The following is a 55,559-nucleotide window of genomic DNA, read 5'->3' as shown; positions in this document are numbered from 1 at the left end:
CGATAGCACCTTAGAATACTGCTAAAGCGTCTTTGAGAGTTGCAAAGACACTGGCAGTATGGTGTAACTCGATTAGCAATCCGGATAATCAAATCAAATCTGGCTAATGTTTTATCGTCGAAGAAATTGTTGAGTATATGTAGTGATAAAATCGCGCCTTGGGGTTCATTTACAAAGCTAATTATCCCTCTTAAATGTGATAGTTTGTGTAATATGCACAGGTTAAATGGCGATTTTAGTATCTTAATTCAATCTCTTTGTCGTATTTGTAATGAAGTGAAACAATGTCCTATAGCAGTTGAATAAAACAGCGTGTTTGTAAGTTGTTTCACTAGCATTGCCAAGTTGTTTGGAATAATCAGAGATATACACAAGGTATAAAAAACAACAACTTAAAAACCATTTAAAAGTCTCTGAATTAAAAAATGTTGTTGTTGTGATGTGAAAGTTTTTGAGCTATTTTGTAAACTAAAGACAGTTTAGTATATATTGTATGACCTAGATTTTCGCACCAAAACTAAAGACAGTTGTCTTTTCTAAGGGTTTAACTTAAGTTTTCGCACCACGCAGGTTGAAATTGATGCTGGTACTTCAAGTACATGTAATATGTACTGATTTTGCAGGCACAACATAACTAAATGGCCAACAAGCAAATAGAAAAGTCTACAACAAATTGACTTTTGACGCTCTTTAGTAAAATAAAATAATTCTAATATTTACTACAACACAAACTTCTTTTGAAAATACATTCGGAATTTTTTTTAGACATTACGAGAAGTTCATGAAATGTACTCAATAATATTGGAAATGTGAATCAATACATCCATGTTCTTATGAAATCAAGTTATACCTAATTATAATATCATGTTTGAAATTCAAGTGCAATGATTAGTAATATAGTAATGATACAATAAACGCAATAAAAATAGATAGATATAATTCAGTGCCGTCTACTTATAACGTCTGTCTACACCAATGAAACGAATCTGTATTGAATAATTATATATTTATTAATATATAGTGTAACCTACTTTTAAAAAAAATCCAATGTTACTTAATCATAACCGTACTTCAATACAACAAAACATTTAATCACATTGTCATGATAGGCTATGCTAATTAAAAATGAGGTATAAACTAGTTGAATAATAAAAACGCAATAATCTATCTATCTATCTATCTATCTATCTATCTATCTATCTATCTATCTATCTATCTATCTATCTATCATCTTATTTTACAAAGTTTGTATATTGAATAATTATCTTAGTAAAAGGTCAAAATCGAAAGACTTTCCTTATAATAGTAGCTTATCATATCAGTTGATGCCTTCTAAAATCTTTACTGTCCCTTTGTGATTGTGAAGAAAAAAATATAACTACAACTTTGAAATTCAAGTATAGTGTGACATTTTTTTCCTCTTGAACCATATTTGATACATGTGTATATTTCTCTTACATGCTTTTCTTCATCACTTTTTATTAAGGTTTCCACTGTGCAATGTTTTCCGCTTTCTTCCTTAGAATTGATGTGTAAAGCCGATAAGCGTAAGGATCTAGCTCCCTCGTACGGGTACTAGCAGGTTGTGAGGGTTGGATAACGTTGGATGGGTATGCAGGTCTGAAATGTTTATTCTGCACCCTGCTAGATTCCAAGCTAGGCAAAAAGAAACTTTGTCTGGACAGTGTTCCCTTTTCTGGAGTTGACGTTTTGAATTCTAGATCCTCCAGGGTGAGCTGTGTCTGGTTACTCCTGTGTGTGATTGGAGACTCGTTCTGGCCTCGAAATGAAGATGGCGACTCGCTTCCAAATTTATGTAATGTTCTGTTCAGTATGTGAGGTGGCATATACCTAAGCTGGCCATTTCGACGTGAGGTTTTTGGTTTGACTTTTCTCTTACGCTTGTTAAAGAATTTGGGTTTGGGGTCAGATTTGTTATCGTTTGTTTCTTTTAACTTATTATCACTGTCTCCGTGTTTGGTAATTTTAGGTTGTACGTTTAGGAAATGCAATTCAGACTGAATCACAAACTCATCTAGTTGGTAAGGCTGGATGACGGGATAATGCCTGTCCACCACTGACTCTCTTCCAGGGGAGATCCCTTCCAGAAGGGCATACTTCCTGGATAGCGTCTTAGATTTTCCAACATCATACAAGAGATGAGAGTTCATTTCACAAAATTTTGCAAGAAGAGACACATGTTGTGAGGCAAAAAACTTCTTGACGCACATGGCTAATCGTCGATCCATACAACCAGGGACGGAGTTGTACAGAAAGGATTTTTCGTAAAGTTTCGACCTGCAGGAATCAATTACATATCCGATTGTTGCAATGATTAAAGCTATTGTCACCGCCATATTTATAAACCACACTGCTCTGAAATAAGTAGAGGTAGGTATCGTACAGATTGCTACACTCTGTACCCCTGATATATCCGTGTTGAATAAGCAAACGAATTTGTCTCGGAAAATTTCAAATTTAAAACCCATATGTATCAGAAAATGACCTACAACCCAGCCACACAGAATAAAGATCACGCAAAGCCATTTGACTATAAAAGAGATGAACGTGGAACGTGCTCGGGCGGTAAGGCAGTATATAAGAAACTGCAGGTAATTATCAAGATGGTTATGTAGGTTTTCTGAAACTGTCAAATGTCTCCCTCTGTCATAATGCGAATACGCATCTGTTAAACAGTTAACGTGATCTATAATAGAATTGACGTCATCAGTAATGCCCCGGCCATAGCACCAATACCAAAGGATTATAGGCAGAAGAACACAAGCAGATTCTCCTATTAATAAAACAGGGAATAATTTATGTGGAAGACTGTTTTCCGGAACCCAGACGTTGCTATGGTTTGTCGCCTCATAAAAGTCTATCCAGCAAAATTCTTCCGCCTCTTCCTTTCTAGCAAAAGAGGCAAGTGAAGAGTAATCGTAGCATTTTATTCTGTCAACTGAAATAAAAAACAACAACAAAAATTAGCAATGCAGATCCGAATAAAGAATTGTTTAATGAACGTACTTGTAGCACGACATGAAAATAAAAGGTCATGATACCGATATCGTCAATCTATTGGTCTTGGCTTAAAGAAAAATATATTAGTTGTATATCTTTTAACAAAAAAGAAATGAAAGATGTTCTGCTTAGAATCTTACCGAGAAATAAGATCACCAGTCCTATAACGCCTAAAATGAACAGAATTGGCGAGAAGATGTACTTCACAAATTTATCCAAATACACCTCAGTTGTTGGACTTTTGTAGTCATTCGAGCAGCAGTTTTTACACATTTTCCAATGCTTTTTAAAACAAAATGTTACACTTTGCAGGATTTAATAATTGAGTCAAAACTTTCAAATGACACTCTTTCTCGTGTTCCAAATTTGATACAAATAAATGCATGTATGAATCAGGGTGATAAATTATTTATTTAAAAGTAGACTCGCGACCAAAGGGGTAGCAGTTAACGATAACATTCAGAGGAAGAAAGGGGTGCTCAAAGGGCCTTATCTTCAATTTTTGGAGCACAGCTTGAACTGACGTTAAAACGTGTCCCGAATAAGTAATTGTCACAAGAAAAGGTTAAAGACAGTACTATGACGTGCACACATATATTTCGAGTGTCTATTTTCATTGTCAAGCGATTCGTGATTTTTTTCTTTCAGACTCTCATAAAGAGTATTTGCACAAATGCACAATTTGTGTGATAACTGAAGGAATTTGACATTTTCAAAATGAAGCGTATCGCAACTTATCTCACATAAATGGTTTGCCATTCTATACAGGTAATGAAAGAGGTTAAGGGGACGAAACTCTGAATGTTAGAAGTCAAGTTACCAGCGAGATTCAGAGGTAAGAAATCATCACTCAAGTCTTATATTTGTTTACAAATAATAAAAGTACAGAAAGTACCATTTCATCGGAAAAAATGATTTGTGACAAACAAGACAAACTGATTCAAAGTGTTCATAAATTTATTATCAACATAAAAGCAACATTTGATAGAAACTCATACATATATAACAATAACAATACTCAAGCTTTGTTTACATAACAAAGAACTTCAAACTCTGTATCTTTCTTGTAACTCAATATTTGACTTTCAAACTTTGACAAATTATTTTAAAAAATTTACCTCTTCACATACTTAAAATGGAAAAATGATATTGGAAAATATTGAGATTAAATGGTATCTAGGTTTCTATAAGAATGAAATTTAGTTTAAGTTGTCCCTCTGTCTCACTGTTTTTGAGATATAATTTGGTAATTGAAATAACCATAATTATTTTTATTCCATTGCATATAGCACATTTAGAATGAATTTACATGTATATGACGAGTCATTATGTATTCGTTAGTAAACACTAGACTTGTACACGCATTTGGCGACTTATTTTATTCTTTTGAAATAGATGCCATTTTAGGAATCGTTTGAAAATATTTTGAGGTTTTTCTTCAATACTATAAAGATAGGTAAAAAAATGACCAAAATAATTGATCACTCGGTCCATACTTGATTGTGTAACTAATGATTAAGTTATGTGATGATAATAATAATAGTTGTGCAGAGATAAGATGTCCAACCGAATAATGTAAATCTTTGAAACCAATACTGTTATATATCATGGAATTTTAAATGACTCAAGAAAACAAATAAGACCATTAAATATAGTTTGTCATCAATTACGTACACTTGATCATAATAATTTAAAGGTTTACGAGACTCTTACATATTAATACATTGTATTAATGAAAAAAAAATACCAAAGGACTATATGCATGTATGTTAGCAATGAACAAATAACATATCTAACAGCTGACTGCATTGCCAATTTCATTGACAAAAAAAACTAGATACTTTAACAAAACTTGTTTTATTTCTTTTACTATTTTTTTTACTAGTAAAACTTTCTTATTGGTGAATTGGGTTTACTTTTCTTGATATCTGATTTATTCAATTTTTCAAAATTCTCCGGAGGAGACAACTCCTCCTACATGACAGTAAAGCTTTACTTCTCTGTTTATTTGAAATTAGGCATTCTGCACAACTTCCTCTGTCATGTTTTCAGTTTTCGGTTTTCTCCAAAATGTGGCAGCCAACGAACATACTGCTGCTACCAGAACACAGAATCCTGCAACGAAAAATTTAGAAAAAAAGATGAGTATCTATACTCGAAGACTTTTTGTGATATATTTCCATTCAAAAATATTCATTTTTAAACTCATTAGTTTTGATCCCAATTAAATAAACGTCGGCATATCAGCATTTCATATTGAAATAAACTGAAATTTGAGTGCATGTTCTCCACCTTATAGATTGTAAAGCCTTAACAATATGAAATTGTACAAAATGTTATTGTTTTTTTCAATTTTGGCTAATACAAGTACCTAATAGTATGTAGGATAAGTCATGTGATCCTGTGACATCAAATACAAGGCCTGAAAACACAGAAAAAAAGTAAGTGATCCGTTTAGCTTTCATCATTATATTGCTAATAAATATTTTAAAAAAATTATTAGATAAACTCTCATAAATCTTTTACAAAAGAGACTTGGTGGTCAACATTTTAATCGTCAGATCTAACTTTCTGTAACTTTAAGATATGAAGTCTTAAGCTATAAACTATCAATTAAAATATTGTAACGTTTGCTTTAAAATTTGAAAATTTTGCTATATACATGTGTATGTATACAGCATTGTTCTTTTTAAGGAGATTTAAGGGGGGAGTGCGGGCATCTTGTACATTTGAGGATAAGAATGTAAACATTTTTTGAACTGGCTTGTTTCTGCCCGAAACTGGCCAAAATGTTGCCAAAAGCAATAGAAATAAAGTCCAACAGGTCATTTTGTTTGATAGGTATGCATATAAAAAACAGGTCAATGCCTTTTCGATCACTCAGAGCAGCTATTAAACTGCGCATCTACAGACTTATTTTGAAGATTTAAAAATATGAAAAATATGAAGTGGGTTTATTGGTGTCCTCTCTATGACCATTTGTTAAGAAAAAGGTTTTAGTTTGCTTAATTAAGTTACAACTTTGTCTCAAAGTAGGGTACTTTATTCTTAAAATAGGCTTTAAGTGATTAAACAGTCATTGTCCTGTTGTTTTATGCATAATTTGAATACAAGACAACATGTAAGATCTCAAATTTATTGCTTTTTTATCTATTGGCAACAGTTTCGGTAGGTTTCGGGCAGAAACATGCCAGTTCAAGAAATGTTTACATTCTTATCCTCATGTACAAGATGTCTGCACGTCCTCTAAAAAATCAATATTTGTCAATAAAGATATTGCTTCTTTCACAAAAATGTCATAACTATGATTCTAAAAAGAGAGTATAATCATATATCATCTACTTTTATGCAAAACATTCACAACACGATAGCTGGAAATTTTTACCTGCAAGCGGAGGTCCCGCAAAAGACCCCATTCCAAGAAGAAAGAACCAAAGTCCTACTGCTGAAGAAAGTCTCTGCACCCCTGCAAACTCCAAACACAGGGGCACGGTAAAAACCAGCAACCCTCCGCTATAAATCCCGTACAAAGATGCAAATACCATGGGTCCTGATGAAAATTTTACGAAAAATGGAAAAGTAACGATCAAAGCGCCCACGCAGGCTGTCAATCCAAAGTTCAAAAGCAAAGGATCAAGGCCGTTAGGACTAATGGCAAGTCCTATCGTTATCCTTGAAAGAATAGTACCTATTCCAATAACAGTAAACAAAAATGAGGCTTCCTTTTTAGATGAACCAGAGAGGACGACGTAATTTGGAAGTTGAATCATGATGACAGCATATGCTATGTTCCATAAAACGGCTCCTATGAGGACACACATTAACGCCGGAGTCTTCAGTAACGTAAGATAAGTTTGAAGAAATGCAAATCTTTCATTTGTTTTCTCTTTCTTCTGATTTTTGTTATAGGGCGTTATTAGTAACATTCCACAAGGTATGATATGAGACGCAATGGCTGCAGAGAGAAGAAATGTCCCTCGCAGACCATAAGTATCTAGGAGATACTGTGTAATTGGTCCACTGGCCAGCATCCCCATACCCACCCCAGAAGTTGTTATACCCATCGCAATCCCATTGTGCTTGGGAAAGACAAAACCCACAGACACAATACATGGTAGCAGAGCTAGCCCAATACCTAGGCCTGAAAAAAAAGAAGAAAATGAAAAGAATTTCAAAGAAATCCTGTATATATTATCACCCTATCATCGAGCTGTACCGAACGCGAAAGATATTGCCGAAAGTGGAGCAGGAGTAAAATGAAAAAGAAAACGTCTATAATATTCCTTTAAACTAAACTTCATTTTTCTTTTAGGTCTAAATCATTAAAAAATGATCAAGTTTTTGAATTGCTCAAATTTTAGTTAATCGAGAATGGTTATATTTCGCTGTTGGTGTTCAAAGGTCAAATTCGTCAATTAAGTTTCTGAATTGCTCAAATTTTAGGTCTTCGAGAAATATTAGTTTTCGCTGTTGGTGTTTAAAAGTCAAATTCGTCAATTTATTATGTAAACAAATAATTTAACCAGCTATCGTGACCGTTCATTGCCTTTTCATCGCAATTTTAAAGTATATAAATCTGTCGAATCATAAATCTACAATATCTTTAATTTTCTGGTCATTGTCTTAACTTATTGTTTAATTATGAGCGTTTGAAGGGAACAAGGTAGATTAAAAATTGGATTGTCCGAACCCGGATGTTGATTCTGGTGAACTTGAAGAATATGTTGAAATTGAACGGACTGAACGCGGAAGAAATTTCGTTGATAATGTCTAAACTTAAAGTCAGACGACGCGTTCCTCAATTGTAATGACTTTTTCCCAGGAATTTGTTATTGATTTTTTTTTTATCTTTTTCTTCGTCTTTCAAAAAAGTAGAGTACCTTTCCAGGCATTTGTCAAGATACTTGAGTATGCAATTTTTATGATATTCTTATTGGAAATGCACTTGAATTATTGATAAAAAAATCTTTTGGCATAAATATATACATGTAGTTTTCAAATTTTAAACACCCTTAAAATGATAATATATGAGAATAATTTTATTTTGTACATTTTGTTCCAATCATACTCATAACTGTCTTTTTGTTCAAAATGCGACTTAGATGGACCAACCTAACGCTCAAATATCATTGAGCAGCAAAACAAATAACTAGGTATAGTTGTATGACATTGTAGCGGTTTTTGTGTTATTACTGTCAGCTGGAAATGTACAATTAAAAGAATATAATAATAGTCAATTGCATCGAAAAATATTGGAACGAACAAAATACAGAAAACTTAATGAGAACAACAAAAAAATCAGACATTTTACTGACTTTACCCAACAAAAACCCCACAAAATTTAAACACATCAAATCTTGCAAAAGATCGTATTTGTGCATTAATTAATGCAATGAGGGTTGCATTGTCTCCTTTACGAGTAATGGCAGCTCCACAAACTTTGCAAATTTGTCTGAAATGGTCATTTTCTATATGCTCCTCTTCGTCATCTTCTCTTACAAAATACTTATGGAAAGCCATGGAGTACCCTAAGCTAATTTTTGTTTGCGTAGTATTTTTTTGTAAGGTACTTTTTGTTGTCATGTCTGCTGTACTTTGTTTGGTAGATCTCATGTATTGTGTATTGTGCATTTCAAATTATGTAAGAATATTGATAAATTATACATTTCAAAAGATACATTCATATAAGGGTTTGTTTTTTTTTTTTGGGGGGGGGGGTAACCAATTCAACTGAGAGATTGACTCTTTTGATGTGAATTAAATGCATGTGTATGTAATAATGTGTATGCATATACATTTATATGTAAAGACTGGCATTTCTCCAAAAAAGATGCAGACGATATGCTCTCTGCATGAACGACACACGTCTTTGATGTGCAGGGGAAGTAAGACAGCACTATCTGGCCAAAAAAATACGGATATCTTTGAAGTTCTTTCAAAGAATAAATCATATTTTATTGTTTAAATGACTGAAGTTTCCTTTATCATGTTTTTGTACAAACATTTTACTTCAATGTGTTATTAAGAAATGTCTCGACCGGAAAGCATCCGACCTTCTCGACCAGTATGTACACCCCAGTGGCATTTGAAGAGTGATCGAAGCTCATATGGCGACAGAATGCTTTAATGATTTAATGTCAGGCACGTGGCATCGTTTTAGAAAGGGGGAGGGCAGACTCAAAAGAAAAAAATCTTGACAGGCAAAACAAAAGGGGGGGGGGGAAGGTTATTTTTCAAAATCCTGTAAATCCTAATCCGTGTGTGTGTGTGGGGGGGGGGGGAGTATACCTTAAACTTCAATTTCACTGTTCATTTTCTTATTTTCAATTCTATTTTTACATGGTCCCATAAAAGTGGGGGGGGGGGGGGGTGATATTTCAATATTTTGTATGTAAATTTAGGAAACATCCTGGCTGCGCAAAAAAGTGATAGCCCCCCCCCCCCCCATCCTACGCGCCTGAATGTCAATTTTATTTATAAAACAGAAAAAATACATTCTCCGCCAAATTTATTCGCAAACAAAAAGAAACCAATACATTGACAGGCAAAACAAAAAGGGGGAGGGGGCGGTTATTTTTCAAAATCCTGTAAATCCTAATCCGTTTGGGGGGGGGGGGGGGTATACCTTAAACTTCAATTTCACTGTTTATTTTCTTATTTTCAATTCTATTTTTACATGGTCCCATAAAAGTGTGGGGGGGGGGGGTGGGGGTGATATTTCAATATTTTGTACGTAAATTTAAGAAACATCTTGGCTGCGCAAAAAAGTGTTAGTCCCCCCCCCCCATCCTACGCGCCTGAATGTCAATTTTATTAATAAAACAGAAAAAATACATTCTCCGCCAAATTTATTCGCAAACAAAAAGAAATCAATACATTTGACAGAATACGGCTCTCTGTGAAACTATTTGGTATACCGGAAGCTATGATAACGTGTTGTGTTCTTATAGTAACTTTGAAGATTTACATGTCCACAGCTAGGACTTTGCTTTCGGCAGAGCCCGTCTAAATATCACAACAGATATATGAAATTTTGATAACTATTACAATCAAACAGTTCATAATGTTTATATCAGATTCGTGATAGTTTTTAACATAAATAACGACACATGATAAATTATGTATGTTCATTTTTAAATATTTACATCCAGTAAGAAAAGAACTAGACAGATTGCACGATCAGTATGTACTGGTCCCCGCTGATAAGGCAAGTCACAACATTGTCTTTGTTTTTAAGGTATAATATATTAATTGCATTTTGAAGGAACTAGGTATTGATTCTACACATGGTGAAACTACTTACACTAACAGCAGCCTTTCCAAGCAGGAAATACTTCAAAATCATAAATTGGTTATGGATATCTTTAATATCCCCAATAAACAAAATGAATATGATTTATCTTATTTGTACCAAAGCTTCACAGGAGTCCTTACAAACAGAGATATATAGCACATTCCAGTAAATGTTCTAACAAACTTCTCTCTTTACTTCTTACTAAATTCTTAAAGTAGTGAAGGATAACCTTCAAGAGTACTGTACAACAATATACTCCAGAAGTGGTGTTAATCTGATGTGGATACTAAAAAACTAAAGAATTATTAGAAACTTTGAGGTCACAAAAACTTACCAAAATCAATAGCATAAAAATGTACGATTTTTCAACGCTTTATACAACCATTCCCCATGACAAATTAAAATCTAGGCTTTTTTTAATATCATCGACAGTTGTTTCGTCAATAAAAATGGAAGTCGTAAAAATGCTTACCTTGTCATTGGAAATCTAAAAAATTATTTTGTTAAAAACCATTCTGATTGCACACACAAGTACTCTGAAGTTGACATTAAAAAGATGCTTGAGTTTCTGATGGACAACATCTATGTAGTTTTTGGAAATCAAGTCTTCCAACAATCTGTTGGAATTCCCATGGGTACCAGTTGTGCCCTATTGTTAGCAGATCTATTTTTGTATTCTTATGAAGCAGAATTTATTCAAAAACTTGTACGTGAAAAAAATAAATCACTCGCTGTGGCCTTCAACTCAACATTCAGGTATATCGACGACGTATGATCAATTTATAATTGTTATTTCCATACTTACGTCGATTCGATATATTCCAGTGAACTTGAAATAAAAGATACCACAAAGTCTGTGTCATCTGTTTCATATTTGGATATTTTACTGGAAATGGACATTGATGGTAAACTAACAACAAAACTTTATAATAAACGCAATTCCTTCAATTTTTCTATAGTCAACTTTCCTTACTTATGTAGCAATATACCTTCATCACCTGCATATGCTGTTGTTGATCCGATATGCAAGGGCATGCATTTCGTATGAACAGTTTCTAAGGCGAGGCAAGCTACTGACAAACAAGTTGATAAAACAGTACTACCTCTATCTATTTGAGGTCCGTGTTGCTCTGCTTTGAATTTGTATTTCGTTTTATGGATTTTTGAGATGGTTGACGGTTTGTTATTGTCATTTTTTTCATCCAACGTTCATTTTTTTTGACCGATGGGCGAAAACAGTATAGCAAGCGCAAAAAATTGTTGCAAACAAATTATAGTATTAGCCCAAACAAATAGTAGCGCGTTTTCTTTTGTTAACACTGTTCATGTAAGTTTAGTTATGTATTTTGCGGAAAATTGAGTATTGAAGTTTTCCACAATACGTCAAAACTAACTTTTCTGAAATATTTAGCATTTTTTATTCCCTTTTAAGTTCTGCATTTTGAACCATACACATGAGTACCCAAATCAATTTAGCTAGTGATTCAAATCATCCACATTTTCGATTAGCACTTTCCATAAAGGGGATTTATGTGCCATTTGTAAGTTAAATCAGCTTTTATGATTTAAATCCAAAAGAATCTGAAGTACATATTTTATTGGAGTGTTTAACGAGGCCAAGGTTACTTTGTTCTGCCCTAGATTTTTGAATGAAATATTTTACATGAATTTTTACTGAAATAATTTTTATTTCAAGATGAAGAAATAATCATTTACCACATCGGTTGTTTAGGGGATCATCTCAAATTTAATCAATTTTTAACATGGGACCATATGAGATTTTGCTGTTCTACATATGAAAGTTATTGCTTAAAGGCATCAAAGTAATTAATTATCAAAATATTCAGACATATGTAAGTAATAACTAATAAATAAATATATAACATCACAAATTAAGGGTTATTTATATAAAATACATGGTTACTTTCTTGAAATAAATGTATTAAGCTATGTTTAGGCGAGTAAGAAAACGTGACAGGGGGCTAGGCTTGCTGAGCTCTCTTCACGTTTTCGACCCGAGCCCAAATATAGCTTATACTTTAAGACATTTATGTTAATTCTACAATATAATACTAATTATTACGAGCTATTTTCGACTACTTTCGCTGAAAATCTGCAGTTGAAACCTAACACCATGGCGTCAACCAAGCAAAAAGATGACGTCGCAATGCAGATGTAACGCTGCGCGAAAGTGTGCGTACTCGAACTGTACTCGGCCTCGTTTGAATTAAAGACCTTCCCTTTTTCGTGGCAACTTATTACTGCTCCGCGCTGGACTGTCTTCCGCATTCGGAAAAGACGTATAATTGGGGTGATTTTTGTCTTAACAAAAAAAAAATAATAAAGTTGAACAATTGATAAATAAACCTCAGTGATTATTCGTGTTCTGGATTCGAAACAGTAGATGGTAAATGTAAAATTTGAGAAAATACATTTATTAATTTTTAATATTTCTAAAGCCAAATATAATTTGCCTTTATTGTATGGTTATATTGTTGTAAAAAAGAGAATGGAATAAGCTTAAACCTGATATAATTCCATTAGTTGCTATTAAAACCCGGAGAGAACGAGAGAAATATGATCCAATTAGCCCAGCAACCAGTAGCATCCCTCCAGCGACGGCAGTCAGTCTACAGCCCCATCTATTGACCAAATAACTTGCGACGGGTCCTATGTGTACATGTATATAGAAAATCTTGTAACAGTTCCTAAAATTACATGTAATATAGAGAGAGAGGTAAACGAAGTTTAAATTATGATGCAATTCATGTGGGTTTTTCTCTCTTATAAGTAGTTATATCAAAAGGTTTGTTTGAAAACATTTTTTTCATCTTTTCAGCCGATTACTGCTGAAATAAATTTATATGATGTACAATGTATATGTAAAGCACAACAATTATAATTAAGAAATCTCTGTGTCTGTATGCATACACTGTTTAGGCTTGGCTTTATTTCACGGATAAATAAACATGATAACACAAAGGTACTTTAAATTCAAAAAAGCAATCGAGATTGTAAAATGTTTACCTGTTGCACTCATCAGATTGATGAACAACGATCCCACAATAGAGGTTGTCGCATCGCTTTCTTTGAACACTTCCAATAAGGACAAATGAATGAAACCGGCTCCGTAGGTAAGAATTGCAATGAAGAACTGCATCACAAATGAAGCAAGCAGAACCAATACTGTCCGGCTTCTTCCGATCATTTTTACATCAATGTCAATGAAAGATTTTTCCCATTACTGTTACTGTCCTAGAGATAAAAAAAAATATGCTGTCATTTTTAACTATGAACATGTGTCGTACAAGTTTAGGAAAGAGAAATATGTTACGTGAAATTGAATAACAGTCTTTCCTAGACAAAGCTGATGTCATGGGAATTTTACTTGCCTGTTCTGGTGTTGAAAAAACATGCAAAGTTCTCTTTTTTAGAAAGTTAAGATTTTTTTCTATTAGAACAATGCAGTTGCTTGAAAAAGAAACTGGACATCACTAACATCCGCCTTGTACCATATCGTATGTATTTGATTACCGAATTATACTTTTTAACAATAAAATATAATTCATTTGATGATTCACACAAATAACAAACATTGCAGAAAAAGTACATAATCTTGTTATAAATATTAATTTGCTACGTTTGCTATCTTCACTTTCAGTATGAGACCAAAACAAAGCACTTAACTGTTTGTTCAAACGTATACATACACTATTAGTACATGTATTTGATTTTTTATACATCATTGATGAGCGAGTCAAAAGAAACAGAACATCATTTGAAAATGTAAACTTTGTTCTTTATGGTTACTTGAATAAATTTGATAAAAGCTGTCACTTATTGCACTAAAGATACGACCAACTGCAACTACCAGGTAAGTTATTGTAACAACTGATCATAAAGTTTCAGTTTTAAAAACGTGTTGTAAATTTTGAATTTACCGTCATGACATGTCATGTTGTAAATTTTGTATTTACTGCCACCCGGTAAATTAAAAATTTACAACATGACAAACGGTTAGCAACGTAATTTATTCAAACCAAAAGTCCGACGACTTCAATGCAGCTTTAATTGGTACATGTAGCCCCAATCCACCAATCAACTTAATGTTTCAAAGAATAACATTACTTTTTTTTTTATCTCGTATAACTTCTTTTAAACATTGTAAATAAAAGATAATTGAGACAATAATACATTCATTTGATATCACAACACATTCAAATTTTGTTTATAAAGAACTATAACAGGCATTTTATAATTGTGAAGATTAGAGGTGCCCTTTTTTTTAACCTACCTTCCGATTTCCACGATAAATCATCAATGCCTTCCCATAACTCTGTAATAAGTAAACAAATACGAAGTTTTCTAGGTATTTTGTTAACATAAACGACGCCAGAAAGATTTAGGGCAACTGATTGTCAGAAAAACATCTTTTTTTATCGTACATGTAGGAGATGTTCGATCAGATTAAGGGAACGTATCCGGAACCAGTCTATATGTGTGTGTTCCAGATCCTATAGAAATAACTGGTTGATTATTTATTTAACCCTCTCAAGTTGACATTCATTTTTTGTTACATCAAAAGATCTAAAAATTTTAAACATTAAAATAAAAAAGAACTGCGCATTCAACCCTTACATGCAAATTCCACTCTAATCCCACCTTTTTGAACCAAAAAAACCTTTAATAATGAATAATAGTCGAGAGATTTTCTCCAAGAAAAACATGAGACCGAAATTGAAAAAAAATTAAAGAAAAAAATGGAAACATTTTATGTTATAAAATCCCAATAATATGAACAACTGTTGTGTATATATTACACATTAATATGATACAATGCTAAATATGATGAACCATATTTTTTTATTCATTTTCGGATAATGTTATACTGTGTCCAAATTGTTATTAACTGCTTTATTAACCTATTCTTTAAAATTGAAATAAAAAACCAATTGCATGGCTGCACATTTAGAGGAGCGGGCATAGATAAACAATCTTCTAAACTGTCAGTAAAATGGATCAATGGATGCATGTATATGGCTTTAACTTTTCGTTGCAGCAGACTGGAAAAAGAAATAATTTTTTAAAATTTTATTTCAGACCACTGAGTGGATGTATAGTGCGTCGTATCTCTAAATTTTGTCTTGAAGTTAAATTTCACGTTAATTTTATGAATGTCACCAAAAAAAAAAAAGAATTACAGATATGTTTTGAAAGAACAATTTGGGAGGATAGATCAGCCCCCTTTTCAACTTTACCGTTTTATACATGCATCATTCGTTCATGTAGACGCAGAACCCAATCTGTTCATTGTTAACAAATTAATGAATAGAATTTATTACCAATCTGTGGTGGTATAAAATGTATGATGATATAAAACGCTAGCTTATCCAAATTTGTTTGCATATAATTTATATAAAACCAAAGTTGTCAAATCCAATGCATCTGCCCAATGGTTAACTCGCTCTACCCTTTCCGCGTTCCAGGGCACCCATATATGGAAGGTTATTTCCATCAAAACTTAAATCGCATCAAATTTTTCATTTTATTTACGATTTTTGTATTAACCAAAGATTTCTGATCCAAGGTACATGTGCCTGCCGGCGATACATGATGAACTCGTCGTAAACTTTTCATCATGACGTTAATTTATTTAATCAACCTGCGTTCTTGGTTACCCCGTTCTAAAAAGTCCTATCCCATTCTCTCACCAGAGGTCGTGCTTCGCAAGCGAAAGCGTTCTATCAATCAAAATTAAATCGTGCAATCAAGAAACGAATTGTCTTATTTTATTTATTCAACATTTGTCAAATCTGAACTACTTGGTATACTCTAAGCAAATTCCCAATAAATAAATTCACTTTTTACGTAATCTTTCAATATTTTTACTGGAAGTGTGTACTTTGATGCAAACTCCCACTGACTTTGATTCGCCAAAGCGTGCCCACCACCTTACTCTCTTTTTTGCTATTTCAAGCCATATCAAAAACGAAAGTATGTTTTTTATTTAATTTAACAATATTTATGTTTCAAGTAAAATTCAATTATATTTTAAGGACACCATATCCCACGTGTTGACATACCAAAAAAAGTGGGCAGACTTTATTTTAGTTCAGGCAATTTAGAGTTTATTGGCAATATATCTTGTGAAGATTTCTGGGCTTTGACCATCAGTTGTTTACCAGTTGACACGTTTATTTCGCTTAAAAGTAATTCATCATTTGCTTTAACTATTCTTGTATTGTTGTAACTTACTTGTTTATTCACATGGCTATGTAAATCAATAAACTTAATTTGTGTTACTTTCATTTAAACTTACCGTCATACTTGCGGTATTTTACGAAGCCCGATGTTTAAAATTAACACAATAGTTACATTTCAAATGAACAACAATTATCAATCTAGTCTAACTTTATTAATTGTTATTTTGTATCATAATGTAATATAACATGTCATTTTTTTTATGATGGTACAACATTACGATATAATTATTATGAGATAAACTACGCTTAAAACGGTGTCAACGTTAAAACGTCATCTAATTAAACAACTTGCGAGGATCAATAATAGGTGGTGCTTTGAACACAACAGTCAGTTGACGGTGAACAGCATCTCGGTGTCTGGCCAATCTCAGACTGGTATTATAACATTTTAAAGTCTATATGTATTTACTACTTGAGTAAAACGACTTTTGTATAAAAGGACGCCATAAATTAGTTCGTTGTTATACTAATAGGAACTGATAACGTTATATACCAAGCATATAACAATAATCGTTATACGTACATGTATTTTTATAATTCAACAAGTCGTTCGTTACAATAAACTACACATAATTATTCCCTACTGTTTTGGACGGATCTTTCTTATTTCAGTGATGCAAATTCATTTTTTTCTGTGATCAGTTTATCTAAATGATCTCGGGGTGACAATTCTCTATCTTGGGCGGTAAAGTTGCACTCTTTACTTAGTTGAAATTCAGCATTCGGCGAAACCTCCTCTACATTTTTCAAAAGCTTTCTCCAGAATGTTGCGACTAGTGTTAATAATGCTGCTAGCAGAACACAGAATCCTAAAGCAAAGAAAAGGTACACAATAAGTAGATTAATATTTTGCATGAGAACTAACACGTTTGTTAGATGATACATTTTTTTTAACATTGATCTACATACAATGAAATCTACACTCATTTTACCCATAAATTGCTAATGTTTCCTTAAAAACTGTATACATGTAAACGTTTTAAATTGCAAATTTATCTCTTTTGTTTTGTTTTTATATCCAAATTTATGGGTATACAAAAAATTGTAACCAATTCTTCTGCAATCAATTCATTTTTTGCTGTTGAAAAGATTCTGAAAAATGTGCCTATAATAAAACCATCCAAAACTCAAGTAAAACAATAAGCATACATGAATGAGGCTGTAGTTTACTTGAACCTAAACACTAGTTTTAAAGAGTAATTGTCTACTGAAAGTCAAGATATTTTTGGAAAGGTCTCTCTGTTTTTGTTACCTGATAGTATGTAGGACAATCCAAATGATCCTGTTATATCATATACAAGGCCTGAAACAAAAATAAAAAACCAAAATAACAGCATTACATACTCCCCATAAGGAATCAATGTAACGAACATGAAAACGACTGATTAAGAATTACAATACAGAATATTTTTAATAAAGGAAACTTTTAATTTTCATGCTTAAATATAGAATTCTATCTTAATGTATTGATTATACTGATAAATCACATACCTTCAACCAAAATATATAAGATGAATAACCAGAACTAATAGAATTTTTGAATTCCTTACCAATAAGAGGGGGGCCAGTAAGGGACCCCAAGCCGATGAGAAAAAACCACAGTCCTATAGCAGAGTTAAGTCTTCGTGCCCCTACAATCTCCAAACACAGGGGTATAGTAAAAACAAGTAACCCTCCGCTATAAATCCCGTACAAAGACGCAAACACCATGGGTCCTGATGAGAGGTTCACAAACAATGGGAAAGTTACAATCAAAGCACCCATACAGGCACTCAGTCCAAAATTCAACAGTAGTGGGTCGAGGCCGTTAGGACCAATTGCCAGTCCTATGACTATCCTTGAAAGAACAGTACCTATTCCAATCACAGTAAACAAAAATGAGGCTTCTTTTCTAGATGAACCAGAGAGAACGACGTAATTTGGAAGATGAATCATGATGACAGCGTATGCTATATTCCATAAAACGGCTCCCAGTAAGACACACATATACGCTGGAGTTTTTAATAACGTCAGGTAAGTCTTAAAATATGCAAACCGTTCCTCCGTTTTCCCTTGTTTCTGAATTTTCGAATGAGGAGTTCTCAGCAACATTCCACAAGGTATGGTATGAGATGCAATGGCTGCAGAGAGGAGAAATGTCCCTCGCAGACCATAAGTTTCTAGGAGATACTGCATTATTGGTCCACTCGCTAACATCCCCATCCCCACCCCAGCAGTTGTTATACCCATCGCAATCCCACTGTGCTTGGGAAAGGCAAAGCCGACTGACACCGGACAGGGTATCAGAGCTAGCCCAATACCTAGGCCTGAAAAAAAAGACAATGAAATTTTTTTCCAATAAATGTTGTTTACATTATCACTCCTAGCAAAGTCAGCCCAATCCCTATTCCTAAAAAAATCAAAAAAATCAGAGGCATCTGAAAGCAGATAATAAACATTCTTTTTGGCTTGGAAAGAAGAAAAATCCCTAAAGGTTAGCTAAATCATTTGCTTTTTCCTTTGTATGTATATGGAGTTGTATGTCGTAAAAAAGGACCAGTTGTATAGTTCAACTGAAATGTTAAAAAATAGAAAGGCTGCATACCATTGAAATAAAAACCGCAGAACATTTTTGTGAAATGAGAGATTGATTTAATTTCATTTATATTTTGCTGCGAATGATCAGCTCCTTTTTGTATGAAAAACATGCCTTAATTTTGATAAGAATTTCATTGTTTTAGTTTGTCATTGCTGTAGAAGTTCTCAATCGGGTTTATTTTCTTTTTGCAAATGAAAACGACTTATAATTTGCTATTTTGCAGTTATCAATTTGATTAATTATTGATTAAAAATCATCTTGAAAATCTAAACATAAAATTGTTTAAATCCATTGATATGTAAATGAACCCAAACCTGATATGATCCCATAAGTCACTATCAATGCCCAAAGGGAGGATGCAAAATGTGATCCAATTAATCCAACAACCAAAAGTATCCCTCCAAGTGACGCAGTCACTCTGCAACCAATTCTGTCAATTATATAACTTGTCAAGGGCCCTAAATGTAAATAAAAATATGTTTTTGATAACAACTTGATCAAAACAATTAATCATACACATGTACTAATCTGAAATCTGAAACACTGGTATTTAATTTCTAGTAAGTCATTTATTTTTGCTGTTAAAGAGAAACCAGGAATTACAACTGGATGCGTTTTCACATATGTAACACTTTTCCTTTTTCTTGGACACTGGGTATATTAGTAAGCATTTGGCGTACCTGTGACGCTCATCAGATTGATGAACAGTGATCCTACGATAGAGGTAGTAGCATCGCTTTCCTTGTACACTTCCAACAGGGACAAGTGAATGAATCCGGTTCCATAGGTCAGGATGGCAGTGAAGAACTGTAATCCAAAGGCACCTACGAGAACAACTACTGACCAGCTACCTCCGGTCGATATCATATCGCAGTCAAAGACACATTTTCCCGATTTCTGTCAAATGAACAGTCCTTCAGTTATGATTTTTTTTTACCCAGAACGAAAATTGAAATCGCGTGAACAGCATTTGTAAATTTCATAGAGTGTGATATCCTACCTGAAATAATTAAATTAGTCTATAATTCTAACCGGCACTTAGCCTGGCTGTCCTTGGTTTTTTAAATGCTGGTTGGGAACTGAAAAAAAGAGTTTTAACCGGTCATTTGATGTGTACGTGTTCTTGTCACGGTGCGAATGTGTGTCTACAATCATGGTATAGATTGTCATGGTCATTTACAGGAACTGTATAGAAAGAGTATCCGCCTTAAAAGTGGTTTTATGAAAAATTTGATTTCCTAGTTTTTACTCCAAAGTTTGACATGCACCCAAAAGAGATTGGGAGGGGGGACTCCATATTTATTTTTTTTATTTTTTTTTTTATTTAAATTTAAGAGGAATGTTTGCTGCGAGAAAACCTGGTTGGGGCAGCCCCCCCCCCCCCCCCCCCCCGCTTCAAACCTGAAGCTCCGTGTCTGTAAATTAGGTTTATCGTAGATTTTTAATTAATTTTACAAGAATTATTTATCAGCTAAAATTTTCGGAATACAAAAGGCGTAAGCAATTACTCTGGTGCAGGCATTTTTTAGTTTACTGGCAAAATATCTAAATCCATAAGTTAAGATATTGAAATTGCTTTCTAATGTTCTATATTACTATATTGTGTAGAGTTCCCCCTCCCCTTGAATTTCAGTGTCCGTCCTTTTTAAACACATCCCTTGGTTTGTGACATTCATGAAAAAAAAATAGTTCTTACGTGTTCTTTCATTTATTTCATTTCATAAATTTTATATAATTGACTACCTTTTGTACTTTTTTCTTTGCAAATTAAATCGGTGGAACGATGCTACTGGAGAATAACAAGGTAATCTGGAAGACAAACACTGACGCCAAAGACAATGGCGCCATTAATAATAGTTGGGTAAATGCTGCTTGATCCGTCAGGTGAGCAAAAAATAATATATTTCATTAAAGCAATTATAGTAAACAGCTGGGTATTGACATTCCATAAGATAGGAAATCCGTTCTCAAACTGGTGTTTATTTTTTAGAGCAGCTATCGATTGCATGTAAATTATAATACTTGAGAAAACCGCCATATGTCAGTTTCAACAATAGGCAGCAAAAGAACGATAACTGCGAGGCGAATCATAAGGTACGTAATAGATAATCTAATCAACGGAGAAATTAACAAGCAAGCATTCCTTAATGGATGACGGATTATACATTAAAAAAATACCTCTCGTTGTCATCGATTAGTCATGGATGACTAGTGCTGCCTACGTTCCGGTTATTACACCCAACACGTACTAGTATCTTTGTAAATGCTTTTGAGGTCATCGATTTTTAAATAGCAGTTATGTAGGTTAAGCCGACAGTGCAGATAAGGTGCACACATACCTTCAATTAAGGAAATGGGTCATATATAGTAGTAACAAAGAACAAGATAACACACACAAGCTGTATTTAGACGTCCTTATCTTACGTTGACATAAAAAAGTTATTAATACATGTCACGTGACAGGATAAAAACAATACAGAGACAACTGGGATCGATTTATGTATAATTGCATTTTTATTGATTTGGTTTTTTTCTTGGGGGAGGAGGGTGGTGAAATATATTTTATTGAATTTATCAAACAGAACAAAAACAAGTTCTGAAAACTTTCATGTATTTTATAGTAATCAAATTATTGGGCATAATGTGATTACATTTATCTACGTCAATTAATTGTAAGTATTTATTCGTGTTTTAAAAATGCAAGTGGAAAATACACATTTATAATTATTTCAGATAACAATCATTTAGAATATTATTAATGATGAATAAATTAATAATTAATAAAGACACGATTGACAAACATTGAAGTAGTACATATGAAAATGTTGAATTGTCAATAATTAATTGAAATTATCTAGAACGACATAAATCAAACAATCGAGCAATACTATTACTTATTAGGTTTGTTACTGACTGTTTACAGAAATTTGTGGGGTCGGTAAGGTCCATAGCTCCGCCTCGCCTTCTATGGACTTTACCGACCCCACAAATTTCTGTAAACAGTCAGTAACAAACCTAATAAGTGTTTTGTTTCATCGAGGACCTAAAGTTGATATGTAAACAACAAAAGATAATATATAAGAATTAAATTCATAGGCTTATTCTCTAATTTTGTACCTTTTTCGTCAGTCGTCTGAGCAAACCTGAATGCCAGTAATAAGTAATAAGTATATAGAATCGTTTTATTACGTCACGGGCAAAGGGATATCACTCTAAAATATTTTGGGGCTTAAAAATTCAAGTTATGGTTAAACGCTTGTGTAAAAATTCAGCTCAAATAACGTTACGTCCGCCATGTTGCCGTATAAATTTTGACGCTTGTCGTGTAAAGAGATTTATAAGGCAATCACGTGACACGATTCATCCAATGACGTCGAGACATTCTAGTCCGAGGAAAAACAAATGATAATTAAGATAATGTCATTTTCAACTTACACTAGCTTCGGGCAATGTAGTTATCATGAGAGGAAATGTATGTTATTCAGTATCCGGCAACAGCAAAAACTAACTGATTCAAACTTGTTAAAATGCAATGAATAACATAAGTACATGTACTTACATGTTATTAACAGACTGAAATCCAAGATATTGTACCAGTTTAGATAGAAGACAAATCCTTAACATCATGAGTAATAATTGAGAACAAAAGTTAATTGTAAACATTGAGAGCACAGATGACTGATAACATAGTTAGCGTCCAATTCAAAGGTTAATGCACTCGAGTGTTGGGAGATATTGAGTGTCATTATTCACTTACAATCGTTTTGTAGTTAAAGCGCAGGGATAAGCTACTATCACTTAATTCCATGTAATATATGAAAAATCAGATGGGGGCTTTTTTTCTCTGTATATACAGCTGTACTAATATGCAGGACATTTAACCCTTCCTTTTTTCTGATGAGATACAAGTATTATAATATCAAGCAAAGCATTAATTTTAAATTTTAAACACGGTAAGTCTGCGTTTAGCATTTTTGGGTAATAAACAAATGTTCTGCCCTGTCGCAATTATAAGGATGTATTGCTAGAAGAACTTTACTTACCTTTTTAATGCATGTACCCCGAATCGACTTTATGACGGCTGTACTAAGAATCTTAAATCAGTGTGAAAAAACAAACAGTTTTCGAATGTTTTTGGAGTCAAATGAAGGTTTATAGTCCGGAATAACAGACAATTTTGAAAATCATGTGCGGATGAGAGGCATCCTAGATACATTCATTACTTACCCATAACATATTTTACCGAACTATTTACCCTGCCCATATAAAACATATGTTACCGATCTGTTTAACCAATCCGTAACATATATTACGATTCTGTTTAATCCACCCATAACACACAAGGTTGAACTACTGTGTATCCTCCTGATTTAACTATGAATAAAATTTGATCTGTGGTGAAAATTATGTCTCTAAGGTTCGATATTTTATCAATTTTAATAAACAGCACCTGCAAGGTAAAAACGGAAAAGCAGTGAAATTCCTTTAGTATTTCACAGCAGATCATTTCATTCAAGAAATCTTAAAAAGGGTTGTAAAAATATAATTGAATGACGGTCAGTAAACTGACATTCGCAATAGTATTTCGGTTACATGTTCAATCCTGTTGAGCTTTCTGGGTACACAAAAGTATCAAACTATCTGATAGAAATCCAAGCAGTTTGAGACATACGAAACGATTAAGCATTGTTGGTTTTAAGAGTTTAAAACACAAAAATACATGCATTATTCAATTCTCATTAAAGAACTGTAATATTTTCTATAAAAGATGAATATTGTCCCATCCGTTCAATGGTTAAAATAACAAAATCTTAAAATTACTTTGAGTTTGATATATTAAAAAATATGCAAAAGTCGTTCATACATACTTTTATTTCTTGACATATCAACTATTAATTTTTGGTCACGATCTAGTCTATACTTGCACGGTTATGCCTAACTGCATAACACCGCGATCTTACCCACATTAAAACCAGTTCTAATATCGCAAGTCATCGTATGTATTTTCCATCGTTTTCAATTAACCGCTATAGATTTCAACTTTCTATTGGTGTTTAACCCATGAATTTCAGCTCAATAGCTCTGCATCAGCTGAAGGCGCATCCTTTTTGGGAGTTGATTTTAATCAACTCTCCTATGCAGTTACTCAGACAAACCGAAAGTGAAACAGTGTTTGGACCTCAGCACAACTTATTTCTGCTGACAAGACTTAGTTCTTGAAAATAATTGATAAATTCGATGTAATGTATGCTAGAGCATTGTTTTTCAAGGAAACTTATTTATAAATACCTTGAAAATAGTCAGATTTTAAATGGTACGACGATTTAGATATTTTTGTAGTCGTATGTATTAATATTCCTACGCCAGAGTTCAATAGTACTTAGTCTTGTTCAACTCGACGCTCGGCTGTCTCGGTAAATCCTTGTCGGAGATTTACGGTGTCAGCCAAACGTTTGGTTGAACGAGACTAGAGTTCAATTTTGCTTGGATCCATACAATTTTCGAGAAATATTTCTATTACTGATACATAGCTTGATTGAATTAATTTTATCTTTAAATGTTATTTAACATGATTCATATGGGGGTTTCTCGACATCTCGGCACTGTAAATCGGCAATACTTTTGAGGAGAGAAAACAACTCAACCACATCATTTTTTCTTTGATGTAAAAAGATTCCTGATATATAATTATATGAACTGTTATGCTTACCTTCTATATCAGGTTTATCCATGTGTAACCATGCCGGTACACGGGCCGTATGTGTTACATCCTTCCCTTCTTCACCTTATATATCCTGTTTATATGTACGATGATACTTCTTTGTACCGTTTTGAAACACATGATCAAGAAAATTAACTTTTGACATTTATTTTTATTTTTAAAGGATAATATTTTTAGCATTAATCAGATGAAAAAATTTACTGGAAAAAATAGTCAAGTAAAAAGTAAAGTAAAGGAAGTAAAAAAGAAAATTAGAATGAACACTTGTTGTGTATTAAATTCATCTGATTTTTCAAAAGCCGGACATTGAAACAAAAGGTAAAAGCAGAATAAAATCTAGGATTTCAACCAATGATTGAAACTTAATTGACACAACAGCAGATTTTTTTAAAGATTAAGTTTTTCCATTTTCAATCTTAGCTAACTTATTGCCATTCATTTCAACACTGGAAGTCCGTTTTTTAAACACGATGGGACTGTATTTAACATTGTTAGCAAAATGAACATCGTTTTCACTTTGAGTCCTGTCTCTGCTTTGAAATTTTCTTGCAAGTAGAATTTTAGCAACATTGTCAGTGCTCGTGTCAAAGTTTTTGCGTGTCATAGACTGAAGGCTATACAAAGAAACACATTCAGCGTTCACGATATTCTTAGGATCAACGATGAAAGTCAATGACCCGGAGAAAATAGCGGAACCAGAGAGAAACCGTGCGCTGTTGAGACTCAAAATGGATGCTGCCGGTACAAATGCATTCTCACTTCTCCAAAATGTGGACATGAGGGCGAATATACCAGCAAGAAGAAAAAGTCCTCCTGTAACCGTCAATAAATGCCATGATGACAAATTTATCGCTATCCAAAGATTTTTCTTTAACATGGAGTATATTTAACTTAAACATACCTGCTAAGTAGAATGCAACAGAGTAGTCGTCCAAAGCCTCCACTATCAAACCTTTAGAAGAGAAACTTGCTATAATACATCTATCTTTTAAAAAAAGAAGTATACTCTATAGGTAAACATAGATCACGAGGCATGCTATATACATGTAAATTACAGATGTACATTGTACCTTACCAGTGATTGGAGGTCCGGATATACTGCCGAAACCGGCGATGAAATACATAAACCCTACAGCCAACGGAAGCTGTTGCAGTCCGACCAGCTCCAAACACAAAGGGTTAGTGAGAACAACAAGCCCTCCGCTGTAGATACCATACATCAGAGAAAATAAACACTGGCCTATGAATACACTGGCATAAAATGGGAACGTCAGGCCGAGTACACCAACGATACCAAGAAACCCAAATTGTAACAGTAGAGGGTCTATGCCGTTTGGTCCTAGGGTCAGGCCAGCAAGTAATCGGTTCACGGTGCTCCCAATCCCGACCATGGTCCACAGAAAAGCGGCATCCTGTTTATTCGTTCCCAGTGAGTACACATAGTTACTTAGATTCACACTGACTATTGCGTAGGCGGCATTCCACAAGAATCCACAAATAACTATCATGATAAAAGTCTTATTACGACAAAGGTCAGAATACATTTTGCATCTACTGTTTTCAATCCCATGTTTTGTTCTTTTGGCCATTTGCAGATTGATTTTCTGTTTTAATTCGAGTTGAGATGGTCTCATTAAGGCCCCTGCCAGTACACATTGTAATCCAAGGCCGCCAAGAATCAAAAAGGTTCCGTTAAGTCCATACGTGTCCAACAAAAACTGGGTCAGCGGTCCACTTCCGAATATCCCAAAGCCGGCCCCCATCACTGTGAAGCCTACTGCCATCCCACGGTACTTCTCAAATGAGTATCCTGAAGCGATGATCGGTGCAAGGCATATAAAGCCCATACCAGACCCTGCAAAGAGAATGATTTTTGGGAGTTGATTATAGCAGTTACTCTGGCAAACCGAAAGTGAAACAGTGTTTGGACCTAAGCACAGATCATCACCGCTGACAAGACTTAGTTCTTGAAAAAATAGAAAAATTCGATGTAATGTATGCTGAAGCATTGTTTTTCAAGGAAACTTATCCATAAATACTTTGAAACTAGTCAGATTTTATATAATACGACAATTTAGATATTTTTGTAGTCTCATGTGTTCCTACGCCAGAGTTTAATATTAATAGTCTCGTTCAACCAAACGCTCGGCTGTCTGCGAGGCTCTCTTGCTTGTGGGAGATTAACGGAGACAGCCGAGCGTCTGGTTGATCGAGACTAGAGTTCGATACCAATAGTGCTTGGATCCATACAATTTTTAGAATTGTTTCGATTACTAATACATAGTTTGAAATCTATCTTTAACAATATTACACAACATGATTCATATGGGCCTTCTCGAAATTCTTGTCGGAAAAGTCTAAAAATTCACATTATAAAAAAGTGCGTAATTCAAATACAGACTAGAAAATTATTGCCATGCAAGATAAGTTGATTTTAAAATAAATGATAATTGATAAAATCAACTCCCGTCAGTACTTCAGTACTTTGATTATTACAATGTGGCAAAGTAGATTTGTATACAGGTCGATTGTTATAGTAATTTCCTTGACAGTATCAAGCTGATTGACTCTTAACTCGGTCTAATAATCTGCATTAAAAGTGATGAGCAACACAAAAAGGAAAAAATCGTAAAAAGGTTCTATAATTTGGAGGGTAATGGTTCCATTCGTTGTATCTTATTCTTAAAATTAGCTATAAAGCTACCAAGTATTATTTAGTGGAAAAAACCCATTTATATATAGATACATTGTATATCAACTTTTTTAAAAAGCGCCATTTAGCCCGTTTATAATTAAGAATTGATACAATACGAATAAATCCCTGACAGGAACTTGCATATATAACAAGAAAAAGTAGATGTGGTGCAGAGAAAGACATCTAGAATAAGAATAAATACAATGATCATTTGAAAAGAATACAACACAACTGTGTTAAAACCAGTTAAACTGAAAGGAGCCAGGCAAAAGTAATTCAAACGAAAAACAAGTTAATAATAGAACTAACAAGTTGCTGTCCTTTAAAAAAGGACTACAATACAATTTCAATTTCAATTTCTTTATTGCAAAGACATACGTCTTATAGCACTTACATGTATAAATGTGAACAATACATGAATAAATAATAATAATAATGGACGGTCAGTCCTTACAAATCTATAGAATAATTTGTATTTGGAGAATGAAATAACACATATATTATATATATATTGATAGTAATAACAATTGAAATCAGCAAATGACACTTGATATAGTCAAACCATTCTGAGTGTGAGGGCTTTGTAAATGAATTTTCCTAAATTACACAATTCTTTAATATTGTTAACACTTAATAACTGTATTAATTTGTACATGGATGGTTTACACCAGTAATACTTTTTTATGAGCTTTGATCGTAATGCTAAGTACATTGGACATACAAGTATAAGATGATATTCGTCTTCAATGTCTGTTATACAAGTTTTACAAAATCTTTTGTCTCTTGGTATATTTTTATGTCGACCTGTTTCAATAAGCAAATTATGTGAGGACAACCTCATTTTGGAAATACATTTTTTATACAACCTTGGTATTGATTTTTCTAAATAGTATTGTAAGCAAAAATTATCAACTAAGTGCTTGTAAATAAAACATTTTGTTTCTATTTGCATCTTGCCATGCAGCGTTTGAATAAAGTTGTCTTTAAGTCTTTTCTGAATAATTGGTAAACAAATACGACTGTTTAAATTATTTTGACCATTCCACATGTAGCCAAGTCCCAGATTATATAATTGGTCCTTAATAAATTTTGCCCAGCTTTGATAATTTTGCTTTTCGTTTTCACAAATACAATATGACCAGCCATAAGCAGCTCTTAATATACAATTTTCTGTCTGTAATAATTTAAACCAGAACTTAAACATTCGATATATACGAATAAGATATAAGGGTAGACGCCCAGTCTCGAAATATAACATAGTTGTATTAGTATTTTTCCGGACACCAAGCACAAAGCGTAAAAACTCAAGGTGGACCTTTTCAATATCTTGTCCCTTGTGGGAACCCCAAACTTCACATCCATAATTTAAAATGCTACACACATAGGTATCAAAAACAGAAAACAAAGTACAATGGTTTAAATAAAGCTGATTAATTGTTGATTTGAGAGCAAATATGGCTTTGCGACCTTGTGCCGCTAATTGTTTTTGAGTGGTAAAAAATTTACCGTTATAATTGAACATAACACCTAGATAAACAAAATGGTCCACAATTTCTAAATTTTCACCATTATAAAGCCATTTCTCGTTGGTGCGGTAATTCCCACCATTTCTAAAAATAACCACTTTAGTTTTAGATACATTTACATCAAGGTTCCATTCGTTTGTATAGAACTGTAAAATATTCAACATGCTCTGTAGCTCATCAATTGATTCAGAAAACAATACCATATCATCAGCATACATAAGAAGATAAAGACTTAGCAATTGCAGGTCAGTGGGGGCAGTCCCTTTTCCTATAAATTCATTTTCAAGATCATTAACATATAATACAAACAACATGGGAGACAACACTTCTCCTTGTAAAAGACCAACATGATTTTCAAAGAAATTAGAAATATGACCAGAAGATTTAACACACGTTCTAATTCTGGAATACATTGAACGAATTACTTCAAGTAACTTTCCCTGTATACCATAATACTTTAATTTTCTGTACAATTTCTCCCTATTGATAGAGTCAAAGGCCTTCTTATAATCAACAAAACAACAATAAAACCGTTTTTTAGTTTGCAGCGCTTGTGAAACCAGGCAATGAAGTGCAAAAATTGCTTCTGTAGTACCTAACATAGGTTGAAAACCAAACTGTGCATCTGTGACAATACTATTGGAAGATGCCCATAATATAAGTCTACGGTTCAATATTGAGGTAAACAATTTACAAAAGCAGCTGATAAGACTTATGCCTCGGTAATTGTTGGGGTCATCTGGGTCACCCTTTTTAAAAACAGGAACAATAACTGCATCTGACCATTGTGTAGGAAAATAACCGGATGATAATATACGATTAAAAATACTATTTAAACATGGCATAAGTATACCCTTGAATTCTATAAAATATTCATTCAAAATATAATCAAGACCATGTGATTTGTCTCTTTTGAGATTGTCTATAGCATCTGATATTTCTTTTACAGTAATTTCAGTGTCTAATTCTTCAAACACGGTAGTTCCAGTGTCCACCGGGGGATCGTTATCTGTATCGGTAGTAAATGTAGATAAATCTTCAAAATGTTTTCGGAATAGGTCCAGTTCAATTGATGTATGTTTAGGTTTTCTTTTCCGGAAATGTTTGTAGAATATTTTTGGGTTGTCTTTACGGAGATGATCAAGAAGGTTGCCTTCTTTTCGTAAATACTGGCGTTTAAGTTTTGCTTCTGAACGTTTGTAATTCCTCTTAGCTTCGATTAAGTTCAAATGGTTAACTCTGCTTTTTGTATTATTAAAACGAGTGAGTGCTGATCGATATATCCTGTACTCTTTTCGGAGATCTTCATTAAACCAAGGTTTGTCAGGTGACTTCACACATGAATGAGGTCTCGCTCCACCTGAGTTTTGAACTGGGTTTGGATACCTTTTGTTTATTTCGAAAAAGGGTCGCATAAGGTCACTCAGGCGTGATGTAAACAAATCGACCGATTCGTCAATACTAGACTGGGAATCACACAGGGTATTCTGGAAACATGCCACAAGGTCATCAGAATTCTCTATTAAAGCTGACTGGGCTTGATGAATCATGTCCTGGTTCCAGACGAATTTCGAAGACAATTGGTTTTCACTTTCATTAAGCGCAGTTGAATTGCTAATAATTTCTATTTTAGACTTCAGTCTGACATGAAGAGGTGCATGGTCAGAGTACATAGTAAAATTTGCTACAATGAACTGATCAATTTTTGAAAATACATCAGGTGTAGTTATAACATAATCCACAACGCTCATGCCCCTTGGGCCAACAAATGTATAATCTTTATCCATACCCAAATTATGACGCCCATTTAAAATTCTTAAACCACTACTTTTACATAATGATAATAACTTGTTACCCAAATCATTGATGACCATGTCAGGATTAGTTCTACTTTGAAGACGTGTGTCTAAACCATAAAATAAAACTTCACTTAAATCTCTCAAAACATCATCATGTAGTATATCATACATTATAAAATCATTTGCATTTGCAGTTCTTGCATTAGTGTCACCAATCAACATCACTTTTCCAAAAGTCAAATATTTAACAATTTGGTTTTCTAGCTCACTAAATATATCACAATCATAAGCTTGGTAAAAAGTTGAACTGCTTGGTGGTATATACACACATGCTAAATACAAATCTTCAGAACTATCTAATAGACATTTATCAAGCTTAAGCCATATTATAGTGTCACACATATTTTCAAGAAAAGATACATAATGCTTAAGTTTTTCACGAATTAGAATAACACAACCACCTCCTTGTTTTGATTTTGAGCGCATTCTTGGAAAAACAAAGCTATGAAATCCTTCCACGTCAATTGAGAAATTATTTTCTATCCAACATTCCGTAAGGAGAACGATGTCATATGAGAGAATGTAACACTGGAATTTGTAACACGTGGACCATTTGCAAGTGTTTCCAACGAAAACGTGAAAGCCTTAAGATTATCAGAGATTCCACCGACTCTAGCCCTCTGCTTTTAACCACTAAATTTGTACGTTGTATTACGTATACATGTATGTATAGCCCTGACTTTTTATCTCAGAATTTAAAGGATTCATACTTCTAAAATAATTATGATCTATCTATGAATGAAGTTTGCATGTATAGTATTAGGCATTCGGTGAATTCTACTATTTGCGCACACAATACGATTCGCACTACTTTGTTAACTATGCAGTGACAGCTTTGTGTAAATTAAAAAATTCATATTTTGATGCATTTTTCTTGAGATTTTAACTTGTATACAGTGACATAATTATTCAATCATGCTTAAAAAAAATTTAATCGGGAAGTTCTCTAGCCTCGCCTACTATAAAAGTAAAGTTAAGTTACATGTGTATTCGGAAAAACAACAAAACATTGCAAATTATGCTAGTTGATGCATGTTGTAGTTTCGGCATAACATTAACTTATTTCATAAGACTGATAGTTCATATCACATGCCAGTCATTTCTTTAAACGTATACTTAGTTTCTGTACTGTTTACCGACAACTTTACAATTACAGCGCCTTTGAACTTATGTGTGCATATGGCACGGAATCCCGATTCAGATAAACGTGTGCTAGCCTGGTTCCCTGAGCTACCCATTACGCACAGGAACCAGGCTAGCCCATGCGCAGGCTGAATTTTCCCCATAGCATCCGGTTTAACCTCGCTTATATATTTTCTGCGTGGACCTCAGGGTCCACGCAATGAAGTTAAGCTCAATTCTAATCTAAAACAAGAAAAAAAAGAAGAATCCGGTTTGAAATGAAGATGGTCGTAGAAACAAGAGGCCCATGGGCCACATCGCTCACCTGAAGAACAATAGGAATGATAAAATCAGCTTAATGGGTTCCTTTTTTTCATCTAATTTATTTTAATCAATGAAAGCATCTGATTCTAAATCCTCAATTTCTTGCAATAGTGTTTTTAAAGCGCTGAGCATAGCTAAGCGCTTTATTGTCGTTAGACTTCTGTTTCCGGTGCAAGGAATAACTGCCCTCTATGAGCAGAAATATACATCATTTAAACTGGTAAGAGGTATAGGGAACCAGTTATCTGGGTGACGGAAATGGCCGAGTAGATACGATTGGTTTGCGGGGCTTACGTACATCAGCACGGGATGCTACGCAGTGATGAAAAAATATAGAAAAATAAAATCGATTCTTTGCAAGAAAATGTAAAAAACTGTGATAAATTACTGTTCAAAAGGTATAATTTGTGATTTTAACATATCTTTTTTCAGGCAAGTATCCATATACAAGTCGTGTTCAGCTTTAATTCACATCATCTTCAGAAAGTAACATATATTTAAAGAAATCTGGCCTTCGATACTTTAAATTGATATTCATGAAACATAAACCAAAATTTCAATAAGGCTCATTTCTGCCTACGCTTGCACACAGTAAATTTTCTTAGAACCAAGCTAGGTTAGCGCTTTTCAGTACTTTCAGTACTTTGATTTCTTTTTTGTCTTTTTCTTTTTTGATATATGAAGAATATGAGATAGTATTTCCCCGTATTTCCATCAGTAATACTTTTTTTTTCTTTAAAAAGAGCTTCCTATCTCTCAAAGGCTTGGAATAATTTCATGTTTGCCAAAAGGTGACAAACCAAACAACTGGCGACCAATATCCCTTTTAAATGCACTCTACAAGATAATATCTGGTTGCCTAAGTTTTAGAATCAAACAAGTTTTGGACATTATTATTTTAAATACACAATCTGATTTTATAAAAGGTAGATACATAGGGGAAAATACTCGCTTTGTTTATGATCTGATATCGTACACAGAGATACATGAAATTCCAGGTCTTTTGGTCCTCATTGATTTCGAAAAAGCCTTTGACTGTATGTCATGGTCATTTATTTATAAAGTTTAAATTTTTTTTGGTTTTGGAGACTACGTTATCCAGTGGATAAAATTTTAAACACAAATTTCCGTGCCTGCATTTTACAAAGTGGTTTTTTATCAGAACAATTTGACATACAAAGGGGTTGTAGAAAGGAGACCCTGTTGCTCCATATTTATTCATTATATGTGCAGAAATCCTTTTAATTCTTATAAAGCAAAACAATGATATTAAGGGCATTTTTGTTAATAATAAAGAACATAAAATATCACAATATGCAGACGACACTTTGTTAGCCCTTAATGGTTCACCAAAATCCTTGTTCGAAGCATTTGAAACTATAGATTTTTACTCCAGTTTTTCAGGACTTAAAATTAATAGATCTAAGACAAAAATTGTGTGGATTGGTTCAAAAAAAAATTCTGATCAAGTGTTTCATCATACCAGATGGAAATTAGACTGGGGATCTACATCTTTTAATTTATTAGGTTTCCAATTTTCTGTTGAACTCTCTGAAATTGTTGATAATAATTTTTGTTTTTAAGATTCCAGAAATCATTGAATTTATGGAACAATGGAAAAGAAGAATTCTTACTCCAATTGGTCGTGTCACTGTCATTAAGAGTTTGTTAATTCCAAAATTAAATCATTTATTTATATCGCTTCCTACTCCCAAAAAGGAGATTATATCATTTATATGCAAAGCTATCTTTGAGTTTCTATGGAAATCCAAAACAGACAAAGTTAAAAGGTCTCTTTAACACAAGACTACTTGTCAGGGGGTATGAAAATGGTAGATGTTAGAAGTTTTATTACATCACTAAAATGTACATGGATTAAAAGGTTAACTTGTTCACATAAACCATGGATGGATATTTTCTATGCTCTCAATGGAGATGATATTTTACATAAATTATATGATTTTGGAGATAGTGTTGTGTTTGATTGTTTGTTAAAAGAAAATAACGCCTTTTGGAAAGAAGTTTTGATTGCTTGGACCTGTTATATGAAATCTTTTACTTACTCTCCGCATTTTAAAAACAAATTTCATTACATTCCTGTGTGGTATAACTCTAATATAAAAGTGGATAACAAACCAGTTTTTATTAAATCCTGGTATGAAAAGGGAATAAAGGTTGTGCAAGATTTTTTTGATGATGATTGTAATCTTTAGACTTTGGAGTTCTTAAAAACACATACAATCTAACTGACAGTTGTGTGATGCAATACAATAGCATTCTTACAGCTATTTCAAAATATTTGAAATAATTGTTAATAGATAGGTCTTCTTTCAAAAGACTTCCTAATCCATTTGTACCTTTATTTTTTTAACCTCTCCTATCTTCTGAAAAATAATCAAAAATCTTTTATAATTTTTTTAATAAAAATAAGGTCATTCCAACCTAAATCAGCAAGTGGGAGGCAGAGCTTATGCCATATGGAGGAGACACAATATCAGTGCAAGATGTTTTTAAAATTTGTTTTAAAACCACTAGTGATTCTTCTGTCCAGTGGTTACAATTTCAAATTTTGCATAGAATTGTGTCTGTTGGAAAATACCTTAAGAAAATTAACATTAAAACTTCTGATTGTTGTGGTTTTTGTATGGAAAATGTTGAAACAATGATACATGTTTTCATTTCTTGTGATAAGGTACAAGCACTCTGGAGTGATTTAAGTCTTCATATATACAGAAAGACCACTGAAAGAGTTGGTTTTAATGTTTCGAATGTTATTCTTGGTGAGCTACCATTGTCAAACAATAACAGGGTTATAAACTTCATAATTTTATATGTTAAACAATATATTTTTATATCCTTAATGCAAAATAAGATGCCAAATTTTCTTGGATTACTCAGTCACTTAAGAATAAAATATCATATAGAAAAATATGCTGCTATCCAAAATCAAAAGCTGTGCAACTTTGAAAAATTGTGGCCCCACCCTAACCCTGGGGGTCATGATTTTCACAACTTTGAATCTACACTACCTGAGGATGCTTCCACACAAGTTTCAGCTTTCTTGGCTGATTAGTTTCTGAGAAGAAAATTTTTAAAGATTTACTCTATATATTCCTATGTAAAACTTCGACCCCCCATTGTGGCCCTACCCTACCCCTGGGGGTCATGATTTTTACAACTTTGAATCTATACTACCTGAGGATGCCTCCACACAAGTTTCAGCTTTCCTGGCTTTATAGTTCTTGAGAAGGAGATTTTTGAAAATATCATAAAATTTTTCATTAATTTCTAATTATCTCCCCTTGAAAAAGGGTGTGGCCCTTAATTTTCACAACTTAGAATCCCCTTTTCCTAAGGACGATTTGTGACAAGTTTGGTTGAAATTCGTTAAGTAGTTCTTGAGAAGATGTTGAAAATGTGAAATGTTTACGGACGGACAGACGGACGACAGACAAAATGTGATCAGAAAAGCTCACTTGAGCTTTCAGCTCAGGTGAGCTAAAGAGAAAGCTGTAATTAAAGAGCACTATTATCTATAGATTGTAAAGTGCAAAAGACAAATATCAAATCTACAAAATAGGTAAAGAAAACACAGAGATTTTTCGATTTGCGCTATAAACAATGTTAATTACTTAATATTCAATATAAACACTGCAATGCATTCCACGTCTGAAGTATCTCAGAATAGCACTGAAGAAAATGTGGTAGAATATGTGCTTACATAACCACAAACATGTACTAGTATACATCTGATGAATGGAACCTAGAGATGCTGTCACACACTACACGGTCTTTGAGATAGAGGCATGTTTCAATCCAATGTTCATGGGTACGATCCTCTTAAAGGTCTTACGCAAGGAAATAACCAATGAAACTGAACTCAATTGTAGTTCCATATATATAGAGACAATTTCTTTTCTTTCTTCCTTTTTGGCACCTTATTTTAGGCCTATATTATTGATTTTGGACTCTGTGGCTAGGAGAATTATTACATTAGTGAAGTTGTCACACTAATTTCAATGGAACTATTTTTTTTTTAGATGCGCATGATGCAACTTCCTGGATGGTGCTGAGCCTGTTTGTCAACATGTCGAACCCACGTGTACTTGGGGGTAGGTATGTTTACTCTCAATTATCTCTCTTAGAAGCCACATAAGGCGTTATTTTTCTGATCTAAAATTTTTCTTGAAGCATTTAATTAAAATTTCTTTTTCATGAATAATATGCTGAGAGTATAGTTAATTAATTAACTGAATTAAAGTAATATAGTAGCATATAGTGAAATTAATTCCTTGTGTGAGACAACTATATCTCAGATCTATCCCAAAGATCGTGTAATAGTTGGCAGCGTTTCTAGTTTCTATTGTTATTTGTGAAAACCAAGGTTATTGTTTATCTACATGTAAGCCATGCCAACATGCTGTTGTTTGAAGAGTGGGTTCAGCAGGTCTAGGGTTCAATCCTTGACCGAGACGGCGCTTCACCTCCAAGTCAGTATAGTAAATGTCCTTGTGATTTATGTGTATATACAAACTGTGTATAGCAGTATAGTGTAACGTTCAAAGTTTCAGAATACCTGCTATACAGCTGTAGGTCAGTAGCAGAACGGTCAGATTCTCTGTCACAAAGAAACTAGAGGTAAATCCAGTGAAGACTAGGAATCCCCCCAGTATGGTGCCCACTCGACAGCTCCATCTGTTGACCACAAAGCTCACTGCTGGTCCTTATGTCAATTGTATTCATACTATTAGTCATTCTAAACTGTTTTATTTTTATATAATGATATATCAAGTTCAAGTTCAAGTTCTTTATTTCAAGAGACAAATATATATCATAGGTTATGTTCAAAGTACAAATTAGAAAAAAAAATTAAAAATAATTTGTTCTCAACGAAAAGACACTTAAAGTGCATAATTAAAAATTAATTAAAAGTAGGAATAACTGCTAAAGCAAATCGGTAATCCTTTATGTATCCTAGCATTAGTAATATTGGACATAATTCGTCAATAAAGGTTTGCTTACCCATCAGACTCAGCAGACTAAAGAATATGGACCCGATCAGGGATGTGAAAGCTGCGTCTTTCTTGAATTTCTCCAACAAGGCCACATGCACGACTCCCGTCCCATAGCTAAGTGTGGCACCGACAAACATACAGACGGACGAAGACAGGAGCACCACGAACGCCCAGCCCCGGTCAACATCGGAGAAGGTGGCCCCTCTCGCGACATTTGGACCGTTTTCTTGGTTTTCCTGGTCAAGTTTACTTCCGATTGACACTGAATTTGGGAGTTCGCATTTCGACATCTTTTTGCCAAAATGGGCGGTTGGATATGTGCGACTGAAGAGTTAAAGATGACCTGGCATTACCAGTGGGAAATCATGGTGAGTAATCGTCCACGTCCTTTCTCATACTACACTCTAGATAAAAAATAACTCGGGGGTTACTGTCTACGGAATTCATATGTTGCTAACATCAATGAAGAAAATAAATGGCCGAATATAATGACATTGAAAGTATTCGTATTTGGTTTGGAAGTATTCTGGAATTTGTTTAAATATCATTAGAAAGCCCCCCCCCCCCCCCCCAATTTTCATTATAAAATTCATCCATACATTATCTTGAGTGTTTCTGTCTCCAATATTTGACTTTCAAATATAATGTTTTTTAAGGAGGGACGTCACTTATGCACAGGAAATAGTTCTTTGGTTTGAAGTGTGATAAGATAAGAACGGTCAAGACGGTTAGTTCCGTTTCATTGTCATGTGTTTGTGATTCAATCAGTCGCTCATATACAAAAACATTTTGTAATGCTCTGCATATAAACCCATTTTTGCAATTTATTTCTAAAGCGTCCTTTTAACGCTGCAAGTTAAATTTTCAGGATACTTTTGATTTATTTAAAAAGATTAACATTTTGATGTTTAGCAGAGTAGCAGAGTAAAGTTCAATCTTCAGTATTTTTAATGTTTTTCAATAAATAAATAAATGTCCATATAAATACTTGTACCTCCCCAAAATATGCAAATGCTTTTCTTCAGTATTTTGTCAGATATTTCCTGTGTAAAGGAATAAAAGTAATATACCCTATTTAGAACAAAAAAGATCAAGTTACTCAAAATGTGAAAATGTGCATCATATGACATATAATTTTCACAAAATACAAAACACATTTTCAATATAATATAAAAAGCCCTTAAGTATTCAAGACGTAATTTTCAAATGTTTTTTAAGAGAACCCGAAGCACATGCATAATTATATATAATAACTAACGTGTAAATTAGTGTTCATTACCTGGGAAGTCGAATTCATAGCTCCATTAAAACAACATACATGTAACAACGAGATAGAATTAAGTGCCCATAGTATTCATAACTCCATTAAAACAACATAACAACAAGATACACTAAATTGTCCATAGTGATTCACGTTTGAAAGGTCAATATATTAAACGATTTTGACCATGTACTCTTAGCGCAGGTTTACACAGATAAAAGAACGGACCTCACCTACCAAAGGCTAAATGCTCTGCATTTATATAACTTTATCATCAAAACAAATTAATCTTGATGAGATAAGGTTTCAAAAGTGGGTACACACAAGAAGCCTTAATGCCAAATTGAAACCAATTGGCCACAGCTTATTTTCGGGGAGAGACAAGTCTTTGATAAACAATAAAACATTATTTACCTTGAACTATTGACCGATAAGTTACTTCCCCTATGTTTCGCTGATAAGCGATATGAAAGGGTGCGATCGACAAATATTGGGATTCCGTATTATTGATCAATTTTGATCGCGTTTAGATTTTAAAGAAGTCAGATCACAGGTTAAGTATATTCATCGAATACTAAGTCTTACTTTTTCATTCCCAATTAGGTCGGAAGGCACAAATACTCGTATATACAATACAAGATCTCACAATGAACCAAGTACACAGATTAATATTTTCTTCAAATATCGTTTATTTGGATAAAAAGCTTTATGAAGCATACATGTAGTATTACGTTTTTCATGTAGATTCCTGTTTTTGATAATTTGCTTTACTGCATAATAATACATAGTTAAATGAAAAAAAAAATGCGATGCCACTGCCAGTGCATGTTGAACTGTACAGATTATGCGAAGAATTGCATTTGATTTTACTGACTAGTATTTTGCCTTATTTTTTTTTTTGGGGGGGGGGGGGGTCAAAATTGATAGAAAATTAATATATTCAAATCAATTCCATACAGACAATTCGATATCGGAAAACTAATTTTTTATTTCCTATCAATATTTTTTTCCACAAAGATCATTGTTTGCATAACAGGCAGTACAAGATTGAGCATCTGTCGACTCCATTTAAAAATAATCATAGTATAAGTTGACATAAATCTGTGCAGTGTGTGAAATCTATTTCAGTGGAATCTTGTGTGTCCTAATTTTTCTGCCCATTACATGTAGCTCGTCATTTTTTAACCGGGTTTTCCAACGGAAAATCCGGTTATTAAAATGGTGAAAATGGCGGGCGGGCGGCTGCCGAAAGGGTACCCTTATTGTACGGATAACATCTTCAACAGTTTTCAAGATAGGAAGTTGTTCTTTTGCAGATCAATTGGACATATATCAGAGGTGTGCATGTTGCTAGGATTTTGATTTCCGATTATTTATGAAAAAAATACCAGCTTTTGAACTTAGTCATTTTTGGCAAAATATTGCATATAGGGTACCCTCATTGTACGGATAACTCCTCCTACACTTTTCAAGATAGAAAGTTGTTCTTTTGCATATCAATTGTACATATTTTAGAGGTGTGCATATTGCTAGGATTTTGATTTCCGATTATTTATGAAATAAATACCAGCTTTTGAACTTAGTCATTATTTGGCAAAATATTGCATATAGGGTACCCTGTTTTTACGGATAGCTCCTCCTACAGTTTTCAAGATAGAAAGTTGTTCTTTTGCAGATCAATTGTACATATACCAGCTTTTGAACTTAGTCATTTTTGGCAAAATATTGCATATAGGGTACCCTCATTGTACGGATAGCTCCTCCTACAGTTTTCAAGATAGAAAGTTGTTCTTTTGCAGATCAATTGTACATATATTAGAGGTATGCATATTGTTAGGATTTTGATTTCCGATAATTTTTGAAAAAAATACCAGCTTTTGAACTTAGTCATTTTTTTGGGCAAAATAATGCATATAGGGTATCCTCATTTTACGGATAACTCCTCCTCTTGTCAAGATAGGAAGTTGTTCTTTTGCAGATCAACTGTACTTATATAAGAGGTGTGCATGTTGCTAGGATTGTGATTTCCAATAATTCATGAAAAAAATACCAGCTTTTGAACTTAGTCATTTTTTGGCAAAATATTGCATATAGGGTACCCTCATTTTACGGATAACTCCTCCTACAGTTTTCAAGATAGGAAGTTGTTCTTTTGCAGATCAACTGTACTTATATAAGAGGTGTGCATATTGCTAGGATTGTGATTTCTGATAATTTATGAAATAAATACCAGCTTTTGAACTTAGTCATTATTTGGCAAAATATTGCATATAGGGTACCCTCATTGTACGGATAGCTCCTCCTACAGTTTTCAAGATAGAAAGTTGTTCTTTTGCAGATCAATTGTACATATATTAGAGGTATGCATATTGTTAGGATTTTGATTTCCGATAATTTTTGAAAAAAATACCAGCTTTTGAACTTAGTCATTTTTTTGGCAAAACATTGCATATAGGGTACCCTCATTGTACGGATAACTCCTCCTACAGTTTTCAAGATAGGAAGTTGTTCTTTTGCAGATCAATTGTACATATATAAGAGGTGTGCATATTGATAGGATTTTGATTTCTGATAATTTATGAAATAAATACCAGCTTTTGAACTTAGTCATTTTTTTGGCAAAATATTGCATATAGGGTACTCCATTTCACTGGATACAGGTTGATATGAATTATGGATACAGTTCACATAAAAGAAAACCCGGTTTGCTGTCACATTGACAGCTTTTCACTTGTTTAAATTATGTTTCCAAAAAGGAATATGGAACTTTTTTGCTTTTTACCGTTTGGGGATTTTAAAATACATATTGGGTGATTTTCTGCTATTTTAACTTATATCATTTTTTATTTTTTTCTCTTTAAGAAAAAAATGTTTAAGATAATTATGGCCAACATATCAAGCATGTCATGTCTGTTCTTAAAACGATTTAATATTAAGTTCTGCATGATTTATTTGGTAACATATTTTTTAATGTCCTTCTTTTGCTTTACCTATTTTTAACCTTATTGTCAGTTTTGTGATCAATGTTTCAAACTCCATATGTGGTTCATTTTAATTCAGAAAGTTCGGATAGTATTATGTATAATCATATGTATATCAGTGGTGGCTGCATATTTTTAAAATAATATTAAATATTCAAAATTCAAAATTTCTAATCTTCATTCTCCTTGCATGTGTCCTCTTGTGTTCCCACCATGAAGACGTCTGCATAATGAATGTTTTGTAAAATTGTTAACATTCTTTCCCACTAGGTATAATGTAACGACACTCTCTTCTTTTAAAAGCATCCATGTACATCGAACAATGCATGTAACTTTGTTTTCCTTCATGTAACCTTCAAAGCCTCTTTTGATCTGCGTGTTCCAAACTTTTCGATGACTCAAAACAATTTCCAAAGTTTAAAATTTTTATTTAAATGACAGTATATTAACAAAAATATAACAAAAAGAATACCTTAACGTAGAGACAAGCACTGCTCCCATTGCAATAGTGACCTCGACCGGTCAATCAATTAACCGACTCTTCATCAGAAAGGAGTCTGATTTCCTGAACCTGGAGACCGGAACACGACAGAGACTGGTCTGAACTTCGCTCCGGGCGTGTCAGCCATTTCTTGATGGTTCCTGGAGTAGGGTTGTCAAGTGCCCTGAGGGGGGATAAGTAATGGTTATCCGGTAGTCCGTTTCTGTCCATGAACAGACTCTCTACACTCTCGCTGTATCCATTTGGAGTCTTGCTCATGATGCTATCTCTACTTTTCCTGAGATGTGTCCTCTTGTCGTCTTCGACGATTACAGTAAATGACCCCGAGAGGTACGCTGAACCAGAGAGAAATCTACTCTCTTTGAAGTCAACGAATGAGGTGGCTTTCTCTTTCGTATCGGATTTCCCATGCCAGAAGGACGCGCACAGACTAACAAATGCGCCAATAATACAAAGGATCCCTATGAAACGAAGAAATTTTAGTAAGTAAGATATGACAAAATCTAGCTTATTATTTAAAGTTTTTTGAAAGTTTGCAAAATTTTAGATCCGACATACAAATTCAAAGCTTTGTTGATTTATCATTTCGTCGAGTGATAATTCATTTGAATTGCATATTATATTGGATACATAATAAAATAAAGTCGCTAAATCCATTAGAACCATTTTAACAAGACCTTGGACTTTTTGTAGGACGTTGCTGTCTATTTCTTGCGTCAAAACAAGTTAAAAATGACGTGGTTTCAATCGAAATATGCACCGATTGCGTAGTCTTAGCTCAAACGCCAGACAAATCTTGTTGATTTCAGAGAACCGAGACTGAACGGCTAGCAATGAAATAGACAGGCATACATCATAATGCTGTTTTACAAACTACCCAAAGTCCAAGCTCTTGTTAAAATGTACGTGTACAACTAGTTTTGTAGTTATTCTAATTCATCATCTCTTACCTGATAGGAAGAAGACTCCCTCATAAGACACCCCCAAATCAATAAGGGCACCTGTTCAGTTGAAAAAAGGTAATGTATTAGTAATCATTTCTCTTTGCTAGGCACCATCTGATTGTTTTTAAAACAAATAAAATGTATTTTATAAAAGACACTAAACGGTGTATGAAAAGCAGGCTGTTTCAATCCGTTTGTATTCGTTTAATAGACCTGTAAACGATATATGGCTCAAAGTTGACCAAAACTTAAATATGTTAGAAGTCAAGTTATAGGCAAGATACATGTACATAGTTGAGAATTTTTTTATATTAAAGGTGGTATTGGACAACTCCATGTTGTGACGTATTATTTATCGAAATGAACAATAAAATCAAGTGTAATTTTATCAATAGTTTCTTTCACAAAATTGTCATCTATCAGGTTACGCAGTGGGATAGATTGTTCACTATGAATATTCAAGTGACGAGTTTGAATCCCGCTGGGGATTTAAAAATGTTTAACTTTCCAAAAAGTTTTATAACGTATTTTGTGGTTAAATATTGCAAAATTTGAAAGTTCTAAACCAGTAAAAGTATTTTAATTATAATGTACTTTAATCCGCATTAATATCGACAGATGTCCCATACCACCTTTTAATCAAAGCACGAGTCATATTTTTATTTTGTTTACCAAAATTAAAGAAATTACCAATTTGTTATAATACACTATGTAGCAAACAAGATAAACTGATTTCATTTACTCATAAATAACATTGTCAACGAAAGAAAGCAACATTTGATTGAAGCTTATACTCATGTGTTAACATAAAAAAACTGTTAAATTGTTAATTTTTTTTGTTTTGTAAACAATGCTGTTTACAAAACAAAAAATTTCAAACTCTGTATCTTACTTGTAACTCGATATTTGACTTTTATATTTAGACAAAGCATAATGATACCCATGTTAACCGTCATTCTAGACCTTGAAAAGGAAAAATTAAATATAATTTTTAAAGCTCATATCGTGTCTTCTTTTCATTAAATTTCGGTAGCTATCAAATTCCTTCCGAAAAAATATCAGCAATGAAAATGTCTTGGATCAATACCTTCTGTTAACCGATATCTGTGTCATTACCTGCCAATGGTCCTCCGAGTATGCAAGCTATTCCCGCCAATGTGAAATAAAATCCTACAGCAGACGATAATTGGGATATACCAACGATTTCACAACAGAGGGGATTGATCAGCACAATTAGTCCTCCACTGTATATCCCGGTAACAAATGAGTATATACTCTGTCCGATATATTTGGCACTGTAAAGGGGGAATGTGACTGTTGTGAGACCAAATATCCCAAGGAATCCAAAGTTCAGTAGCAGAGGGTCGATGCCCCCAGGCCCTAGCACTAACCCGGCAAGAAATCTATTGAGCGTGCTGCCTAGTCCAATCATTGTAATCAAAAAGGCCGCCTGCATGTCTGTTGCACCATACTCAACAGAGAAGCGGGGCAGGTGTATAAAAAGGATATTGTATGGTACGTTCCAGAAAAAAGACGCCACGAGAATGCATAGAAAAGCTTTGTTCCTAAATACACTGCACTGAAAATGACTCTTCTTTTTGGAATCGGATTTCTCGTTCGTTGTTTTGTATGACATTTCGATTTCTGTTGGTCTCATTAAGGCACCAAACACTATGGCTTGACCCCCAAATGCTCCCAAGACTAGCATGGCTCCTCGAAGACTGTATTGATCAATTAGATACTGAATGAAAGGGCCGCCTGCAAACATTCCTAAACCTGCTCCGGCTACATTGACACCCACGGCAATTCCACGATACTTCTCGAAAGAGTAGCCAACTACAATAACGGCAGATATGGCGCTGAATCCTAGACCAATTCCTGAAAATGTTTCAAAGGATCAAAAATCTTGTAAATAATACGATACTTTTTTCAAACCCAATTTTTATTGCACAGATGAGTACTGTGAATATATTGTAATTATAGTTTTCTAGACTCATAAAAGTACATCTGCTGATGGACCACAAGCTAGACTTAACATCCGAATTTCACATTGTAGGTCATGCAACGTTATCTTTTGACCTCTGACCTGCAATGACGCCGTACGTGACCAGTAAAACAATCAAATTAGGAGCGAAGAAGCTGAGAGAGAACCCCGAGAAAAGGCAACAACCAGATGTTATGGCTGCTACCCTACAGCTCCACTTGTTGATAACAAAGCTCACAAAAGGTCCTGAAAAATAATAGCGTCAGACATTTGAGAGCAAATCTTACCACAAACATACTTTTTTTCTAATCGTTATTGCCGCTTTGCAATGTTGTTTTCTAACATCAGTTTAATAGCTTGAAGTATTGAAATTTGAACCACTTGGTCGACTAAAACTAAAATGTGTGATCATTCAATAACAGCGTTATATTTACCGATTTTGAAATATTTTGAAGACATTACAGTTCACTACCTTTATATTATATCTTTTTATTAGAGTGGACTAATCATGAATTACTGTAAACCCGGTATTTTGCACTTGCAATATATATCAACACTACTGTAGTCGCTTTTTTTTTCATCGCAAACAATTGCATTTCTTTTTGCTCTGTGTAATGTAAAAAAGGACTGAACACGAATAAAATCACTTTTCTGCTAAATTGATTAACTAATTAAGTTAATTAATCTTTGCGGACTGGCTTTTTTGCAGTTTCAAATGATAATATGGCTCGTGCATGCATAATACTTGGTTTAAAGTACAGGGTTGGAAAGGAGGAGAATAAGTTTTGAAAAGCGTGCGATTAAAAACCCAAGTATAAATCTTAAATGCTTACCAAATTAAGCTGTAAAGGAAATTAATGAGTTTTGCAAACAAAGTAATGATGATGCTGCATGCTTGTCTTTTATGATATAATATGAATATTACATGTATCTATATATTTTAATTTCAAAAACAAACTTAGGGCAGTATCTTTTTTATTCGAAGAAAAATGTCGGTGCATAAATTATGTTCCAACAAAGTGTCAATATCTAACAATCTCTCTCTCTCTCTCTCTCTCTCTCTCTCTCTCTCTCTCTCTCTCTCTCTCTCTCTCTCTCTCTCTCTCTCTCTCTGTACTTTTTACATAGCTACCCGTGAGACACAGCAGACTGGTGTACACAGATCCCACCAAAGAGGTGAAGGTCAGATCCTCTTTGAATTCGTTCAGTAAGGCGTTGTGAAAGACCCCGACACTGTAACTTAGCACTCCAGTGATAAACTGCGTACAGAAGGCCGCCATCATAACCACCCACGCCCAGCCCTGGTCGATGTCCCGCATCTGAATAACACAATTAAACTTGTAAAATAACTTGAACTTGTAAGACACAAATATAGAATATGCAAGATAGATAGAAGCCATTCAAATTAAAAAAAAATTCCGGGGAGGGGGAAAGTTGGGTGGGTTCTGAGGTCTATTTTAGGTACATTCACTATAAGGACTTAATAAGTTTGAATTAGTTAAAATGGGACACCTCAATATTATACTATACTTCTAAATGTATAACAGCATGAGTTAATACTTATACCTTCTGTATTTTTTGTTGGCTTTATTTAACTAAGGAATGAATTCAATATTTACTTGTTTTAATATACGATATAAAATGGTTTGGGGCAGTTTCCGCTTTATAAACCGCGAAGCGGTTAATAAAAAAGCATAAACAGTTTCAAACCATTTTATATCGTATAAAACTAATAAATATTGAATTCATTGCTTTTAATTTATTTTTTTTACTCTTTATTGTAAATAAAAACGGTCATTTGACCTTTAAAATGACGTAAAATTGTACAAAATTCAAACGTAACGTCAGGCGTATTGATACGTTTTTAGCGCTTGGTCTTACTATGACGTAGGCATCATTCTTTATACGATATAAAATAATTTTTTTAGCCAATCAGAAAGCGCGTTACAACCAGAGTTAAATTATTGGTGGTCAACAAATTAATCCATCAGATCTACCTAATATTTTAAGAGATGCTTTGGTTGACTTTAAACTATAATTAAGTGATGACAAGATTCATTTATTTTACTTTTTTAATTTGAGTATTTCCCAATATTTTTATATTATACATGTGACTGTCCACAAATGGCCACAATCATCGAGTCTTCTTCAAGAGGAATTAAATAACAGTACTAAGTAATTTCCGCCTATAGTTTCAAAACAATACCTTGTACGATTGTATACATGTATCATATGTTTCATGGTTATTAATAATACATGTAAGTGAAATATGTTCTTTAAGAATTTGATGGACTTTATCACGCTTTTGCAGTACAAAGATGGGAGTTATGGTTCTTACTGATATGCCTAGACTTGATGAACTGAAGCCAGCAAACGCTAGAACAAGTAAATAAACGATATGTAAAACAAAATATTTTTCATTATCCTTGATTGATGTATTGCACCCGACTGAAGCTTTTCATGCTGCTTGAAGAGAAAATTCCGCTTTATAGTTTAATCGATAAGGTTTTCCAATACATCCGAATAAATTATTGAATTTTTACCTTTCTTGTTCCTCGCTTTCCTTTGTCACATTCGTTTACTCAGCATCGCGCTGCAGAACGACCCTTTCCTCTCTTTACTACCTACAACACACATAATAGAGAAAACGTACATATGTATATGATTTTATATAACCACGAGACGCAGTTATCGATCGGTCAGAGCCCTGATATAGGACTGATTCCGCAACCTCTGCTATAAACAAACCTGCGTGATCTGATATTAAGTATATATAAGACAGGGTGCTTATGAACTGTACATGTACATCTGGTCAGTGACTTTTCCGAAGGAAGGGTGAAGGTTTTACACTTATCCGGGTTAAAAAGCATCAACGTTTTAAGGATATAAATGGAAAAGGTATTCCAATTTCCAAAATTACAAGACCAATTTCAGGAAAGAGGTATTGGAGCCCGACCCCCTTGCCCCCTCCTCCGATAGATTTCCACTAGTGTTGGTTTATATTAGTAAACATATTCTGTGCTTTACATAAATAAAAACTGTACGACAGCTCTTCACATGCAGTTGCACTTAGATAAGAAACATAGAATATTATGTAATATTCCTTCTATCATGCCTGTACGATACAATGTATTCCTATTCACTGTGAACGTTTAGCAAGCCGCAACTCGCAAAAATGTTCCGATATATGATGAAAGATTTACTCATTATTGCATAAGTTATTACATGTATCAATTTCGCAGTAACACTGGTCACCAAGTATTCAATTTTACAGAAACACGTATATCACACACTAATTTCTAATGATACACTGCAGCACACTAGCATTGACCACCAAATGTTATAATTTAGCGCCCCCAAAATTTGTTGATGTGCAAAATCTTCAACATTTTTATCTTCTTTGTTCGTAGGATATTTCTGAAACCATGTTTAATATTTTGGAACGAAATGATGACTTCGTGTCCAAAAAGAAGGGCCTATTATGATCAAGGGTCATGAATTCAATGTCAAAATACTCGGTACAAGTCAAGAACCGCGCGTCTCCTTTTAAATTGCGGGATCTTTAGATAAAGATTGTAAGCATAGCATTATAACTAACTTAGATACTGCAACTCATGTGTTTTTGGAAAGATAAATATACTTTGTCTAATTGTTCCTTCGTTATTTTATTTTAGAAATTTCTAGTACTTTACTATCACGTATTTAGAAAAATACATCCAGATCTATCGTAAATTTATTCTTAGTCCGATGTACAGTGTATTTAAGGGGGACATACAGGTATTCTTTTATGCGTAATTTGCAAACAAAACAATATGTAGAACGTCATATTTATTGGTGTTTTTTTTTTATCTTTTGTCAACAGTTTTATTGTGTCTCTGGCAATTACTCAAACATAGTTCTTTTCAACATATTGGGGAAATTTTAAAAGGCAATGCGCCATTTATTAATTCAGGCAGGACAAGGAAACCGCAATGAATTCAAAATGGCACCAAACGTCCTGAATTGACACCTTCAGTACAATCACAACAAACCTTTGTTTACATCAACTTTTCTTTGATATACTTTAGCTAAATGTTGCATTATTTTTATGGTTTTTCGTGCATCCAGTTTTTTGGGTTGTTTTTTTTTTACATCTATGGTATTAAATTTGTAGAGTGTGAATATGAATAAATAGCTTTGACGATTTTCAACTTTATGTCATTGTAAATGGTAACGTGTTTGTCAACGCACGTTCATCAATCTTCGCATAAGTCTCTTTTTTTTCATTTAATATATTATTCTTAAATAAGCAGTGCATATATATCTGTAAAACTTCTATGTTAGTACGTGTTTGGGATTTAAAATACCCTTAGTTCAACGAATGATCCCATTTCACTCCACTCAAGTGTAAACAACGATCAATGATTTTATATACACTAGAGCGTATTTCCAATATAACTAATTGTCGAAGTTTTTATTCAATACAGATGATACTAAAATCATTATTTAAAAAAACTTAAGATGTTTTTATAGCATTAACTCGTAACTGGCACTTTGTGAGCCATTAAATAAGTGCGTTTTACCTACCTTACAAGTAGTAGCAATCTAACAGTAAGCCCTCTCGCTGAATCGATTAGGTTTTTCTACTGCACATAAACGGGAAGGTCGCGCGCCCTTACGTGCATTGTACTTACGTGCATTGTACTACGAACAGAGTTAATCGGTCTTTGCGCTTGAACGCTGGTGTGAATTAACAGCCTGTTAGTTAGCTGCCACCATACAAACACTGGTTTCCTGGCACTCATATTACTTGTAGGTAACAGATATATGAAACAATTCTGGTCTTCTATGTGTCAGTGATGTTTACTTGACCAAAGTAGTTTGTTTTTAGTATTGGTCTGTCTTCCTTGCTTAGTCATACGACTATCTCCGATAGTCTGAGCCAGTTTTCGAAATCAATTTTTTTTTCATCGATTTACCATTGTAGTATATTCTGCTTAGATTAAGACCAGTTGCGTTTATTTAGTAAAATAAAATACATACATGTATTTTAATTTGTTGTGCAAAATCCATCGGCATCCTAACAATTGCTTTAATGTCTTTTTTTTGTAAATTGTTTCAGATTATATTACGTTCTTGTGTATGAGACTATTTCTGAAAATCGACACGATTTCAAAATCAGAACGAGTGCCTGGATATTGATAACTTCAATCGTAATTTCTCGTTCCTTTCCGTTCACAAAAACAATTTTGTGTTTAGCCCTATTGGCAACACTATGTTTAATCAGTCTCCTGAAGAAGACCCTACCTGGGGCGATAACTCGATGTGCAAAATTCTCCCTACGATAGACTACACGTTCTGTAATGTACTTTGTTTTTGGCAAGTAAGATGTCTTCAAGTCTGGTACCATAGCTAAAGCATTTATCGTCTGATACAGGGCTGACACAATTTACTGTAAACCAATTTTATTCGTGGCGAGTTTATTTTGCGATTAACTGCCGATAAACTGGTTCGCGACGACTCATGTTCTCGACCAAGCCTTATCCAAACCTGTATTGTTATAAAAACTATAGACAAAGGATTGGTTCGCGGCGAGAAATATTCGCGACGACATGTCTCTCGCTAACCTCGCAAAAATTTATCGCACGCGAATAAAAGTTGGTTTACAGTATCTTAGAGGTAAAGACAGCTGCATGGCATGCATATATAAAGTGCATCAACTTCTAATCATAATAAAAATGTCATAAATGTAGGCTTAACCTCTTGGCATTAGCTATAGGGACACGAAGTTGAACATAGTAGATATAAAATATATGAATTAATATGACACGTGAATTTCCTGTAAATAAAATATTCACCTCAGAAACATTTAAAATAATATTTTGATTCTTACATTTCTTACAAATTCGACTATTTGAATGTACGAAACTTGATAACCATGGCTTAGGAGAGCTGAAAACCAAAAGGCAAACATTTGTCAAAGTCTTTTGTCACACCACTTTATACCCAAATGATCTTCAAGATCGGTAGATAACAAATACATATAAAAATACTGATTGGAGTTGCTTTTATTAATGTCCCTATTCTGTAATTATTACCTTAGGCATTTTATTAAAAGGCCAACTAAATTCCTCTATACAGTAATGTGGGATGTACAGTATTCATCATTAATTTATCATTAAATTATTTTTGGTATAAATTGTTGCTTTATCTAGACTTTCAGTCTCTACTGTAATTGACTTCAAAGGAGTAACCTATGCATTAGTCTGAGGACTTCGGCCTCTGATGCGATGACCAGTGCATTAGCCCAAGGACATCGGCCTCTGATGTAATGTCCAGCGGAACATCACCTGACCTTTACGAAATTTGGTCAGAGAGAGGAGAATGGGTTGTCTTAACCGTGGTCAAGGGGGTCAAACCTACGCATACGGGCGGAGTGTCCGGGAAATGAAACCTCTGGAGAAAGTGCGGGACTTAGCATTCTCCAATCAGCACTAACTTTACATCAAGTACAACTTTGGCTCGGATCTTAATGATAAAACCCAGCGCCCAACTCTTTTCCATCGTTCCTCGGTTGCTCTCCATTCAAGAAAATTACTAACTGTCTGCAATGAAGATACTGAGGGAAACCAACTTACGTTAAGAACTGTTAATACTTTGCGGGACACTTCCAATTCAAGAACTTTGCGTAAAACTTTCATCCTAAGGCTGTTCGTGGAACGGAACTGTGCTCGGACTTTGAAGGACTGTAAACGAACTGACTTCAATTGGCTCTAGTTTATTATTTTTTTAATTTTATTTTTCTTTCTTTTTATTTTTAATTGTAAAGAATTAAAAATCATTATTGTAATTTAATTGAGTTAATCTTAAAACACAACGCGGAGATAATTTCATTTCATTTTTGTTGAAGCTGTACGATCTATTCTATTACTTTGTATTTGTAATAAACTTCAATTATACCTGCTGATATCTTTTGTGATTATTGAGTAATAATTGCAATTGTCTTACAGTAGGAATAAATACGACTAGAGGAATATTGAACTGTTCATACCATTTAAAATCTGGCTATTCTTAGTTACATTTATAATTATGAATATAGATAAGTTTCCTTGAAACACACTGCTTCTGATTACATTACGTCAAATCTATCGATTATTTATTGATAAGTGGTAAGTGATACCACTTACAAAGTCTTGCCAGTGGTGAAGATATGTGCTTAGGTCTAGACATTGTTTTACTTCCGGTTTGCCAGAGTAAGTGCATCGGAGCAATAGCAACTTCTCGGGCTTTTCCGACAAGCTCGGTGTTTTTCCGAGCTTGTTGGAAAGGCCCTATAAGTTCCGATTGTGCATTGGAGATTATGGATGCGCTTTTAGAGTGAGTTATTATGACCAGTAAGACACACTATTATTATAATTAAAATATATACATGTAATAATATAATAGATAAAGCTTTTTCTATCTATATTACTATTTTAAACTGTTCAAATATTTCGGTTAAAAAAAACCCAACTAAAATTCATTTTGAGAAATTTGGATAGGAAAGATGATGAATAAAACGAACATCCAAATTTTCCTTAGTCACAATGCCTGTTGGCGAAACTCGGGGTGAGGAAAATAGAATTACCTCCAAAGGACCTTTCATCATTTCCAAGATGACTTCTTATCAAACTTTTGCTTGACCACTTGAGGCTTTCTATTGAAGATTAAAGATTCTATATGTTTCTAATCTTGATTATTTTTTTAGACCAGCGTAATGTGAAAACCAAACTCGAAACTATTTAATAGCTACATACATGTTTGTCACACTCAAATGGGTTACGGATATAATTCAATACACATCTGATTGTAATAGAACCATTTTAACAGGAGCTTGGACTTCATGTAGTTGTGTCAATCAACATTGTGACGTAGACTTGTCTATTTCATTGCTTGCCACTCAGCAATGGCTGTTTGAAATTAACAAGATTTGTCTGGCTTTTGAGCTAAGAGTACGAAATCGGTGCATACTTCACTTGAAACCAGCGTCATATTTAACTTGTTTTGACGCAAGAAAAAGATAGTTACATTCTACCGAAAGTCCAAGGTCTTGTTAAAATGGTTCTAAATATAAAGTGTAGAGGTAAGGTAATGATATGTCAGTCTTATTTTGACAGCAGATTTTAGGGTCCCAGAGTTTAAACATTCATATTCAATTTTTTAACAAATTGAATTTGCATGACATAACAAAAAAGATAATAAATGACACAAAAAGAAGTATCAATGACCCCTTCGCGCTACCATCCATGCCAACAAAAGATAACTCAATCGTTGTGAAAGAAATAAAGTTCAGTTCAAAGTTCATTGACCTTGATGGTTTTTATTTGTGTCTGGCTTGAGTCCTGAATCACTAATATGGGAGCTAGTTTAGATATTTTAGGTTTGAGTTTGTATACCTTTTACCTTACAGTAGGGGTAATTTGCCCTATTTTCTCTATGAATTCCATGCCTGATTTGTGTGCATCTTTGTAATATTAACATTACCGACTTGAATCCATCAGCCCCCCCCCCCCTTCCCCACTTCCCAATGATAAGGTAATTATCAATTATGGATAAATATTTTTCTCAAAATAATTCTATACCTTCTACATAATAATACACAAGGTACCCATCGCTGCCATCTTGTATTCATACAAAGCTGTCACAGCAGCTGGAAGTTTTTCTTGAAATTCATCGGTAAACTATTTAGCGATCCCGGTCCTTCAACATCTAAGCTTACAACCGATTCAACCAAAACAGCGCATTACACCTGTCATTAATAAAAATCATCCCTTATTTTGCATATACTGCTTTTTATATGTAATGCCAAATGCCTGTGTCTTTTACATGAAACTAATCAGGTAAAAAAATTTAAAGCATATGAGCTGTATCTTTTTGAATTTTATTTTGGTGCAAAAACAAGTATGATAAGTCTGCATGTAACTTAAACTTAAATGATAAATGAGATTTGAACAAGTCATTGATTTTTGTCAAAAGAAAGATTTCTCTTCTATGGAATATATATAGTAAACCAATTTTTGTACAGGACGACAATAATTCCATTTTGTTCTAATTAAGGCTTCTTAACGGCTTTTCCCACAAAAACATGGCTTTCAAAAGTTTAAAAGCCATGATATTTTTGTCATTTTAGTACAAAATAACATTTGCGTAACAAAAAATTTCAAAATAAAAATGGCAGCTCATATTGCTTTAATGTAAAGTCGCGACGAATTTTAGTTCCGCACGGTGTACATACATTTTGTATATTAAAGCTATATATTTACATTTTCCAGTGTCTTTGCCTGTGATAACACTACGTATCGATTTTGTACTATATAACCCATAATACAAATGACGCCAAATTGAGGCGCCAGCGGGGTTTGCTTATTCATATTTAAATATTTAATCGTACGATGGCTTAAAATTATATAAATATAAGTAATAAGGAATCATTCTTTGAATATTATGAGGTGATAATTTCGGTCGGGGCGTGATCAAATCTATCATAAAGCCCTTCGGGCTTTATTGGATTTGATCACGCCCCGACCAAAATTATCACCTCATAATACTCAAAGAATGATTCCTTATTCCTTATATATATACTGTAATTTTTAAATTTATTATTCATGGTAAAGCAATCAAATGCTTTCTTTAGTGATTCATGCGGGATATGAAGGTGGCGACATTGCAGAAAAAATACATACATTACATACATACACCGCGTTAACAGGTTGGGTAATTTTTTTTTGCAATGATCATGCCATCATCATAATTATTTCGTGCAGCCCGTGATTTTTCTTAGGTCGCGGTAGGAGCTCGACCGTTCGATAAACAGGGCGTGGATTTCAGTCTGTTTGTTTCTATATAGCTATGAATTAATTAACTATAAGTTAAATAAAGGGAATTATACTCGGTAGATGTAAATATACGTGCGTTATTTGCAGACGCCTGATCTATCGTGTTAGCATGAATATTTCTTAGTTTTTTTTATTTTTTTGGGGGGGGGGGGGGGTTGTTTGTTTTTTGTTTGTTTTTTTATTAATATTTGTTTGTTTGAGTTTTTTTGTGTTTTTTTTTTAATTTTTGCAATATTTATGAAACTGATTTCTATATAGCCAAACAACTTTTTTTAGCTTAGTTTACACAAAACAAGTTTTTGTCAAAAATAATCAAATATTATTCTAAACATAAAAGTTTCAAATAAAAACTGTGCTATAAATTGTCATAAACTAATAAATAAATCATACAGCAGGTATGTTCACGAAGCTATCTTAGGACTATGGTGCGTCCTAAGTACATCTTAGGATACGTCTTAGTCTTAAGTCTGTTTCTCAAAGCTCTCCTAAATTTAGGAAACGTCATAACTTTGTCCTAACTTTAAGACATCACCTACCTTGTCCTAAGACCATCCTAAAGCTATAAAATCACGTTTTTAGGGATATTGGGATGTTGTGAAGCCTTTTCTTAAGAC

General features: G+C 33.7%; 4 protein-coding genes across 8 annotated transcripts; all 4 read right to left on the bottom strand.

The window, feature by feature from the left end:
- Positions 1-4,394: 4,394 nt before the first annotated feature.
- Positions 4,395-15,174, bottom strand: LOC109620561 (monocarboxylate transporter 12-like). The gene is made up of 6 exons (XM_066068206.1): positions 14,610-15,174; positions 13,343-13,570; positions 12,842-12,985; positions 6,407-7,162; positions 5,393-5,443; positions 4,395-5,136 (listed from the first exon to the last, which is right to left on the bottom strand). The coding sequence occupies exons 2-6, from the start codon at positions 13,521-13,523 to the stop codon at positions 5,036-5,038; spliced, it is 1,233 nt and encodes a 410-aa protein (XP_065924278.1). The 5' UTR covers positions 13,524-13,570; positions 14,610-15,174; the 3' UTR covers positions 4,395-5,035.
- A 1,583-nt stretch (positions 15,175-16,757) lies between these two features.
- LOC117689900 (monocarboxylate transporter 12) lies at positions 16,758-20,296 on the bottom strand. Its single transcript, XM_066068205.1, has 6 exons — positions 20,157-20,296; positions 19,837-20,053; positions 19,471-19,614; positions 18,129-18,884; positions 17,831-17,881; positions 16,758-17,387 (listed from the first exon to the last, which is right to left on the bottom strand). The coding sequence occupies exons 2-6, from the start codon at positions 20,021-20,023 to the stop codon at positions 17,182-17,184; spliced, it is 1,344 nt and encodes a 447-aa protein (XP_065924277.1). The 5' UTR covers positions 20,024-20,053; positions 20,157-20,296; the 3' UTR covers positions 16,758-17,181.
- LOC105343092 (monocarboxylate transporter 12) lies at positions 20,157-42,272 on the bottom strand. 5 transcript variants are annotated; one of them, XM_066068203.1, is made up of 9 exons: positions 38,699-38,918; positions 37,427-37,823; positions 36,981-37,127; positions 25,954-26,733; positions 25,780-25,830; positions 24,867-25,691; positions 21,335-21,495; positions 20,900-20,979; positions 20,157-20,235 (listed from the first exon to the last, which is right to left on the bottom strand). In XM_066068203.1, the coding sequence occupies exons 2-6, from the start codon at positions 37,707-37,709 to the stop codon at positions 25,273-25,275; spliced, it is 1,680 nt and encodes a 559-aa protein (XP_065924275.1). In that variant the 5' UTR covers positions 37,710-37,823; positions 38,699-38,918; the 3' UTR covers positions 20,157-20,235; positions 20,900-20,979; positions 21,335-21,495; positions 24,867-25,272. The 5 variants fall into 5 exon arrangements, with proteins under 5 accessions (XP_065924275.1, XP_034328242.2, XP_065924274.1 ...); XM_066068204.1 differs by having other exon boundaries at positions 20,175-20,235; positions 20,900-20,965; XM_034472351.2 differs by lacking the exons at positions 20,900-20,979; positions 38,699-38,918 and adding an exon at positions 42,134-42,272.
- On the bottom strand, positions 42,069-49,756 carry LOC105343097 (monocarboxylate transporter 12). The gene is made up of 7 exons (XM_034472353.2): positions 49,658-49,756; positions 47,635-47,715; positions 46,224-46,410; positions 45,194-45,337; positions 44,224-44,985; positions 43,114-43,164; positions 42,069-42,624 (listed from the first exon to the last, which is right to left on the bottom strand). The coding sequence occupies exons 3-7, from the start codon at positions 46,408-46,410 to the stop codon at positions 42,188-42,190; spliced, it is 1,581 nt and encodes a 526-aa protein (XP_034328244.2). The 5' UTR covers positions 47,635-47,715; positions 49,658-49,756; the 3' UTR covers positions 42,069-42,187.
- Positions 49,757-55,559: the final 5,803 nt, after the last annotated feature.

The sequence above is a fragment of the Magallana gigas genome, chromosome 8, assembly GCF_963853765.1.
Source record: "Magallana gigas chromosome 8, xbMagGiga1.1, whole genome shotgun sequence".
NCBI lineage: Eukaryota > Metazoa > Mollusca > Bivalvia > Ostreida > Ostreidae > Magallana > Magallana gigas.
This window is presented reverse-complemented; position numbering and strand designations above follow the sequence as displayed.

Excerpts from the sequence above, each read along its gene's own strand:
- LOC105343097 (XM_034472353.2), bottom strand. The coding sequence starts at position 46,410 with ATGCGGGACATCGACCAGGGCTGGGCGTGGGTGGTTATGATGGCGGCC. Across the intron at positions 44,986-45,193 it reads CACGTACGGCGTCATTGCAG|GAATTGGTCTAGGATTCAGC; the intron begins GTCAGAGGTCAA and ends AAACATTTTCAG. Across the intron at positions 42,625-43,113 it reads GGGAGTCTTCTTCCTATCAG|GGATCCTTTGTATTATTGGC; the intron begins GTAAGAGATGAT and ends TTCGTTTCATAG.
- LOC117689900 (XM_066068205.1), bottom strand. The coding sequence starts at position 20,023 with ATGATATCGACCGGAGGTAGCTGGTCAGTAGTTGTTCTCGTAGGTGCC. Across the intron at positions 18,885-19,470 it reads GACTTATGGGATCATATCAG|GCCTAGGTATTGGGCTAGCT; the intron begins GTTTGGGTTCAT and ends CTTTTTTTTCAG. Across the intron at positions 17,388-17,830 it reads ATTGTCCTACATACTATCAG|GATTCTGTGTTCTGCTAGCA; the intron begins GTAACAAAAACA and ends TCTTTGCTTTAG.
- LOC109620561 (XM_066068206.1), bottom strand. The coding sequence starts at position 13,523 with ATGATCGGAAGAAGCCGGACAGTATTGGTTCTGCTTGCTTCATTTGTG. Across the intron at positions 12,986-13,342 it reads CAATCTGATGAGTGCAACAG|GACCCGTCGCAAGTTATTTG; the intron begins GTAAACATTTTA and ends ATGTACACATAG. Across the intron at positions 5,137-5,392 it reads CTTATCCTACATACTATTAG|GATTCTGTGTTCTGGTAGCA; the intron begins GTACTTGTATTA and ends TTTTCGTTGCAG.
- LOC105343092 (XM_034472351.2), bottom strand. The coding sequence starts at position 37,709 with ATGTCGAAATGCGAACTCCCAAATTCAGTGTCAATCGGAAGTAAACTT. Across the intron at positions 37,128-37,426 it reads TAGTCTGCTGAGTCTGATGG|GACCAGCAGTGAGCTTTGTG; the intron begins GTAAGCAAACCT and ends AATTGACATAAG. Across the intron at positions 25,692-25,779 it reads TGTTGCATTCTACTTAGCAG|GAGGACTTTTTCTTCTTGCT; the intron begins GTATGTTTAAGT and ends TGACGGTTACAG.